Below are 72,089 nucleotides of genomic sequence, written 5' to 3'. Positions count from 1 at the left end.
TGACAAAAAACGCTTTGGCTTTGACTTTTGAATTGAGGCAATCAGTCATTTCAACTGAATAACTCAATAGGCTATGGTCCAGAAGGTTGCTTAAGATCTTCACAAAAGTGAACTTTTATACTTTACCAAGTGAAGCAAACCATGTTGCTCTTAATGTCTGAGAACCATGCTCTTGCTTTTTCTGTAGATGGCAGCTACATCGCCACACTAGTTCCCATGAACAGAATGAACGAACGACTTCAAAAAAGATTCGTTCATTTTGCTGAACAAGATTCAAAGATCCGAGTCAGTAAAAAGATCCAAACTTCCCATCACTAGTGTGAAAACTGGTATTGTAGGAGAGCTGGATCAAGGGTAATAGAATCTCCCATGGATCTGGCTCCCAATATAGTCATTTTGCCATCAAGTCTTCCTAGGTAGGCACTCCAGGATCTACAAGAATCTTGTACATGTGTTTGAGACATGAAGGAAACAGAGAAGATATTCAGGAGAGATTTTGATAATCTAGATATTAGAATTCTTTAGGCCTGACACAATTAAACATGTTGGACCTGACCACAGATCACATAGTTCAAACTTTTACTAAAGAACAACAATGCATGCTCTCATTTGTAACCAGAAGCTTTAAAGCCATTTTTATTCTGCAGTCTTGAAAAGAAGCTCATTACCACTACCAGCAGACCAAATATATTGTAAAACTCTAGTTCAAAGAATCACATAAAAAGCAATGTAAAGTAACATGGGCAGTACAAAGTAGTTCACAATGTAGACAGCACAGCACTCAGGTCAGAAAGGGTTCACAGGAAATCCAAGACATTTTTGTTTTATTATCTTATTTCTGTTTGTTCTGTTCATGAAATTTTCACAAAGAGAACATTTTGTGTTCAATCCCATGTCAGTATTTCTCACTGATACATACCTGCGTAGTTTTTGTTCAGCACTGCAGCTCTTTGTGTGACTGTGAGTCTCTGGCACAGTAATAAACAGCTGTGTCTTCAGCTTTCAGGCTTTTCACCTCTAAATGCAGAATGGTTTTGCTGGTGTCTTTGGTGATGGAGAACTGGCCCTGGTGATACTGAGCATAATATGAGCTAGTGCCATCGTCAATGAATTCAATCCACTCCAGTTCTTTCCCTGGTTTCTGGCAGATCAAGTGCATGTAGTAGCTGCTCATAGAGAATCCAGACACAGCACAGGACAGAGTGACTGACTGTCCAGGATTCTTCACCAAGGACTCAGATAAAGTAAGTGACTGTCCACAAACACCTGTAAAAAAGAGAGGATTAGTATTAAGTCATCTGAGATTTTTATATCTCAGAAATTTTTCACTTGGCAGCACAGTGCGCAGCGGGTAGTCCAACGACATGCAGGTTAGGTGAATGGGGGACACTCAATTGCCCCAAGGTATGAATGTGTGTGTGAGTGTGCTTGACCTTGAATCTGCCCTGCGATGGACTGGTGACCTGTTCAGGGTGTTTTCCGCACCTCTCCCCCAGTGAATGCTGGGATAGGCTCCAGCACCCCTGACAACCCTAATTAAGACAAGCAGCTTTGAAAATGAGTGAGAGAAATTCTTCAAAAATATATATTTCTCAACTGAAGTGAAAGCCAGGAACACTCCATTTTTCAGAACATCCATTTTTTGATGAGAAATGTAAAACTACAGCAGTGTGAAAACTTGTCAGCTGTATCTGAGAGAGACTGTATGTAAATGAGCACTGAGAGTGGCTCTCAGTATTGTGGACAAAATTTGTTTAGTCAGATTGGCAAGATGAACATAAAGACAGTGATTAGTTATGGGAAAAATGTTGTAACTGTGTTCACTGTGTATTGGTCACTTCATGATGTAAAACTAAATAAGATGTAATACTCCTTTTGGTTTCTCAGCCCAGAATTGGAAAAGATCAGCATGAGTTAGAACCTTCATGAACCTTTATGGTTCAGATTCATTGTATAAAGTGTTACATTTTTTTTTAAGAAAATACTCTAATGTAAACAATATGACTATTCACATTTTAATGTGTGTGTGTGTGTGTGTGTGTGTGTGTGTGTGTGTGTGTGCGCGTTTGCGTGTGCGCGCGTGCATGTGTGCGTGCATGTGTGTGTATAGGTGTGTCTGTACATGTATGTATGAGTACATTCGTTGCCTGTATCTGATCTCTCACAGCTGAAAAATGTGATGTTAAACTGAAATGATGAATACAGTAACTCTACTGTTTTTAATCTGATAATTATTTATTGACTGTGTGTCATGTCTGTTGAGACAGGAAACAGTTGCCAGCAGTAACAATAAGGATGCAGAGATCAAAGTTCTTCATGAAGCTGACAATAAACAATATGTCTATTTAGGCAAAAGAAATGAGTTTGTAAATACTGACATATTTTTTATTAGACCTGTACTAATGAGAAATGAAATGAAATTATCATGAGACTATATCTTTTCATTCTGCCTTCAGCATGACACTTTTCCAGTGTCATGTATTTTCTTTATAATTCTTTTCTCCTGATTTTTTTTTTTTTTTTTGCTGTTTCACTTATACCAATAACTTGATCAGGTTTTTGTACAGCACTGCATCCCTTTCTCTCACTGTGAGTCTCTGGCACAGTAATACACAGCTGTGTCTTCAGTCTTCAGACTGTTCATCTGTAGATAGAGCTGATTCTTACTGTTGTCTCTGGAGATGGTGAACCTTCCCTGAACACCACTGGAGTAATGTATGTTACTACTGTCAGCACTGATATATGACACCCACTCCAGTCCTTTTCCAGGAGCCTGTCTGACCCAGTGCATGCTATAGACACCAAAGTTAAACCCAGAGGCTGTGCAGGTCAGTTTATGAGATCCACCAGGTTTAATGATCACTGGTTGAGACTCAGTCAGTGTCTGACCCATTACATCTATAATCAAAGAGAATATAATAAATTAAATAAGAAAACTTAGATTTAAGAAAAAAATGGAAAATATTCAAATCCATACATCAAAATGAAATTAAATGATTCGAACTGTCTTACATTGTTCGAATATCAACATGATCATCAAAAATAAAATATTTCTTGAATCCATAGCTGAGCTGACTGGAGCTGCTTCTATGGAGCTGCTTCTTTTTGTACACACAGCCAGAGATGAAAACAGACATGGTTATAAAGGACTGAAGTGGAGTATAACTTTGCATAGTCCACCCTCTAGAGACTTAAATAGATACAGTGAGAAACATTGTGATTTGGAATCGGTGAAAATTTCTCATTATTCAAGGTTTGATCAGAAAAATTCAGATATGTCCGTTACATTCATTTTAATGAGAAGAAGCAGAAAAAGAAGAAAAAGAATCACCATCCTCATTATTATTATCAGGTCTATTATATGATTATAATGTTAGAATGGTTTAATTTGATGAAAATATCCAGTTTCAGATGACAAAGGGTACAGTGCTTTTCCCTCTAGAGGTTTAAAAGTGACAATGACAGCAATTGTGTCCAGTATTTCTTGTGTCTTCGCCTGTACTCAAAACAAAATAAAAGAAATTAGTAATTTCTTATGTGAGAAGAGGTAGTAAAGCATGTGTTATTTAGAGGACACAAATATATGAAAATACAGTAAAACATAGTTGGACCAAAAAAATGAAGAATCCGAATCCTGTCGTCTCTGTTTCTTTATATCTGACCACTGTGTTAATACTTTTTTTTTCTTTTATGCTCTATTTCTCATCTTCCCTGGTGAAATTTAGTCACATGTTTACTTGTAATTTTGTGATTTTATAAAATGACTTTGAATCATAATATTACGGGCTAGAAATCAGTATGCTCTCTTTTTCATTTTATACACAGGAAATATGAAACATCATCATATTAGATGATTTCATTTAAAGTGACATCCATGTTCCATTTCAGATCTTCAAGAGTGATGTTGGTACACTATAAATTCAAAATATATTGATTAGCAATGGCACTAAAGAATAATTCTTAAAAAGCTCTATTACATTTGACATCTCATTAGATCTAAAGATTTTATCTGATTTCTGGGTTGAATCCAGTGAATACACATATTGTATTGCTTCACATTTTTGCAAATCTCAAAGTGTGAAACATTTCATGGTTGATTTTACAGTTCATGGTTAGAATAGACAGATGTCTCGACAGAGATTCCAAGATATCATGCGCTATCTGCGCTTTGATGACAAGAATACAAGGGCTGCCCACCTTGTGACAGATACATTTTCTATATTAGATTTTCGATAAAGTATTGTTTCTTACACACCTACTGAGAACATAACTGTAGATGAACAACTGTCCCCTATCAAGTCGTTACTGTATCGTTTCACATAGTACATGGGCATTAAACTGGGCTAATTTGCTATTAAATTCTGGGTGGTCGCTGACGTTGAAACAAAATACATGTTGAACGCAATTCCCTACTTAGGGAAAGATGACAGTAGGCCGGCAGTAGGCCAAAAATTTCTTCACCTAGTTGGCACTGGCAAACAATCTTTTGGTCTACGTTGAAGGGAACTTCTGAGTTGGTCAGTTGACCAAGTGATTCATGACGCGGTCGTTAGGAGGGGTTTGGGATCACACCTAGGCTATTGTTCTAGGCTGTCAGTCGAATATCTCTCCACTTGAGATTGGAACACAAAACAGGTACAACATTCCCTGCTTGAGCAGGCTGTGTCAAAGGGGTTCCAGCATCCCGACACAGCATCCTTATTTACTGTAAATAAACTACAAAGCTGTCGATTACCAAAAAGAAGTTTTTTTTTAGTGCTGTAATTTAGTTTCAATAAATGGTAAAAATTCGGCCATCTTATGCTATGCTATTCACTCTAAACGCTTACACACCAGACACAGCTTTGTTTACGAAAATCCATTGCAGCATACATATTTTGTAAAAACAACATCCATGCATATTTATTCATTTCCAAGCTGTTCCCAGATTTTCTGTTACATGTGTGGAATTAGATTTAGCTGAGACTCATGATAGACGGTGGTAGGCTACTCATGGTATGAACTAGTTTTGGCCAAATCACTCTAATGCTGGAGACTAACAATAGATTATGGCACTCTATTGGGAGGGGGTTGGGAGGTGTTACTCGTAGGTTCCTTGGCAGGCTAGGTGTTAGGCTTCTCATAGCCCACTGAATGCCTTGACAAGTCGCTCCCTACAATAGTTAATTTACACAGTTGTCTCTAATATTTGCACTACCTGGAGCGTGCCCTTACAATAAATTAATCACTAGGGATAACAACGTGATCATTGTCAGTCGACAATTGAATGTTGATAAAGTTGGGCTCGCATTTAAAGACCAACCGCAGTCTAACTCGCAATGTGTGTGACATTCCTCATAATAAACTAATTCTCTAAGGTAGAACATTAAATATTAAAAAAAAAAACAAATACTTTGAAAAAGTTGTCTGAACTAGTCTTGTTCAGATGGTTTTCTCAGTCGAATTTGATCAAGACGTCTTCTGGAATTTATGCCTTTGGAAACACGGTTGCCACAAATAGGTAATCAAAATATTATGTTGAATGATGGAAGGGCTGGCCAACAAACGTTCTAATGAAATAATAACCGACTATTAGCACTGAAATGAATGATACACTGGCCGAACGCAAGTTGATCTTGTAAGCAAACTCTTTGCTTTGTGCAAGAAGCGCCATTTAGCAATCATTATGTGCCAGTAACAGTGTCCTTGTCTAATGACTCGGCGGTCTTTTGACTGCCTAGCTGCGCTATAAGTAGGTAAAACCAGCACGGCGCTCCTAGCAGGTAGTCGCAGCGTTCAACTGACCGGCACTCGGCGCTTCTAGGTATAAGTAGGTCAATCCGGCACGCCGTTTCTAAAGAAGGACTTCAGAGATTCTTTTGTATAGCAGTAGCAGAAGGTGGGGGGCAACAGAAAGTGTGTTAAGTTTCCGGATGATAGAAAGTCTTTGCTGGCAGCGTTTGTGGATGTCCATGGTGTGTTGTTCGAAGCACAGTTTATTGTCTAGGGTGAGTCCGAGATATTTGAACCAATCCACTATCTCAGTGGTTTCGCTGTTAATGCAGACGGGGTTGTGGGTGGGGTTATGGTCCGTGTTGTGTGAGCTAGAGGTGATAATTATCTTTTGTCTTCACTACGTTCATCTGCAGGTGGTTATCCAAGCACCATTTTGTAAAGTGGGAGATGGAGTTTTGATAGTCTAAAACAGAGTTATTGTCATTAGTATGGCAGTATCATCAGAGTATTTAAAGCCTTATAGCACTTCACGGCTATATCATTGATTACAGGTTCAATACCCCCAATTATTCCGTAATGTTGTCGAGGGTACAATGACAACAACGACAACAAGAACAACAGCAACAAATAAAGACCAAAAAGAAAGAGCAAAGGGAAGATAAAAAAAACACCACCACCACCACCACCACCAACAACAACATAATAATAATAATAATAATAATAATAATAATAATAACAACAACAATTAAATAAATAAATAAAATAAATACATACTTCTTGTATATATGTATTTACGTATAAAGGTTGAAGAGCAAAGCATGACAGACTGACAAGACATGATGGGGCAACACAAACAAGACCAAACAAGCCGGGCTGGTGGGACAAACTGCACACTGTGCTTTCATGTAGGGCTGTTGAAGCTTACAGGAGGAGAAGATAAATCAATCAATCAATAAATAAATATTGAAAAGAATGTAACGTAATGTAACATTGTTTTTCTGAGATGCGGTTAGTAGATTGAGTCAGTGAGCTATAGATATCTTGGTTCGTTCTTTCCAGCTCAATAATATGGTCTTTTTGGCAATGGTTAGCGATATTAATATGAATGATTTGAGATGTTTCGGTGTATGCAGCGTAGAGACCAAAAGTTTTGGACGTATGAGCAGAGCCAGATGGCATGAAAGTAATCATCTGTTGAGGTTGAACAATGTGAACATGTATTACTTTGGCTAAAGCCCATGCAGTAAAGTTTGTGGGTGGTAACGTGGGTTCTATGAAGGACTTTATACTGTATAAGTTGGGTTTTAGAATTACATGTCATGAAGAATGTGTTATTGCATATGCTTCACCAATTAATATCTGCTGGTAGCTTATTTATGTCTGTGGTCCATTTGTCTATAGGGATTGATATTGTGCTGTCTTCAGATGCTTGGATTTTGTATATTTGGGATAACATTTTTTGAAGTGATTATAACTTTGAATAGAGGGGAGGGCTGTGATTGTTAAAATTCCAAGTGTTGATGGGGTTTTTATGACTTCTTTTAACTGGATATACTGGAAGTAGCAGTGGTCCGGTATGTTATATTTTTTTGGATGTGGTCGAAGGTCATGAGCAAGCCATCATTGAGTAACCCAGGCTGGTTACTCCCAGGCTGGTTACTCCTCTCTCATTCCAGGTTGAGAAGAAAAAGGGTGTGTTATTGATTAAGAACATGGGATAATGCCATAATGGAGTATGGATAAATTTGTTTAGATTTGGAGAGATGTGGATTCCAAGGTATGCAATAGATTTTGCTGTTCGTTTGAAAAGGGGGACCCCAGTCTTAGCATCCCAGTTAAGTTTGGTTAGGCAAAATCTCTGATTTTGCCCAGTTGACACCCTACGGTAATTACTGATCAGAGTTTGGACTGCTGGAAGTGAAGATGAGGGGTTTGCAATGTATAACAGAATGTCATTGGCATTCAAACTGATTTTATGGTGGTATGAGTTTGATTGGATGCCTGAGATATGGTCACATTGTCTAATGGAAGCAGGCAGTGGTTCAATGAAAAGTGCAAACAGTAATGGGGACAATGGGCATCCTTGTGTAGTACCTCTTTGTAATTGAAATGGTTTTGATATAAGTCTCTTGGTTATAGCAGATGCAGTGGGTCAACTGTGTAGTGTTTTAATCTAACTGGTGAAATATCCGAGTGATTGAGGAAGGTGAAGAGAAAGGATCTGTCTACTCTGTGAAATGCCTTTTCAGCATCAAGTGTTGCTATTGAGAATGATGGTTTGTTTGGAGGTGTTATTTTTATAGAAATTGATCAGGTTAAATGATCTCTGTGTGTTTTCTGAGGAATGCCTCTCCTTAATAAGGCTGGTTTGATCCATGTGTATTCATGATGAGATTACAGATTCCAATCTGATTGATAAAGCCTCGCTTATAATTTTATGTCTGTGTTGATTAAAGATATGGGCCGATAGTTGGAGCATTGAGTGGGGTCCTTATTTAGTTTTGGGATGAGTGTAATATAGGCATTGTTCATATGATGGGGAATAGTGGTATTTTGGTGGATTTCAGATATCACTTTAAAAAACAGAGGTGAAATGAGAGGCCAGAACTGTTTACAAAATTCTGTTGGGTAGCCATCTGTTCCAGGTGATTTATTGTTAGGCATGAGATGGAGCGCTCTGCTGATTTCTTCTAGATTCTCTGCTTGGGTTTGAGTTAATTTAGGTAGGGAGACATTCCTCAGAAATGTTTCGGCATCTTTAGGTGAGGTGCTCTGGTCTGAGGTGTAAAGATTTGAGTAGAAAGATCTAGAAGAGTCATTAATTATGGAGGGGTTTTGAGTTGTATTTCCGAATTAGTCTATGATTGAGATAATGATAGATTTCTATGTTTGTTGCTTTAGCTGATTTGCTAAGAGTTCACCTGTTTTATTTTCAAATTCAAAATGTTGCTGTCAGAGTTTGAGGAGAATACCTTCGGTTATCTTGTTCAGTATGTTGTTTAGTTCATGCTTAGTTTGCAGGAGTTCCTTCATTACTGAATCGGTAGGCATATGCGAGGCCAGAAGGTCCAATCTCTTAACCTCTTTTTGTAGGTTATGTTCTTTTGCAATTTCTTTTTACTTTTTGTATCCACAGTATGATTCCCTCTCATGACTGCCTTTGCAGTTTCCCATAGTGTGCATGCTGTTACAGTGTTTGTTTAGGTGATTTAATATTTTTGTTCTTTTTGCAAGGGAGCTGATTCCTCTTATGTTCCATGATATTATTTTAACTGGCAGTACCATTGGATTGGTATTGTGATGGCTGATATTGAATTATATGGTGTGCAGTAACAACTCTACTCCAGGCCTGCTGTACACAGTTGAGTCTTCAGATGATCTCCCAACCCCATTACCAATCCCCAATTACGCCGGTGCTCTTTATCCTGAGTGTTTGTATGTTTCTGTGTTTATGTTATGCTTATATGCTTTTATCCGTCAGGCTCCTGGAAAATGACTCGAATGGATGATTTACTATCAGTCTGATAGCAGCAAGAGTACAGCCCAGGCAGTGCAGGGACACTTCACAGCATCCAAGGACAGCTCTAATTTCTACCTTCATGTGAACCAACTGAAGACTGAGGACACAGCAATTTATTACTGTGCTAGATAATCACTGTGATTAAACTCATACAGCCAGCTGTACAAAAACTAAAAGGGGGAAGGATGTGGGAGGAGAGTTACAATTATGATACTGCAAGTCTCCTCCTTAACACTCATACATTCAGCTCAACAATAAAATATGGTCAGACAGTCATTTGCTTATCTCTCTCTTTTCTCCATCAATTAAAATTTGCCATTACACATGATTCTGTAAGTATCCCCCTGGCATGGCAGCCAACATCATTTTGATGAATGGACTAGAACGTTCTAACCATGAACTGTAAAATCAACCATGAAATGTTTCACACTCTGAGATTTGCAAAAATCTGAATCGATACAACATGAATTAATGTTGTATGGATTCAATGCATTCAACCCAAAAACCACATGAAATCCTTATATGTAATGAGATGTCAAATGTGATACAGTTTATTCAGAAATATTCTTTATTGCCAGTGCTAATCAATACATTATGAATTTATAGTGTACTAACATCACACCCTTGAGAATCTGGTATGGCATATGGATGGCATATAGTGTCATCAAATATGATCATGTGTAAGACATTTCTAAACATTTAATTTCTTCTTTGATGTATGGAATTGAATATTATCAAGTTTTACATGATGTTCTTAACTTCAAGTTTTTCCTTAATTTATTATTTTCTCTGTCTTTGCTCAGCCAAAACTCAGATCGAATGGCACAGACATTCACCGTCTCACTACAGCTAGTACCTCTACCTCATGCTCAATAGGCAAAGATGGGTCTTGATATAGTAGGACCATTTGAGACAGCCAAATGGGACTGGAGATATGCTATCACCCATACTGATTATTACTCTAAGTGGCCTGAAGTGGCATTTACACCCTCTATTACAAGTGATGCTGTAATGGATTTCCTTAGTAGCACCTTTAGTTGTTAAGGCAATCCTGAATGCCTAGTGACCGACAATGGGCCACAACCGATCCATCGCACTTTCCACATTCTTGAAAGAACGCAACATCTCTCATATCAAAGCCTTTGTGTATCACCCTACTTCTGATGGGGCTGTTGAAAGATTCAACAGGGTTCTCAAAAGCTAGAGACTGTGAGAGAGTTCCTTCACATTTATCGAGCGACGCCACATGCCATGACGGGTGTTTCACATTTTGAGCTCATGTATGGCCACAAGATGATAACCAAACAAATCATTTTCCCGTCAATGGCCAGGGTAAACCATGATGCTGAAGTATGCCAATGCGTGTCCATTTGCCACTTGCAGATGAAGGAATATTGTGACACAAAGAGGGGATCACAAAGAGGGAACAATGTAAGAGTGAGAAAACAGACTCACGTTCCCAAAGGACATTCCAAATTCACGGAGCCAGCTGAAATCCAAAAGCAAGTGAGTCCTTTCACATATGGATTGTCTGATGGGAAGCTCTGGCATCTCATCAATGTACCTGAATCATCGGTGATGCCTCTAGATCAGTCCAGCACCAAAATTTCCGTGTGGAGTTTGCATGTTCTCCACGTGTCTGCATGGGTCCTCCAGGAGCTCTGGTTTCCTCCCAAAGACATGCAGGTTAGGTGAATTGGAGAAAGTAAATTGCACCTAGGTATGAATGTGTGTGTGAATGTGTTTGTCTGTGTGTCTGCCCTGCGATGGACTGGCGACCTGTGTTTGTGCTCTGACAGGAATTCACTGTGTTGAGCTGAACCAGCCCGGTTCTATGGTTGTGAAACCTGGTCAGTCCATGACTTTGTTCTGTAGGGTCTCTGGATATTCACTGACTTTTAGAAACCACTGTAATGACTGGATACAACAGCCTGCAGGGAAAACACTGGAATGGGTTGGATGAGTATGTGGTATCGGTAACTTATATTACAGTGAACAACTGAAGAAGTTTCAGATGTCCAGAGATATCTCCTTCAGTACAGTACACAAAAACGTGCATCCCAAAAGTTGCATGGTTGCAACTCCCACAGACACAATGCAAGACATATTGGCCATCCACACAACAATGGAGAAAACGAGTTTTTGTGAAAACGGAAGGATTTTGTTTCGTTCTGGCCTTTTGTCCATATAACAACAGCTTTTTTGGGGCTTGAAAACACAAACTTTTGAAACTTGGGTTCCAGAGTGGAATCTTTTGAAAACGCAACTCTTACGTCGCAGTGTAGACAGGCGAACATGGAACCTTTTGAAAACGACATTGCCCCACGTCGTGCATGACTATTTACATTTACGTGGTGTTCTTCTGTGGAGTTTGTAGATTTGTGTGGCTAAGTTACACTGCACCCACTGGCCTGGCACACATAATACAGTGTTTTCACTTGTTTTTGGGAATCCGTGTGGACAAGGATGAGATCTCAAAATATTGTTGTATATTTCGTTGTCATGTGGACGGGGCCATAATCTCTCTCTCTCTCTCTCTCTCTCTCTCTCTCACACACACACACACACACACACTCAGAGGGACTCATTAAGAGATCCATGTTTCAGATGTTTGCCTTGAACTTCAGTCAAACAGTGAAACAGTAAAAGCTAAATCACTGACACAACTGGAAACTGGGTGACATTGAACAATCTGTAGCTAAGAACATAAATTATTTGTTCTGCATTAACAATACATCCACTGAGGTTAACAATAGAGGGCGCTTGTGTTGTGCCCTTTAAAAACATGTGTTGCAGATTTAGAAGGAAATGTTTAAAAAAAATGTTTTGTTTCTTTTCTTAATGTTTTACATTGAACGTTTTAGTAATGTTGTTAAATAAGGTGTGGTCACTTTAAAAAAAGTTGTGTGACGACATTAGTAGTAGCCAGGGTCTTTCGAGAAGAAGAAAAAACGTAGCAAGAATGGAAAAAGCAATGAGGAAACATGTAAAAAGAAAACTTTTTGTTGACGAACTGGGCCTTTATTAAAAAGTTACCTGCAAAGAAAGAGCTGCCGCGCGAGTGTCTTTCTAGGGGTGCAACATAAATTTTGGTGTTTCCGCCCGGTTAACAACAATACGGCGACCCGTAACTGGAGAACGAAGGAAAAACTTCGGCAGCAATGAGCGGAAAGTGGATGAAAACTAGCATGCTAGGAGGTACCGTGCTCGCGGGAAGAAACACAGAAACGGGGTAAACAGTTTTCATTTCTTGACAGTGAATAAACCAAGAGAGAGATGGAAATGTCATCAGAATGGGAATCTGTTGTAAACAAAATTGAGAAGAAATTACCTGGCTTATCTCTGAGCGAACTGAACGAGCTAAGTGACGAACTGAACTTGGAAATTACTGACGATATACGTGAGTCATCTCGCTTACTGAGGAGAGCAATTCTAGCGCATTTAGAAGGGGATGATGTAACGAGCTTGGAAGATGAGGGACTTTCAGTGCTGTTGGCTACAAATGACCGAATTGAGGGAATTTTAAAAGTTTCAAAAAGCAAAGTTCGTGCATCTGTATCTGATCATAGACAGGACGGGCAGCCTGAAGCAGCTGGTGTTCGACCGGTGTTGGTGACTGATGGCACTTCACTCCCTAGCTTTTCTCCTAATCATGCAGAGAGTGCGTTTGAGTCAGTAGCCATGCACGTCAATGCATTACGTCGTGAAAATATGCCTCCCATGTACCTAATAGATTTGAAGATTCAGGGTCAGATTGGAGATATTAACCAGAAAGATAAGCTAAATTTCAACAGTTTAGAGAGACAGATCCAGAGAGCACTAAAAAAAGGCTATGAAGAAAGTGAAATTGTTGATGCAGTTATTCAAGCTATATCTCCAGGTATCAAATTGAAAAGTTACCTTGAAGGCAGACATGATTTGACATTAAGCTCATTGAGACAAATACTGAGAACTCATTACTGTGAGAAAGATGCAACTGAGTTGTACCACTCATTGACTCGAGTAGCACAAGAACCTAAAGAATCCCCAACTGTAGTGCGTGCAATGGATCTCCGACAGAGAGTTCTTTTGGCCTCTGAAAGTGCTAAAGACGGACTGAAGTACAACATTGAGCTAATTCAGAAACAGTTTTTGCAGACAGTGATGACAGGTCTCCAAGATGATACAATTCGTACAGATCTAAAACCCTACTTACAGGATCCAAGTGTTGGTGATGAGACCTTACTGGAGAAAATGAGTGTCGTCTACAACCTGGAAACAGAAAGAAAAAACAAGCTGTTTGCCACCAGAAGAAAAGAGGTGAAGGTAGCCACTGTCCATGAAGAGGAGAAAGTTGACAAAGAGCAAGTCAGTGATCTTAAAAAGGGAAAAGCTAATACATCTAAGCCAAACACCCTTGTTGAGAAACTTGATGCTGGAAACAAGGGTTTCTGTGAAGCTCTACAAAGTCTCACAACCCAGGTAGCGAATCTCACGCAAATTAGCAGAGCTGACAAGGTATGCGAAGACACAAGACACCCACCTGTAAAAGTAAAAGACACTGATGGTGTAAAACGTAGACCACGACATTGTCGGCAGTGTGAAGAGTCCAATTCTGGTGCTAGATGTCTGCACTGTTACAAGTGTGGTAGTACTGAACATTGGGCTGCAGGCTGTCGCAAACGAAGAGAGGATCCTGAAATAAACAAAATTGAAGTAACTCATACCGAAACAAATTCAGCTTTTCTTACAGAGAGTAGGTTGCCACTTTCAAGAAAACAAGAGAAGGCAGCAAAACTGGGGGGACCCAGATGCCTAGTCCAGTGTTGTCTTGGCGGGGTCAAAACATCCGTACTATGGGACACAGGTTCACAGGTGTCAATTGTTAGTCTTAGCTGGAAAGAGAAATACTTACCTGATGTGAAGATTAGACCTGTTAGAGAATTTCTTGATGAGGGAGGGCTGAATCTTACGGCAGCCAATGGGACAAGTGTACCCTATGAGGGTTGGATAGAGGTTGAATTTGATCTGCTAGACAACACTAACAGACAGCTATTAGTGCCAATGCTAGTGAGCACCAGTTCTTTTGAGAGGCCAATCATAGGATTTAATGTGATTGAAGAGTTAGCACAAAGTGATTTAGCAACAGGGAAAGTAGGATCCTCCAGTCAGTTTGTCCACTGTCTAAGCTCAGCATTAGATGTGGGATTTAAGAAGGCTAGAGCTGTCTTTACAGTGCTGAAGAGACGCGACACTGATAGTCACATTGCCAGGGTGGAACGTCACGATGTTATCATTCCAAAGCACGCTAGGGCGGAAGTGAGCTGTGGTGGGTTGAACAGGAAGCTACTTAGAGGAGCTCATGTGATGCTGGAACCAAATCAGAATACACCATGGCCTGTTGGTCTAGAGGTTCCAGAGCAAGTAGAACAACTTCCCCATGAGGATACTGCTGTTATCACAGTGACAATAGAAAATACAACAGAAAATGACATCACACTCCAGAACAGAACAGTACTTGGGCGATTACATGTAGTCGATGTTGTCCATATGGTTGAGACAAAATCTGTACCTGAAAGACAAAAACAGGAGGGATCAGAGACAAATTCAAATGCAATGGATGAACAAAGAGAAATTAAACCAATTAGTTGGGATCCACCAGTTGATCTTAGTCACCTATCCGCTGATCAGCAAGAGAAAGTTCGTAAAATGTTGCGAGAAGAATGTGATGTGTTTGCAAGGGATGAGTGGGACACTGGGTGCATTCCAGATTTGCAAATGGAAATCCGTTTGAAGGACAATGTACCGGTAAAGAAGTCATACAATGCCATTCCCCGACCATTATATCAGGAAGTGAAGAACCACATCCAGGATTTGTTGAGTCGAGGCTGGATACAGAAATCATGTTCTTCTTACTCGTCGCCTATTGTGTGCGTTAGGAAGAAGGATGGTGGGCTGCGTCTATGCGTGGATTACCGACAGTTAAATCAGAAGACATTACCCGACCGTCACCCCATTCCAAGAATACAGGAAATATTGGAGAATCTTGGTGGTAACTCTTGGTTCACAGTACTTGACCAGGGGAAGGCATATCACCAGGGCTTTGTCAGTGAGGACAGCAGAGCATGTACCGCGTTCATCACACCCTGGGGATTGTATGAATGGGTGAGGATCCCTTTTGGCCTCACCAACGCCCCTGCAGCATACCAGCGCTACATGGAGGGATGTCTCGGTGACCTGCGGGATGAGATGTGTGTTCCTTACCTTGACAACGTCCTAGTGTTTAGTAAAGACTTTGACCTACATGTTGAAAACGTCAGGAAAGTCAGGAGAACACTAGTTGGTTTCTTAAGTTACTATAGAGCTTACATCGCTGACTTTTCAAGAATTGCAAAGCCGTTGTATGAGCTGTTGTCACACCCGAAGATTGAGAGAAAGAATGACTCAAAGAAGGTGAGTCGTGGAAGGCGCTCATCCCAGCTGCCACCGTCTCATCCTGTGGAGTGGACAGACTGTCATCAAGGAGTGTTAGAGAGGTTAGTCACAACACTTATTAACCCACCTGTCATAGCATATCCAGACTTTGAGAAGCCATTCGTGTTGCATGTCGATGCATCTGAAGAAGGTCTTGGGGCTGTCCTGTATCAGAGACAAGGGAGTGTACTGAGAGTCATAGGATACGAATCACGCACACTGACTCCTGCTGAAAAGAATTACAGATTACATTCAGGAAAACTGGAATTTCTGGCTTTGAAATGGGCCATTACAGAGCGTTTTCGCGGTTATCTGTTTCATGCACCCCACTTTACAGTTTATAGTGACAACAACCCTTTAACCTATGTGATGAAGTCAGCAAAACTCAATGCCGTCGGACATCGCTGGGTCGCAGAATTAGCAGATTATCATTTCACTCTTAAGTATAGACCTGGAGCTGCCAACAGAGATGCTGACTTCCTGTCAAGGAGCCCAGTAAAGATTGAAGATGTCATAGGGGAGTGCACACAAGAGTGTACCTCTGATGTCTTATCTGCTTTAGGAAAGGGGTTGGAAGCCCAGAGCAAAGAAGACACAAATTGGATATCTGCAGTCACTTGTAATGTTAATGTGCTACTAGAAGTTGATACATTTTCTTTATCAGTCAAACCTGTAACAGCAGAAGAAATTTGGGCAGCACAGAAACAAGATCCAATCATCAATAGAGTGTTAACACTGAAAAAAAAAAGTGACCGTCTGAAGTACAAAGACAAACTAAAAGAGGCAGCACCAGTTAAACGTCTGATCAGGGAATGGCCTCGTTTGTATATATGGGAAGATGGAGTCTTGCGACGAAAAACACCAACAAGAACTCAGTTAGTTGTACCTGAAGGATTCAAAATGGTGATCTATAAGTACATTCACGAGGAGATGGGACACTTAGGTGCAGATAAAATGGTGTCACTTGCCAGAGAACGCTTCTTTTGGCCGAAAATGAGAGAGGAAATCGAACATTATGTGACAAAAGTATGTCGTTGCCTGAAACAACGAAAACCAAACAGAACAACAAGGACACCAATACAAAGTATTGAGACCTCTGCTCCATTTGAAATGATCTCCATTGACTATCTCCATTTGGAAAGAAGTAAGGGTGGAGTTGAGTACATCTTGGTGATTGTTGATCATTTCACAAAGTTTGCACAAGCCTATGCCACCCCAAACAAATCAGGCAAGACCGCAGCACGCAAAATATTCGATGACTTCATACTTCGATTTGGATACCCATCTAGAATTCATCATGATCAGGGCAGGGAATTTGAAAATGAGCTGTTCCGGAAGTTGCAGAGTTACAGTGGAATTCAGCACTCCAGAACCACTCCCTACCACCCTCAGTCCAATCCAGCAGAACGCTTTAATAGAACTTTGTTAAGTATGCTCAGAACATTAGAGGAGACACAGAAACCAAACTGGAAGGACTACCTCAACAAAGTGGTCCACGCGTATAAGTCGACTGTGCATGAGTCTACTGGTTATTCTCCATTCTTTCTTCTTTTTGGACGAGAACCGACTCTACCAATTGATCTTATGTTCCCAAAAGAAGAGGGTGAAACTATAAAATCACATCAAGATTATGCTGAGAAGTGGAGAACTTCAATGCGAGAAGCCTACAACATTGTAGTGAAGAACATGAAGAAAGCAGGATCAAGAGGACAAAGGTACTATAGTCAGAAAGCATGGAGTACAGTTCTCGAGCCTGGAGACCATGTCTTAGTCAGGAATCTCTCAGAGAGAGGAGGACCTGGTAAGATCCGTGCACATTGGGAAGACAAGATCCATGTTGTCAAAGAAAGGAGAGGAATGAATAGTCCTGTCTATGTAGTTGAACCTCTGGACGGAAACGGACGTGAAAGAGTGTTACGTAGGAATCTCCTCTTGCCTTGTCCGTACCTGATGGAAGCAGATAACAAAACACACATGAAAGAAGAAAAGAAGGAATCAAGGGAAAACTTAAGAACAACAGTGAGAAAGAGACAACCTAAAACTCATGTGTACCTGGGAACCCCTGACAGTTTAAGTGAAGAAGAGTATGCCCTGTGGACACAGAGACTAAGGAACAAGAATAGTCCCCACTCTCAGGAACCTACATTCATACCTGCAGTGAGAGAAGATCCTGAAGAAGCAGAAGTAGTATCTGAAGAGGATGCAGCTGAAGGATGCAGAGTCAGGAACGGAAGAGGAGGCCAAGCAGGGGAATGAATCAAAAGGAGGTCACTCAGTGGAAACAGAATCAGAAGATGAACATGATGGACGGGAGAAAAACCGAAGGTCTACAAGGCTTTACCGATCCAGAATCGTTTATACATATGATGAGCTGGGGCAACCGACATACAGACCTGTGAAATAATATGCAGTTTTGAATGTAGAAAAAGCATCACCTGGAAGAAAGGAGAAAGAATTAGTTATGTTAGTTAAATTAAACATGTGTTCAAGAGAAAAAACTGTTGTTACCTGTTGGAAGTAAAATTGGTCAAGTGAAAGGACTGTGGAACACGTAAAAGATTACAGTAAGAGTACATTTAGGACAATACTAAGTTTATTGGCAGAAGTGGACGGTCGACACAGTCTTCTGCAATGGATGTTCTTACAGCTTGAAGCATTTATCACGTTGATGTACATTAAGAGAGGTGGAATGGTAGTTAGCCATAGGTATCTTAATGGACTTGGGGGGCCCACCAATGTACCGTAAGTTAAGATTATACACCTCTGCAGGAAAAGTATAGTGATATTCCTATATGTCCTGTTTATGCTGTTGTAATGTGGAAAAATGTGTAAGTACTCTAAAACTGTAGAAAAATGCTTGTGTCACAGTGTATGAAAGTTTTGTAGTTTAATCTTCAGATATGTATAAGTTGTACTGAAGCTTAAAAAATGTTTTGTCAACATTTTTTTTTTTTTTTTTTTGTGGGGGAGGGTGTTGTGCCCTTTAAAAACATGCGTTGCAGATTTAGAAGGAAATGTTTAAAAAAAATGTTTTGTTTCTTTTCTTAATGTTTTACATTGAACGTTTTAGTAATGTTGTTAAATAAGGTGTGGTCACTTTAAAAAAATCTTTAAGTTGTGTGACGACATTAGTAGTAGCCAGGATCTTTCGAGAAGAAGAAAAAATGTAACAAGAATGGAAAAAGCAATGAGGAAACATGTAAAAATAAAACTTTTTGTAGACGAACTGGGCCTTTATTAGAAAGTTACCTGCAAAGAAAGAGCTGCCGCGCGAGTGTCTTTCTAGGGGTGCAACACTTGTCTCCTTTTAATACTGCGAAGAGCACTCAGTCAGGACTGATATGAAAACTGAATGAAAACTGTGTATGCCCCAGCAAGCAATGCAAATTCTCTACCTATATAAACATGACAACCATGCAGAAAAAAAACAGTCCAGTGAAAATCCCTCTGATCTCTGGAGAAGACAAAAGAGCTGCTTCTATCAGTTCATTTTCATCACAAAACATGTTACCTGTGTTTACTGTTGCTGTCAGCAGCCATGCAAAGTAGGTTTATGTATTACTTAAAACAAATAAACAACTCATTTTCCCGATATTTGTGCTATTCGTGATTTTTCTAACATGTTTTTGACTGGTTTTCCTTCAGGTGTCCAGTGTGAGGTTGTTCTCACCCAGTCTGAACAGTCAGTGGTTGTGTTTCCAGGTGAAGACTGCAAACTCACCTGTGCCTGCAGTGGATTTACTCTGTCAAGCCACAGGATGCACTGGGTCCGTCAGGCACCTGGAAAAGGACTGGAATGGATCATTTACTATTATTCTGATAGCAGCAAGAACACAGCCCAGGCAGTGCAGGGCCGCTTCACAGCATCCAAGGACAGCTCTGATTTCTACCTTCATATGAACCAACTGAAGACTGAGGACACAGCGTTTTATTACTGTGCTAGATAATCACTGTGATTAAACTCATACAACCAACTGTACAAAAATGAAAAGGGGGAAGGATGTGGGAGAACTGTAATTATGATACTGTAAGTCTCCCCCTTGGTACTCATACATTCAGCTCAACAACAAAATATGGTCAGACAGTCACTTATTTATTTTCTCCACCAATTAAAATTTGTAATCACACATGGTTCTGTAAGTCTCAGCCTTGCATGGCAGCCATCTTCATCTTGGTGAATGCACTTGAATATTCTAACCATGAACTGTAAAATCAACCATGAAATATTTCACACTTTGACATTTGCAAAAATGTGAATCAATACAACATGTGCATTCACTGAATTCAACCCAAAAACCACTTAAAATCTTTAGGTCTAATGAGATGTCAAATATAATAGAGTTTATTCAGAAATATTCTTTATTGCCATTGCTAATCAATATATAATGACTTTATAGTGTACCAACATTACTCTTGAAGATTTGAAATGGAACATGGATGTCACTTTAAATGAAATCATCTAATATGATGATGTTTCATATTTCCTGCGTATAATATGAAAAACAGAGCATACTGAGTTCTAGCCCAAAATATTATGATTCAAAGTCATTTTATAAAATCACAAAATCACAAGTAAACATGTGATTAAATTTCACCAGGGAAGATGAGAAATACAGGATATATTTGTGTTCTCTAAACAACACATGCTTTTCTACCTCTGCTCACATAAGAAATTACTAATATCTTTTATTTTGTTTTGAGTACAGGCGAAGACACAAGAAATACTGGACACAATTGCTGTCATTGTCACTTTTAAACCTCTAGAGGGAAAAGCACTGTACCCTTTGTCATCTGAAACTGGATATTTTCATCAAATTAAACCATTCTAACATTATAATCACATAATAGACCTGTTAATGATAATGAGGATGGTGATTCTTTTTCTTCTTTTTCTGCCTCTCATTAAAATGAATGTAATGGACATATCTGAATTTTTCTGATCTAACCTTGAATAATGAGAAATTTTCACCGATTCCAAATCACAATGTTTCTCACTGTATCTATTTATGTCTCTAGATAGTGGACTATGCAAAGCAATACTCCAGTTCAGTCCTTTATAACCATGTCTCTTTTCATCTCTGGCTGTGTGTACAAAAAGAAGCAGCTCCATAGAAGCAGCTCCAATCAGATCAGCTATGGATTCAAGAAATATTTTATTTTTGATGATCATGTTGATATTCGAACAATGTAAGACATTTCGAATCATTTAATTTCATTTTGATGTATGGATTTGAATATTTTCCAGTTTTGCATGTTCTTCAACTAAAGTTTTCTGATTTAATTTATTATAATCTCTTTGATTACAGATATAATGGGTCAGATACTGACTGAGTCTGAACCAGTGATCATTAAATCTGGTGGATCTCATAAACTGACCTGTACAGCCTCTGGGCTTGACATCAGTAGCTACTGGATGGCTTGGATCAGACAGGCTTCTGGAAAAGGTCTGGAATGGGTGTCCAGCATTAAACATGACAGTACTGAGATATATTACTCCAGTGGTGTTCAGGGAAAGTTTACCATCTCCAGAGACAACAGTAAAAATCAGCTCTATGTACAGATGAACAGTCTGAAGACTGAAGACACAGCTGTGTATTACTGGATCAGAGACTCATCATGAGAGAAACGGATGCAATGCTGTACAAAAACATGATGGATTTACTTGAAGGAGTGTATCTGCAGTAAATCAGCATGATGACTCTAACTTAAGGGGGAAGAGACCTTCGTGAAATGTAATGAAATTCGAACTTTCCAACGCATAACGTAAATAGTCGGAAATAATAGTTTCTTCTTTTTTTTTTAATACCAGCCCTGTTGTAGATAGCTACTCTGCCTAATTTAATGAGAAGAATTTAATGAGATAATATTGTCTGACACATACATTTTAGGACCATGAAAACTTGAAAGGCTGACAACAAATTTAAAACCCAGATGTAATAGGGAGGAGCCATATGGCTCGAATGAACTAACAACATCTTGCAGGATCTGTGATCTGGGAACACCCTCATTAGCACTGGTAGTCTTCCCCGAATGAGGTATGTTTTAAGGTTTACCGAAGCACCTCATGTTGGCCCAACCAATGCAAAATGTTGCTTACCATTTGTGTACTTTCAGCTGACTTGGTTTTACCCAATGTGCTGTTACTTAGGAGTAGCACCTGCTAGCCAGATAATAGTTTGATTCTATTTATCAAAGTTTTTGTGTTTATCAGAAAAGATTTGTAAGTTTTATCTATCTTTGTACTGTCTTACAGTCATAGCCACTGCTGTTTTGCCTTTAGTTTACTTATTTTGTTACGTTTTGTTCACCATTTACTGTTTAGGCAGGCGGCCCGATCAGAGTTTGCTTGCCTGCGTATGTTAGACTTGTATCGTTCTGCTTGGGTTTATTGCTTTGCCTGCTTTACTGTTCACTGCTTTGTCTGAGTTTTGTGTTAAACCTGCTTGTTTTGTAAACCAACTGCTCATGCTGCTTCCAGTATTAGTGCCTTCATCTCTAGTAGCGAAGTGATGTGATGTGTTTGGCGGTCGTGCTACGGGGAGGGTCTGTTAACCAGGTTTTCCATTAATAACCCTTGCCACTGCATGCTTAATTGAGTGTTTTTATTGCACCTAACCCCCTCTTGCACCTTTTATTGCAGTGTATGTGTGCTGAGCATGTGTGTGAGTGTGTGCATCTTCACGATTACATGTGGTGGTGGTAAGTATTCTCCCAATCTAGGTAAGCCCCCCATCAGCCCCCTCTGCAGTCGGTCCACCTCACCTTCTTATTCTTGTGCCCTTTGTGGCGTTCTAATAATCATAGTGCCAGTTTGTACATATGGAAACACCTTGTTTAAACCCTTCTCTTATGTCCTTTTTAAATGGTAAGTTCAATTCTTTGGTATTGAAATAGTGCCTCTTGTCCCATTACAGTGAAATGTAAAAAAACTTTACACTTATTGCACTTGAACACCATGTCTCTGCTCTTGTTTTACAATAAAGACCTGTGCAATACTTGCTGTTTACTAAGGGATTAGGTATATAACTATTTTTTCAGGTGAAATTCCCAAAGTGGCATTGTCATTATACATTGTTTTGGGGGGACCTTTACCCTCCCCTCCTGGTCACAAATACATCACAACTTACAGCACAGCTTCCAACATGTGTTCTATCAGTTTGTGCATTATGTAATTTTTCAAAGCTAGCTTAATTTTAATCATGATTAAGATTTAAGATGCAAGACTAGAGTGTCACTGACCCCAAACTTAGTTCATTTATAGGAGATTTAATCATCAGTGCAATTCCTACGTACAATAATATGACTATGCCAGATGAAGATTTCCCTGGGGCCGTCTTTTAGCATCTCGGTGGGGTTTTGAAGGCATCAACATAAGTGGTTCCTGTCTTCCACCCCCATATTCACTGAGACTGATATTTATATTCCACTTAAAAATAAATACCATTGTAGTAAAGAAAAGACATTTTAAACTCTTCAGAAAAAAAAACACATAACAAAAACAAAAAACACTCTGTTGTAAAACCCCTGACAGAACAGAACCCCAGTGTCCTCCATCCTCCATGCAGACTCCATGATCACAGACCCTGCATTTGTCTATAGGAGATTCAAACCCAGAAAATTCCAGCACAGAACAACAAGAGAAAACAAAGTGACAACTTGTAGCAGGCTGAGCAGGATGACTTGATAAGGTTTATTTTTTAAAGTGTTTGTCCGTGTAAGATTTGAGATATGGATTATCTTAAATACATAACTAAAATGTTAATCCTCACAATTTTATTGATATTATAAAAAGGCAAGTGATGATCAATAGTATGATCTGATTCACAGAAAAAAAAAAAAAAAACATAGAATGATTCATGCAATGGAGTGATAAGCTATGAAGACAATGCCAGAAGATTTAAAGTCATTTGTTGCTACTTGTTGCATTGGTGACAGGTGTTATTAATTACCTGATTTTTCCTGATAACTTACCTGATAGTATAAAAGCTCTATGTACAGTAGACATAAGGGTTCACCAGAATAGACAAGAGTTCGCAAGGGTTTATGGAAGTTAATGTTTGGAGTTGGTAACAGTTCATAATCTGAGATCATTTTACTATTTCTAGTTTATATTTTTCTTCACCAGTTGGCCATGTGCTGTTGTGTTTGTCAACAATCAGTGTATAGAGGTGGTTGATGTTCCTTTCCTGTGGTCTCCTATCAAACCCATAGAGCAGTTATGAATTATGACTCACTCAGAGACTTATGTCATGTTCAGAGCTGGTAACAGTTTATTGTCTCTGATCATCCAACTGCTTTAAGGGCTAATGTTTCCTCTGTCTGATATTGTTCTTGAGTGTTAGTGATTTACTGATTACAGTTCATCTTCTGGTAGGGCATATCTATAGACATAGACATAATATCTTATAAGTACCAGGATAAGTTTGACATAAATATTCATGGTGTCATATGACACATTCAAAAACAGTCAAACAACCAACTATCATCTCAGAATTATTCCGTTACAATGAAAACAAACCAATGAGCACATTTCAACCACTTATCGCCTGAGCAAATCTAAGAAACACAGCATGCACTCAATTCCATTACATACAAAAATCAGTGAAACCTGCTCAGGTCTTTTGCTTATACTGCCATTAGGCAAAAATACGGATGATCTAAAACAACTTACTTGTCACTCACCTGTAAATGAAGTGCATCCACGTCTGCAGACTAATGTGGGACTGAGCAAATAATGAACCACTGCGGATGCTCCTGCTGAAACATTTCTCATGGCAAGCAGTATACCCTAAGGAGTACAAATCGTAAGACTATGAAATTATACATGTGTGATGCCACAGTTAGTCTGTATGTCACAGGGCAAATGTTTGCATGTCCTTAACCTGAACTGACAAACGGTGTAAAACTAAGAAATGCAATGTCATCAGCACAATATCTCAGTCATTTTGTTTACACATTCCTTTATGTAACTGATAAACTTGGGCCCATTGTTTGCAAATGTTCAATTCCAGAATATAATGTTATTCCTAATTTATCTTAGCTAATGTTACCATTGTATTTTTACAGTAACATTTGACTACATTAGTCACAAAAGTTAGCAAAACAGCTAAATATCCTGGGCTCTCAAAAAGCCCAATATAACAATAAGGCAGTGAGTTGGATAATGTGCTGTAGCGCGCATTAAATAGGCCTACTACATCTATGAACAATACAGACAAAACTCAAAAGCACATCCTTACCATTTTGACTCTTTATCTCCGTAGGACTTCTTGTATTTCATGACGTGGTGACAAGATGGGCATCTCATGAACCCTCTCAAGAGGCCTAACAGCATAAGGTACCCAACAAGCCTCTCGTTTCCCCTGAAAGATGGTCTGAAGAATATTTATCATAAAAAGTTATCCATTTTCCCCAAGCTATGTACTGAAAACGACCCAAGGAAAAAATACGCCTGGGGTAGGAGGTTCATTCAGGGGTTGACCAATCAGATTTGATCTAAGTTAACGTATGTAGTTGAGCTGGTCAGTTTTGCCGAGTAACCTAGATTTGGTTTCACCTGATGCCATGGAAAAAATAGAGCTTGCTGCATCTTTATCTATAACTTTTTATATGGTATGTTGTATGTAGGTCTTGTCTTTGTAACTTTTGTTAGCAAAGATTAGCTGTATGCAAGCTGAGAACTCAGTCAGGCTTGTTAGCAGAATCAACTACCTTAGCTAATGTAAGCCATTAGTGATTTGGCAGATTTAATGTGCCAAAGATAGCTAGTTTAGCTACACTAAGACCTGTTTAAACACCACACATTTTTTCTATAGCCTAAACGGAAAATCAAAACACACAACGTACATCCGATGGAGAAGCTAGAACGTGCAACTCCACCCACTGTGTCACTTGCTAAGGACGAAGGGAGCTCTCCTATGGCAAGCTGCAGCAGCCAAGGTTCTGATGCAAGTAAGTTGTCTGCAATGCAGGAACATTTTAAAGTGTTTTACATGTTGTTTGAATCAAGTTTATTTTGGCTACACTGATTTTCCAAGCTGCATATAAGAAAAAAAAAAAAGCCTTTCAACTAAAAAGAAACTTTGATCACGTCTTACATTAAAAGAGTTTGGCCTGGCTATTTTGAATTTGTTATTTCTTAATTGTGGTGAATGATGTATCCATTGTAGGTTTGGTTTCAGTGACCCTGCAGATGGAATTTCTTCAGGAGAAAATAATATGGCAGGAGAAAATGATTGCAGAGTTGGAAAAAGGAACGTGATTTCCTGCGGCAGCAGTGTGTAGGAGAACAAAAGGAGAGGGGTAAATAAATTTTAGAGATGATTGTTTGTTTCAACTTAATGTTAAGCGTTTAACACTAGAATCACTGAGCACCGGTCATTTGACCGCTGTGATGTCTTACTAGAAGCGTCGTGCTGGTTTATCCACTTACACCTAGAAGCGCCGAGCGGCGGTCATTTTCCCTAGATTTGTGCGTGTTATCACCTAGCATCTTTAGATTTTCAAAATCACACTGGTACAAGCTAGTTTAAAGCTATTTTGCTCCTTTTTGTTTGAAACTGCTGCCAGCCTCGTGTTTGGCCATGTTGTTTCCTGCCTGCGATTCTCTTTTCTCTCAGCAGATGTCGCAAGGGTTCGCTTGTACTAGTTTTCTGTCTTTATATACACATATGTGTGTATATATATGTGTGTGTGTGTGTGTGTGTGTGTGTATATATATATATATATATATATATATATATATATATATATATATATATATATATAATCAAATGATCAAATGCACCAATGATCAAATACACCAATTAACAGGGTCTTTGAATAACGCAGACTCTGCAGCCAGCCTCAGCCACTGACATTTTGTACTGATTACATAGGTTCTAAGAAACCTTAAACACCTGTCTCCTACCAATACCATTAGTTAACCTCATCTTTGCTTGTGTCATTGAATAACTACAGCAACAGTCAGGCACATTGCTTAAAACAATAAACTTATGAATGCTCAACATGTAGACCTAAATTAGGTATTCTTGACTATTTCTTTCAGTTTTAAAATACAGAAAAGAAGTAGAAACCCATGATGATGTGGATGACTCCTCAACCAGTTTCAGTGAGTCAGATCCCCCTCTTATCCTCACATCAAGCAAAAAGAAAAAACACCAAAGAGCAATCAAGTCTCGTCTTCCACATCATGCAAGAGATAACTGTTTATACATGTTTATATATATATAACTTTTTCCCATTAAAAAATAGTACAATTACAGCCGCTTACTTGTATCTGCCACATTTTATGCTTCCGAACAAGACCAAATATGGTTTCTTTATCTTTAAAAACAGAACAGTTACACTGATGGTCATAAAATTAACTGCCTGTGACATGGTTCCTTGTTATTTTTAAGTTTTACCATGCTTGTATGACTATAGGAAGAGTTATGACTCAATATGTGTATTTAATTGATAATACCGTATGGTTAGTTTAATTTTTCTTTTGTCTTACATAGTTTGTGCCCGAGTGGAGCAATGCAGATGGAGCCTGTGGCATGGTCTGCATTCCATTCTCACAGCGAAACTAACCTCCTGAGGTGATCCAGTCTCCCTTGAGTTTATCGTTATCAAATTTTGACCAAATGGCCTGGAGGTTGCTGCGCTAAAACGTTGAGTCTGGCATCCGTTAGGTGTTACAGTGAGGGGTTTCTGTTTTGGTGTGCATTGTTCCTGAATGCAGGGAGGCCTGGGCCATAAAATAGAGAACTGGGATCAAAGGGGATGGGGATAGAGAGGCAGAGTGAGAATGATATAAAGAGATAAGGAAGGGTGAAAAATAGGGAGAGAGTTTACACAACTGCAACTTTAATTACTAAGGAACACTTAAGGTTAACAAATGTCCTTTTCTTTCTGAAACCTGCACAGTGTCTGCCCGACAGTGCAAATGTGCCCTCTGAAAGGTCTTTTAGTGATTATGAAATTGCATTACCTTTATGGGTAAATGTAGAGGAGAGCACATTTATCATGACTGTGTATGTATGTTTATTTTGTAAAAGTTCGAGGTGCACAAGAGGTGATACAGCGGTATCAGCAAGTCCTTAAAACATTTGGGAAGGTTCACACAATGATTGAGGCATTCCATATGTGATGGGGGAAGGTGTGCATAGCAGTAGGTGTTACGTGTGTCAGGTGGTTCTACTGCGATCATGTGACATGACACGACACCGGTAGTTCACAGCATTTAGGACTTCCCTTTGTTCGTTTCAAATCTCATTCACGCGGCAAACGCCAAGGAAAAAGCATCGGTGTTTATAGCTGTGCCGGCGGTGATAAAATAGCCAGTTAAGACGGGGGTGGTCTAGTGGATTATAATATCAGGGAGAAGTATCGTCTTCAAAAGTCTCCTTGAGGCGATGTTGGAACAGAGGGGAAACTGAAGTTTATGGAGGTAATTTATACAATGTGTATGTAAGAAATTCTTTATTTATTTATGTATTTACAGCTACTGTGCATATTTAATGGATGTAATGTTATTTATTGCTGTCGTTAGGCTACCAACACTCGCGTCGGCCCTGCCTAACCAGACAACCAGGGCAGACTACGGAAATTAAGGTAGTCTGGTTATTTATATGTATACTTGTCTTTTTAAATTTCCAGCCAGTGGGCTTGAAGTTGATTGTGTTTTATTTCTTTTTGCTTTTATTTTTTTCTTCAGACGGTTGATGTAACCACTGTTTTTCCCACCGCGGTTCTGCCACACATTCGAACTAGGCTAAGCCTATTCATTACATTATGGAATGTATGGTAGGCTAGCAGACTTCCAGGCGCTAACTAGCTTTTAGCCTGTTGCTGTACTAGAATTACGAACCTGTAAAACCACCTCCATCTTTTGTTTGGTATTTTGGCGAGGTATTTATGGTATTTCTTTTCTTTTCCTTATTTTTTGGTCTATGCTGTGGCTGAGGGGTGACTTGTAGGGGGAAGCACGTTAGGCCTTTGCACTTAAGTGTGCTGTGAGTTGAGTGACTAGTTTGACTCCTGTTTGATGTGTAGTGAATAGCCTGTGTGATTTGGCTCCTGTTTGATGTGTAGTGAATAGCCTGTGTGATTTGGCTCCTGTTTGGTGTGTAGTGAATAACCCTTGCCATTTGGCTCTTGTTTGGTGTGTAGTGATCTGCCATTGCGACTTGGCTCCTGTGTGGTGTGTAGTGAATCGCTAGAGAGGTTTGGCTCTCCTTTAAGGTAGGGTGAATTGCCCATGTGGTTGCCTTATTGCAGGTTATGTCCCAAGTGTAATCCCTAGCCTTTCCTCTGGGGGGTTCTTAGCCACAGCTGACCTGTTGGAGCTCGCCTTATGATTTATTCTATAAATCTGTATTAATTTCTTTCCTTTTTTTTGTTTTTTTTGTCATTTCTGTTGTGTTTTGTATTATAAATAAATATGATTCTGAGCCCACATTTCAGTTTGAATAGTAATTTATTAAAGTGAGTTAATTCTGGTACACAAGTCTCCTCTCTCCCTTTATTCATTTAATTGAATAGCTAAACCTGTGGTGAAAGTGTTCCTAGTGACATTGGGTGGGTTACACATAGGCATAACATCGACAGAAGGACCATTGCTGCCACAGCTCCTATTGCCAAAGTGCACATTGCTGACCCCAAGGCCTACAGCACCCTAGAATTTGAACCAGCAGTAGAAACACTGCTGGGTTTTTCAGAGAGATGTGCCAATCATGTAACACCAGACATCAAAAAGTCAATCGAGGATTTGAAAGCTAGAGGGCATTTGCTCCCAATTATGCTTAAATACTAGGACACGCAGTCTTTGAAAATTCTTCATTGTTCAATAACAAATTGCTTTGGTTTCTTACAAAGTGTGTGCAGATTGATTTAAATTTGCAGTGAATGATGCTTTGAATTTTTTTTCCTGTAATTTGCAGTGGTGTTTGCATACTGTACATCTTTTATGAAAAACAGAGGTTTTTTACAAAATAGAACTTTTTTATGTTTGACAAGTATGTAAGTGTTTTTTCATGTTCTAAGACAATGTGTTCATGTATTAAAATAAACATTTTGATGTTTAATGCATACCGTACTTAGATTTCATCTTCTTTACTCTGTCTTCACGCTATCAACCTTTACTTTAGAACAGGTAACCTGCTTTGAAGTAATAATGACATACTGGCTGTTTATTAAGGGCAAATGTGTCTTTATTTCCTGAGTTGTTCTGGAATACTGTTTTCATCATGTCATTCTTATTGAGGGGAAAGTAAGCCCTGACTTTAGAATAGGGAACCTGTGCTGGTGGCCATTGAACCAATTTCCACTTTAGAACAGGGAACCCATCTCCTTGATGTAAAGGGCTGTAGCCCACAGCAGCCTGCGCAATGAAATATAGCAATGACGTTTGTCAATATGAATACTTATTTTACTCTTACTCTGGCACTATTAGTAACATACTCAGACAATATATTGGGAGGCTATAAATGGTCTGTTTTGATACTTACTATGTATCAGTAAGTTAAGATTGAGACTTATTAGTCTGTTATTAGGGACACATCAAGAATAAACGGCTTATTCATCAATGATAAGAAATTGATGAATACATCCCTAATAAATGATTAATGATGCTTAACGCTTAACTTATTGGACACTAATACAGGCAATTATTAGTCATGTGTTAGTCAATAGCTAACATGTGAACCTTAAAAAAAGTGTTACCGCATTTTGTTGTTGGTGTTGTTGTTGTTGTTTTTTTTATGATTTCTACAATAAGTGAATAATTGTGTTTGGTTTTGTGCATTTAGAATTTGCAGCATTGTCATGCACATGAATGACTGAATACATTTTACTCTACAGGTACTTTTTATACCACTAAAACTGTAGTCCTCAAATCTCTGCCTTTGTCATCTTTATATTGTTAACTACTTTGGACTGCTCGTATTACCTGACTTTTTCTGAAGACTATTTGATTCATCAAGACACAGTTTGACAGTATGTTTGATATGCTAGCTGTGGAAATAAGCTACTAAAATTGCTTTAAAAAAGGTTTTAGGGTTTTGGTTTTAAATTATAGCACATACTGTCATTCTTTAGGAAGAACTAAACTATTTGGACCTTGGTCAGGCCTAAACATTTATAATCAGGTGTAGTTCAGAGATTTTAATTTTGTGAAGATTGTTGGTATGACACATGCAGGGATTTCTAGGAGACCAGTCAGCATCTTTTAATAAGCAATCTGGGCAATGTGAGGAAGAGTGGATCTTGGTTGACACTTGAATGAACACTTGGATGAACACCCCATTCACTACATTTAAGAAAATATCAGAATAAATGACATGAAATCTCCAGGACAGCAATACTTAAACCTAAGATGCTCTCTCTGTAGGCACTTTCCACAGGCTCACCTCTTGAAATCTCCCACAGTAACCTGAGCACTCACCAATAAACAGGGAGCAGACATGTTTAGTTCCCAGCACTTTTGGGGTCTCAGTCCTGTGGGTAGGAGGTTGTCTCTACAGAGGACTGAACAAACAGTGACTCTGGAGGGCTCAGGACGGACCATCTTGGGGTGCAGCTGAGGCCAAACTAATTTTCTGCCCTTAAAAACCAACCACTGGGTTGACACACTGCTCAGACCCTCTAACAGATGCAGTCCTCAAAAGTGTTAAGTTATATTATGTGTATCCAAATTTCACCTGTAGGCCTAATCAGTAGGCGATTTTTTAACGGGGGGGTGGCCCAATGATCAGGTTAACAATGGGGATGCGTTTTGGTAATTTTGCTAACAAGGGGGGTGGCATCCCGTCTCATCCCCCTACTAATTGCCTACTGGGCCTAATCATCAAAAAATCACCGCTGATTAAAAACAACAAAAGCACAAAATGAAAAACAACAAAATGAAAGAAAAAAATATACAATCTAATTAAATGATCATAACCTACCCCTACGCCCAACAACATCCAGTGCTCACAGGACAAGCTGTACAGGTGATGACTACACTTCAGAAGGTAAGCAAGCTAATTCTTTTTGTGTGGTGAGGGTTGACTTGCAGTGATTTTCTAACCTAAACAAAGCAAGTGCTATAAAATAATTGCAATGAAGACATTGACTAGCAATGGTGGCTATACAACCATAGTCAAATTCAACATTGCTGTTAATGTGACTGATGCTTGCTAACCACTTAAGTTAGCTAATAGTACAAACATTAGCTAGGCAGCTAAGTTAGCTAACTGGTCGTTAATACAGGCTTCTTCATGTCAGCAACGTGATACTAACTAAACCTTTTCTGCGGATTCAGTTAACCCATTAAATATTTGGTATTAATACAAGAGAGCCAAAGGCATCATTACTTTGAAAAGACTTTGAAAAGTTTTCACAGTTCAACAACTTTTTAAATTGACTCCCATGTGTATTTGATAGTGATGATTTAGAGATTCATATCTCCCTCAAGAAATACATACAATTTCTGAGTGCATGCTGTAATGTTCACAAGTAATATCATATTTTCGCTGTATTGAATGAATATATCATCATCTAAAGGACTCTTTAATGAAAGGCACCACATGCATCAGCATGGATGATTTGAGAAGTAAGTGCAGTCTATTTAATAAACCACTACATAGTTTGTATTCATAGCTTCTGTTCATTCATTTAGAAAACTTGCAGTTTACAGCTGGTTTATGTTTTTCTTTTCTTCCTTCTTTTTTTTTTTTAATTATTTGGGCCAGGTGAACGATGTGTACTTATTTGTTGAAGGATCTAAAGCCTGAGCTTGGTTTATGGCCTAAATGCCTCCCCAGAATCTCTAATATTACAGGCTAAATGGTGTCGCCCCATAAATGATGAAATTTAAGGCCTGGTGTCAAACATTCCTTCAAGAAAGGCTCTGTACAGATATATTAGCATTGATGATTTAAGAAATAAGTGCAAATGTTTTAATAAAGCCGCACATAGTTGAGATTCAGAATGCCCCCCAGAATCTATAATATTAAAGACCAAACGACCTTGCCCCCTAAATGATTAAATTCAAGGCCTGCTGGGACATAACTGTACCCAAAACCAGCTGGCTGTAGTCACACAGTTAAAGCATGGGGAAGTCCCTCAGTTCTGTTTTCAAGTCATTTACATAAACATTTCACTTCAACTTTATAGATTATATTTGCGTAAAGTATTTGACTTGTCACACTTGAAGGAAAAGATCAAGCATTACAAATTTTCTCTGTAACCTTCATTCCCTCCGGCGGTGTATCTTTTTTTTCTTTTTCTTTTTCTTTTTGTCCAAAATCTTGTAATTAACATTTAAATGTGGAAATGGGTTGGTTCCTAAGTACCTTGCTGGAGAATGGAACTTATTTAAAAATAAAAACTTATTTTCACTATATTATTTTTTTTTCTCTCACTTCTCTAATGTGAAGTTGTTTTAGAAATATTTGAAATCACACTATGCTCTTTCTTCTTTCCTATTTCTTTTTGTGTTTTCATGGGTCGTGTGTTTTAAAAAATCCCTCAACATTAATATCGCTCTCAGTCATTGTTTTATTTTTTTCTTTTCTTTGCATTTTTTAATTTGATTATTCCAATCACTTTGTACAATTTTGTAAGAAAACATATTAGTTATTCTCCTTACAAGATAATATACTATCAATAAATTATATAGAAGTTCATAATTGCACACCCATTACCTTTAATCTACCCATACTAGGCTATTATTGTAGTTTGTAGCTTTTACTTTTACAGCATTGTTAAGAAATATGAGACTCAGTTCAGAAGAACTCAAGCATGATTGACAGGAAACACCTGCGCTGTCAGTGAATGTCACTATAGACTATAAATAACTACATCAACATTTTACAGATGCTTTGTCTAGCGGAAATGTATAAAAATATTTTCAAAAGACCATATAGCTCATTGTGGAACAAATGTTGAAGTTTGAATCGCATAATAATTTACAATACCTAGATTAAAATTAAACAAACAGAACAACATTAATGACAAACATTACTGTTTTTTTTTTCCTTTCAGGTAGTAGCTTAATAAAACACTAGAACACTCTGTTTACAGGTCTCTGAGAATAGTGACTTCTTTTCTTACAACAGGACTCTGAGCCTTTTGAGCCACCAGAAATCTCAGAGTTACTCTTGTCAAAAGTCATCATGAACTGAACTGGGGGATAAGACATCAGAGGAGTTTTTCCGGGACAAGTCAATTAATGTCAATTAATGGTGGAGATTACTGACAGACAACTGAGTGTGAAGGTCCTCTGAGCATCTATGACAAGGGGAGCCATACGTTAACAGGAAGGTTAAGAATTATAATCCACTACACCACCTCAGAATATTTAAAGCTTTGGAAACTGAGTTCCAACACCTTCCTTGACTTTGTTGGAGGGGAAACAGTATCAAAATCAGCAAAAGAGAGAATAAGTTAATGGATCACCATGGCTGGCAACTCATCACTCAGTGTGCCCCCTGGTGGTGCGAGTTGGTTTTGTCTGTTTAAATATTTATTAATATTTAGAGATTTTATTTAATATTATAGATTTATATTTAATAGACTTGGAAGTTCATTTGATGTTAGGTGGTGGGGAAAACCACAATGCCGCTAGTGAAATTAGTGTGAAATTTAACATTTAAAATCAAGTGCTGGTTGGTTGTCTGTTACTGTCATTGTCTAAGCAGATACAAACTGACTTCAGAGTATGAACAAAAATGCAAAAAGATCCTGAAAAATCTTAGCACTGCTATGAGATTACACATTTGAGAGTGACACCATGAAATATCATCACTATGAGAAAATGAACAAACATCAGAGGAGCATGACAGAGTAGACTCTCTTACTTAACAAATGAGCAAGTCACTGTCTCAATTATTACAAGGCTGGTGCCAAATTAAACACTCTTATCAGGATCTTTCCCATATTACATCAGAATCATGATCAAAATTTGAAATCATGAATATCTTTGTAATGTTACATAATCCTTGAGTGCACAGTTTTTCATTAGGGTTGTAAGAGTGAACCTGTCTAACTGATAAAAGCCACATGCCCCTCAGTGGTGAAGTGGATGAGAGACACTACTCTAAACAAATTCACTGTCTCACATCTTCATATTTAAACCATGTCTGAGTATATGTGAGCAGAGAAAGACCAGCTCCAAACACCTCTGTCTACTCTTAGACCATGTTCTCCTCCTCTCTGCTACTGCTGCTGTTGGCAGCTGTAAACAGTGAGTACCAGTGAATTCACCTGTATTTTAAAAGTATTGAGGGAATGTGAGTTAAATTGTTTACATTTGACTGTGTTTGTGCTCTGACAGGAATTCACTGTGTAGAGATGACCCAGCCTGGTTCTATGGATTTAAGGCCTGGTCAGTCCATGACTTTGTCCTGTAAGGTCTCTGGATATTCACTGACTGATAGCAACCATTGTAATGACTGGATACGACAGCCTACAGGGAAAACACTGGAATGGGTAGGATGAGTATGTAGTAGCGGTAACATATATTACAGTGACAAACTGAAGAACAAGTTTCAGGTCTCCAGAGATACCTCCTTCAGTACAGTGTCTCTGCGAGGACAAAGCCCTCAGACTGAGGATACACCTGTGTATATTATTGAAATATTACATATGAAATGCTCCTTTTTAATCTTTTGAGCTATAATTTATAACTATGCTGTTCCACTGGACCTGATACAAGTCTCTAGAGGGTGGAAGGGTGAACTATGTAAAGTTGTACTCCACTTCAGTCCTTTATGATCACAAAGCTCTGTCACATTTCTGTTGAGTTTGATTTAGTTTTGATGTATGAACCTGAATATTCCCCAATTTCATATGATATTTTTAAATGTAATTTTCTACTCATTTGACTGTTGTATTCTATTAGTTTTCGATGTAGCAGCAAAGACACTGTCTGAGTCTGAACCAGTGATCATTAAAGCTGGTGGATCTCATAAACTGACCTGTACAACTTCAGGCTTCATGTTCAGCGGCTATGGTATGGCTTGGATCAGACAGGCTCTTGGGAAAGGTCTGGGATGGATTGCATTCCTAGAAACTGCCACTTATAGCTTTGCTAACAGCTATTCTCAGTCTGTTAAGGGAAGATTCACCAGATGACTCCAGCAGTAAACTGCATTCACAGATGAACAGTGTGAAGACATGGCTGTGTATTACCATGTCAGAGAGACACAGTGATAGAAAAGAGTTAAAAAGCCATACAAAACCACTTCCTGTAAAACCACTGTAAACGAAAAAAAAGGACAAAACAAAACATGATGATGATGATGTTGATGATGATGATGATCCCACACCATCCCGCCACCTGTGTGGCATCCCACCAGGCCCCTATTTCTCCCCTTGCAGGTGGTGATTCCACGAGAGGACGGCCCCACGTGGCTCATTTGGGCTGAGCCCGGCCGGACACTGTGGAAGGTCCGGCCACCAGGCGCTCGCCTACGAGCTCCCCTCCCAGGCCTGGCTCCAGGAGGAGGCCCAGGTCTCCCTATTCCGGGCGAGGTGCCTGTTTCTATGTGGGTGCTGATCATAAGGGCTTTCAGAATCGCTTTTTGTCTGGCCCCTCACCTTGGCCATGGTCCTATGCCGGAAAAAGGTGGCTTGCCCCCTCCGAGTTGGGACTGAGTTTCTGCCTCAAGTGGAAGAGTTCAAGTATCTCGGGGTCTTGTTCACGAGTGAGGGTAAAATGGAGCGGGAGATCGACAGGCAGATCGGGGCGGTGGCGGCAGTCATGCGGTCGTTGTACCGGACCGTCGTGGTGAAGACGGAGCTGTCAGAAGGCAAGGCTCTCAATTTACCAGTCGATCTTTGTTCCAACCCTCACCTATGGTCACGAGCTCTGGGTAGTGACCAAAATAACGAGATTGTGGATACAAGCGGTGGAAATGAGCTTCCTCCGCAGGGTGGCTCGGTGCACCCTTAGGGATAGGGTGAGGAGCTCGGACACCCGGGAGGAGCTTGGAGTAGAGCTGCTGCTCCTCCGCATTGAAAGGAGCCAGCTGAGGTGGTTCAGGCACCTAGTCAGGATGCCTCCTGGGCACCTCCCTGTGGAGATGTTCTGGGCACGATCAGCTAGGTGGAGACCCCGGGGCAGACCCAGGACACGTTGGGAGAATTATATATCTTGGCTGACCTGGGAACGCCTTGGGATCCCCCAGGAGGAGCTGGTGGATGTAGCTGGGGAAAGCGATGTCTCGGCTTCCCTCCTCAGCCTGCTGCCACTGCGACCCGGTCCCAGATAAGTGGCAGAAAATGATGACGATGATGATGATACTTACGAAGAACAGAATCGTATTGCTTTGAGAAAGTGACTGACTAAATGCAACACCATTTCCTCCTAAATCTTAGTGGTTGAAGGAGGCAGTATGAATCAGTAGAAACTTTCACCCTACCCACAATACCACTTCTTATCCACAGGTGGGAACTCATTCTCTGTAAAAACAGATGAGCTGCTGATTTTTTCATTGGTAGCTCCTGTAGTTTCACATGTCCTATTTATGCCAATTCAGGTGCTTTACTACTTCAGAACCATGCATCAGTACAGATCTGTTGAATTCTTAATCATATTCTCTATTTAATCAGCTACGGTCTGAAAGTGAGGATGTTCCTCCAGGCATCTGGAAAGTGCTGAATCAGCTCACACCAGCTCAGCATAAACAATGTTCCCTGTTTCTCTGTTACTGCTGGTGGTCATGGCCCTATCTGAACAGTCAGTGGTTCTGTCTCCAAGTGACAAACTCACCTGTGCCTGCAGTGGATTTAGTGTGAGTGGTGTTTATATGCACTGGATCCATCAGGCTCCTGGAGAAGGACTGGAATGGATCATTTACTATTATTCTGATTCTGACAAGAGCAAGAGGCAGTGCAGGGTCGATTCACAGCATCCCAGGACAGCTCTAATTTCTACCTTCATATGAACTCACTGAAGACTGATTACACAGCAGTTTATTACTGTGCTAGAGATTCACTGTGACTAAACTCATAAAACCAGCTACACTGTAGGATGGGGCTTCATGGAAACATAAACAGCAGAAAAACAAAACAGGGTCATTTACAGAGTAGTCAGCGTTCACTTATGTTCACCGATTTCTAATATTTGAGTACAACAATCATCTAACATTTATTTGAACACGCTCTTTATTGCTATTGCTGATTAATGTCTGATAGGTACATTTTTATGAATAGTTGGGCAGAATTTCAAACCATTCAAAAATTCTCATAGACATTAATCTGCCCGACCGTGTGGAAATAAGTTTGAAGAAAAAGAAAAAAATCATCCTACTCCTTTACGTAGAGAGGTAACTGCAATTAAAAGTCACAAATTCAAGGTTTCACATAATTCCAATCATGATACTATATTTGTTTCTGGGGGGGGGGGGGAAACAAAAAAAAAAGCATATGAAATATGTAATCACTTACAGGATTACAGGAGAAAAAAGATGAAAGCGTGGATGACAGATCTCATGTGATGTGACTCCCCTATGCAAATCCTCCCTATTTCTGATTCATGTGACCAATTTCTATTTAAATCATTTAAACAGCCTCTGAGCTCTACAGGAGATACTCTCAAGTTGAGCTTTAAAACCAATCATGTTCTCTGTGTCTCTAGTGCTGCTACTGGCAGCCGCATCCTGTGAGTCTCTTTGGTCTAATTACAGAAATTAAAACTGCAGTATCTTGTAGTCCATTTTACTGACAGTTTAGAGTATTTGACTGAATGTCTCATGTCTTTGTAATAATTATTGAATCTCTTCCAGGTATCCACTCTTATGAGCTGATTCAGCCTGACTTTCAGACTGTTCGTCCAGGTCAGCAAATGACCATCAACTGCAAGCCCTCGTATTCAGTTACTAGCTATGATACAGCTTGGATTAGACAACCAGCAGGAAAAGCTCTGGAGTTCATTGGAATTATCTACAGTGATGGGAGCTTATACTACAAAGAGTCTCTGAAAAGCAAGTTCAGCATCTCAAGAGACACCAGCAGTAACACAATAACATTACAAGGGAATAATCTGCAGACTGAAGACACAGCTGTGTATTACTGTGCCTGTTACACACATTATTTCCATCTGGTAGAGGAGCTGTACAAATATTCACACACAGCCTCAAAACAACACTTATATACAATGTCACACTTTACATTGCTGCCAAATGATCTGACTACATATGGGAATATGTGATTTAGAAAGTGATTTATGATAATAATGTAAATCACTTTCATGAGACAGACCCCAATTTGCACATTTTCATTCACATAAAGTCAGAAAAAAATAACACATGAATCAAAATTAGCATGTATTTATACTAAACACTTACTACCTGGGAACAAAACCAATTGTGTCAGTTAAATGGTGGAACACAAGTTAATGAAATTTAGAAGTGATTTTTTTAACTTCTATTTTGACTATTAAACAAAATAATATCCCAGCAAAGGAGAAGAAAAAGAACCAGGGTGTGCAACAAATAGTTTAACAGAATTTACAGACCTACTGCTATGATAGTTCTACAAAACAAACAAACAAAAAAAAAAAATACATGCTTGGTAAAATATATTTCAAAATAACCCCCCAAAACAGTCTAGTCTAGTCTAGTATCTTATTCCATAGCCTACAAAGTCATAGGGGGTGCTAATAGTATTAACCTGAGTCATAAGAAAGTGCATCTCTGGCTATGTTTTGTGTCTGTCAAATGCAATATTTAGCACTGTTTGAAAGCAACATTCATGATGCAGATTGTAAAATAAGTCCCATAAGTTTTACTTGATTAATTCTTATGACATGAACTCTATATTGAAATTAGGCAAGACCTCTGCTCTACTGTTTTATATTCATTTGATATATACCATTTTAAAACTCTCATCATAAGTGTCACAGCCTGCACCTCCATTTTGTTTTGTTCCGTCTTTGTGCTCCTGTTCTGTCTGTCTCCGCCCCTCACCTGTTCCCGTTTGTCTCATTATTAACCTTGTTAGTTTTAACCAATCCTGTTTTGCCCTGTTTAGTTTCCCTCTGTATTTAAGTCCTAGTGTTTGCCTTGTCCATTGTTTATCGTTGTTTGTGTTTTGAGCACTCTGTTATGCTGCACCTTTTTGTTATCGGTTTTTGTTGCAGTTTGTACTTGTATTTTGATCTTCATTTTAAGTAAAGTCCTCCATTTTGTCACCTTCATCATCGTGTCTTTGCACTTGGGTCCTGCACCACACCACCAGCGTGACAATAAGACAGAAAAACTATATGCAAATATTTACAGCAGTCTTGCATTTTAATAACACTCTGCTCTGCCTCCCACCTCCAGATCCACACAAATAAATACATATATAAATGACTGCACACACAAACACACACAGAGGGAAGGTGTGTGTAAAACTGTGTGTCTACATTTCAGTTCTACTCTGTCTCCAGCGGCAGCAGTCATGAGCTGGGTTCCTCTGCTCCTCTTGGTCTTTCTGCTGTGTGAGAAGATAAATTCAGTCAAGTTCATCATTTGTTTTATTATTTCTATCACACTCTATGACACTACATCATTTCTAACTAGTAACAGTTTTCTCTCCTTCTCTCCTTATATCAGGTCTACATTGATTTCTCTGACCTCTTCTCCCGATCAAACTGTCTCTTCTGGTGAAAAGGTGAAATTATCCTGTCAAATCTCAGGTTATGCCCTCACTGACTATGGCACTTGTTGGATCAGAAAGACTGAGGGAAAAGACATGGAGTTAATTGGGATCATATAGCGCAGTGGATCCATAGACACTGGAGATTCATTCAAAAGTCGCTTCACCATCTCCGGAGACAGCAGTCAAAGCCTGCAAAAAGAGGACACAGCTGTGTATCACTGTGCAAAGACTGCCACAGTGTTAAAGACACACAGTTCCCCAAACAAAACCTCCAGAATGGAGCCACAATAGACAATTTCTAACATTTGTATCAGAATTTAGAATACGACATATAGAAAAAGGACTTGAGTGGAAAACTTAATCACTATTCTGATTCTGACAAGAGCCAGTAGTACAGGGCTAGCCTCTGAACTCAGGCAAATTTGAAATCAAATGAATACAATCAAATTTATGCCTGTATATGCACCAACAAAAGACTGAGGGCACTCAGTCTAGTGCCTACCCATCTGATACTTTATAATTACACTTTACAAACTTATACACATGTCCGTGCATGACTTTATTATAAACATCATTCTGCACTATCCACATGTCTTAGTCTGGGATCATACACAGCTGACAGTAAATTTGTTTAATAATGGGTTATAAGTATAATGACGTGTAATTATGTTTCACAAAATTATGTCTTTTCACACTTGATATACAAAAGAGCCCTATGGCTTCATTCTCCTAGCAAAACAAAGCCATAAGGCTCTACTATTAGGGGGTTTACTACTTACTCTGTGTTAACTTAACCAGAAGTTATCTGGTTAAGCCAGTTACATTGCTTTGTAGTGCAGGCCCAAGGTTGCTGTCATCAAACCTTTGCCTCTTCCTGTGCAAACACACGCATAAGGGAGATCTGATTGGTTAGCTGATGCGCATAATCTTAAATTGTATCTTTTCAAATGTGGCGATTTACCCCCAGATGATCACCAATGACAGTCCTACGCTAGCTAGTTCATGTTAGAACTAAGAGCACAGCAGATTTCTACCCCAACATTCTACATGCTGAAAGTCCTGCTGACTATACCAGTGTCCACGGCTTCTTCCAAGTGCTAATTTAGCATTCTGAGGCATCTAAAGACTTATTTATGCAACACAATGACAGATGCAGACTCACTGAACTTGCCCTTAAGAACATTCATCCTAAATTAGAACATTAAGCCCGAAATGAAAATAGACAGTGAGGAAATGCTCAAACAATTCGATGGGACTGGGAGAAGCAGAGTAAACGTCACATGGGTAAGCCAGATTTAATTATTCATTAATCAGTCAGTGGTGTTTCTCTCTCTCAGTTCTCTCTCGATGTGTGTGTGCATACATGTGCGTGCGTGGTCAGGTTTCTGTATGTACCCTAAGATGAAATCCTGCAGGTGTCCCTGGCTGTATTTACAGATGAACAGCGTGAAGAGCGAAGACATGACTGTGTATTACCAGTGATAGAAGTGAGTCACAAAGCCATGCAAAACAACTTCCTGTAGAACCACTGTAAACAAAAAAAGAACAAAACAAAACATGATGATGATGATGATGATGATGATGACGGCTTTAAATTATGAGAAAATAATCACAGACTCTAGACTCTGGTCACAATACTTATAACTGTACTTATTTAAGTCTCTGTAGAATGGACTATACAAATTAATAGTCCTCTTTAGTTCTTTATAATCTCATATCTCTTTTCATCTCTGTACAGTATTTAGAGGAGCAGCTCCTGTCAACTCAGCTATAGAGTCAAGAGTTATTTTGTTTTTGATTTTCATGTTGATGTTTGAATGATACAAGGCATCTCTAAAGAATTAATTTCATTTTGTTACATGAATTTGAATGTTTTCCAGTTCTTTAATTTAGGTTCTATTCACTTGGTTACTATGCTCTCTTTGTTCACATATGTATTGGGTCAGTCAGACACTGACTGAGTCTGAACCAATGACCATTAAATCTGGTGGATCTCATAAACTGACCTGTACAGCCTCTTGGTGGCTATAGCATGAGCTTGATCAGACATCCCCTGGAAAAGGACTGGAATGGTTGTCAACAATTACGGGTGACAGTAGCAGCAACTTTTACTCCAGTGCTGTTGAGGGAAGGTTCACTATCTCCAGAGACAACAGTAAGAATCAGCTCTATCTACAGATGAACAGTCTGAAGACTGAAGACACAGCTGTGTATTACTGTGCCAGAGACTCACAGTGAGAGAAAGGGATGCAGTGCTGTACAAAAACCAAAGGGAGTCAGGAAACACTGTCCACACGTATTTACACACACACACACACACACACACACACACACACACACACACACACACACAAGTTATCCTACTACATCTTTGCTCTGCTCTCCTTGTTCCCTTCATCTGCATTTCCTGACACAGCTGTGTATTACTGTACTGTAGAGTCATAGTGAGAGACAAAGACAGCCAACCTGTACAAAAGACAGCAGACCTGCTTGGGTTGCGCTCTCCAAAAGTGCAGAAATAAAATGTAGGTCTCAGTTTTGCACATGAGCTTGTGAGTAAATAATGTGAAAATGTGAAAATCACATGGTTTCATGAGAAAATTAACAATCCAGCACACTCCACTAAAGCTGAATGGTTGAAGTAGGAATGACAAATCAGGACAAAATTTCACTCTACCCACAGTAACCTCTCTTATCCACAAGGGAGCATATATTATCTACCAAATAAAACTAGACAAACTGCTGATGTTTTCATTGATTCTGTGGTTTGGTGTTACGTGCAGCGCACTGTGCATTTTATTTGTGTGCCTTGCTTCATTTGCGGGTCTCTCTCTCTCTCTCTGCTGACACAGGTACCCAATACCATCTGGCCTGATGTTGTGCCCCCCCTCCCGTTCGACCAACCAGGGAGGGAGTGCCTCTCGTGGCTTGGCCAACCAGACGCGGAGTGCCAACATTTAAAGACACTGGATGCGCCATGTGTTAGATTTCGATCTCGTTGTTGCCTTTTGCCTTTCGTGTGTTTCTACTGTATAACAAACTTCCCATTCTGTGTTCAACCCTGAATTTTCGTTTATTGACTTTGTTTGTGGATTGCGCTCTGGCTTTGGTGTTTTGGTTATCGTGGGGAGAAGGACGGTTAAGGAACTTACATTCCACTTCAAGACTGTGCTCAGTCGCTCCATTAGTACCTTAGTACCTTAAATATCTCCCCATGCCATTGGTTTACAGTAAGAGGTATCGGCTTGATCCACTGAAAGTGTGGCTTATTAGGAATAAAATGAACTGCAACACGTCGTCGTAGTATATATACATGTGTATATATATATATATATATATATATATATATATATATAGCCAACAAACCACAACAGTATTATCTCTCACAGTGACCATGTAAGTAACTCATTAAACTTTTTTCTTCTGTTATCTTATCAATTCTGGCAAGCTCACACTGTAAAATGCTGACAAGTCATCTTCAGATATTTATACAAGTCATCTGTATATCATTCCAGATCTGAACTCTGTGCTGTGTACTAATACGTCATCAGCAGTCACACAGACTCAAATCCTTCTCAAATTCAAGAGCTAAAGACCAGACCCAATGACTAAACTTCAACACAGACTGTGTTCCTGGTTCTGTGGTCATAGTATATGGATTATGCAACGTAGCTTCGATGTAGAACCACCACAGCCACCACTGTTTGCAATGTAAGAAAATCAGTCAGCTAGTAATGTGTCCTCCTGTGTCCACTACCTAGTGGGAGAGCTGAGACTCTAAATGGCTAACCCAAGAGGGCAAAACAGGTTCTTTTGAAAGGTGGGAATGGCACAACCCTAATTCATTTAAGAGGGGAGTCAGATGTCATTTACAAAATTTATTGGGTCCCTATGTATTCCTGGCCCCTTGTCTGGACCTCCTACTCAGGTCATCCCTGTTTTAGTACCGCTAACCATTAAACAGTTCACAACGTTTTGTTTTGTTTTTTTGGAGATAACCAGTCAGTTTTCATATCAATAAGTTATCAACTAATCCATGTCGCATACAATCTTGAACTATGAGAATGTTGTATATCATAAATCTTTTATGCTGTAAACATACTACATAATATACTTTAAAACATTTAATGGGCCATTGAATCTGGTTACTCTCGACTCCTCTGTGCTATAAATACCTTTATTCAATGAACTGGCCAGAGCAGGGTGGGCCCCCAGTTGTCGAGTCTTGGTTCCTCTCAAGGTTTATTCCTCCCACTCACTTGATTTTAGGGAGTTTTTTTTTTTCTCATCACTGTTATCTTGAGCATGCTCACTGGGGGTTTACACTATGATTACACTATGATCTATGTAAAGCTGCTTTGAGACAAATCTTAATTGTGAAAAGTGCTATACAAATAAACCTGAACTTTAACTTGAACTTGAACAAGGGCTCAATATCTGATGTCCCCATACAGAGAGGAATTGATTTGCAATGTAAGAAAATCAGTCAGTCAGTGGCGTGTCCTCCTGCATATTTGTTACCCCACATCTTAGAGATTTACAGTCTCATTCCAGGCTGAAAAATCCATAAGAAAATGCTCTGCAAGTGGTCAGCTGTTCGTGGTCAAAACGTATTATGTATTTAAAAAAAAAAAAGAAATCAATTTTTCTGCTGTTGTCATATGGTTCTCAAATGGGATGAATCGTTGATCTCATTTGTAAGCCCCTGTCAGTCCAAACACTCAAACTGCTGACCACAGACCTCACAAGGAAAATATGTTATTTGGAAAAAGTGTCCATAGAAGAGATATTATATTTCATTTGATGTTACAGGTTCTGGGGAACAATAAAATGCCACTGTGTAACTCTGAAAAACTAAATTAAACATTCAAAATCAGACATTAGTCAGTTGTCTGTGACTGTCTTAACAAATAATCAATGACTATGGAGTCTGCAGCAATATGCAAAAAAGATCATGAAAAATTTGTATGAAATATGGCAGCATCTTTCTGAATCTGAAAAATGAGCAAGTTCTTTTAGTTAATACAAGGCTGGTGTCAAATTAATCAACCTCATCAGGATCCTTAAAGTCACGTGACCCTCAGTGGTAAAGTGGATGAGAGACACTGTTCTAAACAAATTCACTGTCTCACATCTTCATATTTAAACCATGTCTGAGTGTATGTGAACAGAGAAAGACCAACTCCAACACATCTGTCTCCTCTTAGACCATGTTCTCCTCCTCTCTGCTACTGCTGCTGTTGGCAGCTGTAAACAGTGAGTACCAGTGAATGCACCTGTATTTTAGAAGTACAGAGGGAATGTGAATTAAATGATTTATATGTGACTGTGCTCTGACAGGAATTCAATGTGTTGAGCTGAACCAGCCTGGCTCTATGGATGTGAAGCCTGGTCAGTCCATGACTTTGTCCTGTAAGATCTCTGGATATTCACTGACTGATGGCAGCTACTGTACTCACTGGATACGACAGCCTGCAGGAAAAGCACTGGAATGGGTTGGAGCAATATGTGGTAGTGGTAGCACATATTACAGTGACAAACTGAAGAACAAGTTTCAGGTCTCCAGAGATACCTCCAGCAGTACAGTGTCTCTGCAAGGACAAAGCCTGCAGACTGAGGACACAGCTGTGTATTACTGTGCTGGAGAGTCACAGTGATACAAAGCAGAGGACACTCTGTACAAAAACTCCATCACTGTCAAACAGGCCTGTGGAGAACTGTAGAGAATTACACAGTAGATATTCTGTTAAAATGATGAATAAAAATGTGCATCCCAAAAGGTACATAGCTGCAACTGCCACAGATACAAGGCAAGACACACATGTACAGTAAATAGTGACCTACATTAACAGATTAAGAGGTCACTGAAGAGTGAAAATACAGCTCTGTATTTCTGTACCAGAGATAATAGACAGTGTGTAGTTAAGAACATGAATTAATTGTCCAATATGTATCTAGATATTTGGGCTACGATACGATTCAGGGATGATACATTTAATACGGAACAGTTCGGTGCAATTCGATTCAGAGCAATTTGATGCAATACGATGCAATCTGATACAGTTCTTAACGTTTGTTTAATGCAGACATTAATTTTCCATTCTAATTTAAAATAATCCAGTTCTATAAAAGTGGCCCTGCTTACCTTCAAATACATATATTTCATAAAAGGCCAGGGAATCCCATGTATTTTTTTACTGTTTGGCAGGGAGGGGAGAAAAGATAGATCTTTTCAGAATTCCATGTCATTGTGTTTATTACTTTTCCAGTAGACACAGACAAAAAAGACTTACTGTGTGAACAAACACTTTAAGTCCTAAGTGGCTAAGTTGTGGTTGGACAAAGTGTTTAATATCCATATCTTTGTATTGCCTCTGCTAGCTGCACATCTACAGATCCCTCTTCGCTCACATAAGTTTCACCATGCCGTCTCACCAGGTGAGTGGTAAGATTTGTCATGCTACTGTACTTAATCGGTGTTCTACAGACCTTACAGAAGGCCAGACTTTTGTCCAGTTTTCCTTCCTTCTTTTAAAATGTAGATGTCTTCCAAACTTTAGATTTTAGATTTGATGGTGCTCTGTAAACCGTGTCAGCGCTGTCAGGCGTGTTCTTGTTTTAACCCTGCATACAAAGCTAACGTTGCTCTTATAAAAGGTAAAAGGTCAACGCGAGACTCTGTGCAGATTTAGTAGCGAATGAGAGGCGGTCATTATCATTTTGAAAGTAACATGACTTGTAATGTTAGATCAGGGAGTGGTCCACAGCAGCTAAATACTAGAATTAGCAGCAAAGCTTCAGTCAACCGATTCGTAACTTTAGATTCGACCGTTTTTTGGTACATTTAGACCGATCCAGGGGTCTGCGTGTTGATGTATTCGCATCTTTAACGTTAAAACCGGTTTCCGAGTTGGATCGGTGAATCATTACACCTGTACTAAACATAGTACAATAACTTATAAACAAGTCATAAGTTTCCAAAAAAAATAATACAAGTAAAGTACAGATACTTGAAAAATGTACTTAAGTACAGTACTCAAGAAAATGTACTTCGTTACTGTCCACCCCTGATAGTAAGTATTTTCTAACGTTGAGTATACAAGGAGCCACGAACCTTCTGCAGAGGCTTCCACCGGCAGACTGCAGCTCTCTGTGCTGCTGGCGATGGCCTCCAAAAGCCTGACTGCTGAATCCTTTGTGTGCGCTTTTCCGGTCTGTGGCCGAGGATACCGTCCAGAGTGCCATGCCAATTACTCGTTTTCGATCCGACCCGCTTTTGTTGTTATGGTCTTTTATTTTCTTGTAGTACTGCTTAAGTTTCTTGATTTTCCCTCTGCACTCTTTCGCTGTGTGGTGGATACCCAACGAAGCTAGCTGAGAGGAAATGCTAGCGAATATTTTCATGTTTCACTTGGAGGCATCAAAATCGCGCTGAATTTCCTCCGTTGAATATAGGCTCAGTAAAGCCTGAACTTCTCTGTCGGCCCATTTTTCAGCGTTTTGTCCATTTTATAATCCTTGGTGCTGTGTTCTTCTTCTTGTTCTTTCTGTTATCTGTTTGCACAGCAAACAGGTTTTTAAAAATGGCGGTTGCATGCAGTACGCCTATGTCTGGACCAATCACCATATACCTACGTCTGGACCAATCACTGTACACCTACGTCACCCGAAGGTTCCTATTGTGCTGCAAAAGTACCTACCCTGGAGTAGGGGCTAAAATAGCCCCTAAAAACGGCATTCTTAGAACTATAGGCGCTTTCGCACCGGAGGAACTTTTCATAGTTCTTAGAACTGTTGGAGAAAGTACCCCCTTTTTGGCGTGTTCGCACCGCAGGAACTTAGAACGATTTTAGTTCTAAGAACGCCGTTTTGAGGGGCTTTTTTAGCCCCTACTCCAGGGTAGGTACTTTTGCAGCACAATAGGAACCTTGTGACGTAGGTGTACAGCCATTGGTCCAGACGCAGGTATACGATGATTGCAACCGCCATTCTTAAAGATCCGTGCAAAATATAAAGTCTTAGAACGTATTTCATTTAGCTTTTGATATTCATGTCTCAAAATGTCTGGAATTGTAGGAGGGGGCACATAGTTTTTATGTTTTATTTTACCGGTATTTTATATCTCCCAACAATGACCATTTTGCAACGTCCAATGTATATTTGTACATTGAAGAGGTAGCGTACACTCCGCTTCGGTAGGTGCTTGTGTGTCCGCTTGTGTGGCTGTGATCCGCATTTTAACCTAAAATAAGAATGTGTTTATCCAGCTTACGATTTTAGGGCTGCGGCGGGGAAAAAGGGGGAAAAAAAAACACGATGCCGCGAGCAAGCGTCAGGCACAAGCGCTATGCTAGCACCCGAAATGTACTATGCCCATCAAGTCATTCACTGCTACTGCGGTGGTGAATGCATAAATGCATTGGGAAATTATTTTCTCCATTGGACTGGGTCTATTGCCATACAGTTTTATACTCGTTAATGAGAAGGCAGTTATAGGTTATCTAATGTGCAATCAATATTTCTGTCATTCAAATTCAATAAAACTCATTGCGTATACTGTAGTCTAGTTTGTCGATTTCTTTTGCCGCAGTAATGGTTCTTTTTTTCCTTTTGGAGGTATTTAAAAGGTCTTAAGTCATTAAATTTGTACTTCAAAATGTGCAGCTATCCTGGTTAGTCATAAACAACAGCTCTTAGCTGCTATACCATCGGCCGGCTTACGTCACTTCAGCGTTCCTACTGGCGGTGCGAAAGCAAACAGAAAAAAGGCCCTAGAACGAATGTAGTTCTAGGGGAAGCTCCACAGGGGGTAGTTCCTATCGAATTAGACCCTAGAACTGTGCGGTGCGAAAGCGGCTTATAATTATTCTAAATTCCTGCGGTGCGAACACGCGTAAAAGGGGGTACTTTCTCCAACAGTTCTAAGAACTATGGAAAAGTTCCTCTGGTGCGAAAGCACCTAATATTATAACCTAGTTTGCAACTAGATCAACATGATAATACTGTCTGAATCAGGAATTTACTGTACATGTTATATGTTTTCAATGTGATTGTTATATGTAAGGCAACTTGCTGTGCATAACTTGCAATACTACTATCCCTATACTATAAACACAAAAATAAACAAATCTAAACTAATCTAAATAGGAAAGCTTGAATATGATCAAATGAGATTTCCTGGAAAAAGATGTTGTGACACTTTCCTGAACAAATATGAGGGAAAGCAGCTGTTACAATTTTCTCTTGCTTGTTGTTGAAGACATTAAGTCAATTACTACATTTACGTCAAGATCAGTATATGAGTAGTATATGGTATGCCATTTCGGACACAGCTGTAGTCTAGAACAGAACAGTATACTTATCTGTTGACTGAATTTGTTCCAAATACAAGCGAACTCATTAAAGAAAAAATACTGGTCACAATTGTTGTTTTATCTGACATTGTCACTTTTATGCATCTAGAGGGCAAACAATGTAAACCATTCCAACCTTTATAATTACATATAGAATCTGTTCATCCAGGTAAACCATTCTATCCTTCATAATCACACACTAGACCTGATAATAGGTATGAGGATGGTGATTTTTTTCTTCTTCTCCTAATTATTATTATTATTATTATTATTATTACTGTTAACAATAATAAAAATAATAATGAAAAGAGATGTATCAAACATAACTTTTTGAATCATAAGGAAATCACAAATTTCAAACTTCGATCACAGTGTTACTCATTGTATCTATTTATACTCTACTTCAGTCCTTTATACTCACATCTATTTTCACCTCTGTCAGTTTTGATGTATGAACCTGAATACTTCCCAGTTTCATATAATGCTTTCAGATTTATTATTTTTTTAATAGATTTTATTTATTTATTTTTCTCAATTGACTGTTGTATTCACTCTGTTTTCAGATGCACTAGGTCAGACATTGGCTGCGTCCAAAACCGCATACTAACGTATTAAATAGTACGTCAAAACAGTACGCCACCATTAGTAGTACATCGAAATACATAGTATGCATAGAGTAGTATGTGAATAGTACCCGGATCAAATACTACTTCTGTTGGAAAAACGAAGTATGCGAGCACTGGATACTTTACAATCCCATAAGGCCATATGGAAAAAAGGGGCGTTTCTGATGCGTTGTTTAAATGTACAGCTGTTTCTGTTTACAGGTAGTCGTCATTAAACCGCGATTATAAAGCTCACGTGCAAAATGTGGCGCATTTTGATTACCTCATTAGTGCATCCAAATTCTAGCATACTTTGTCTAAAATCTTTTAGTACGTACTGTGCACTACGTACTTCAATGCAAGTTTTTTTTTTCCTCAGCTCAGGCAATGTTTATTTATATATCCTACCCTCAACAATACTGGACTAATATGTAACTGTGACAGTGCTTACATATATTACTCCATTGTTGTTGAAGGACAGTTCACCATCTCCAGAGACAACAGTAAGAATCAGCTCTATCTACAGATGAACAGTCTGAAGACACAGCTGTGTATTACTGTGCCAGAGACTCACAGTGAGAGAAAGGGAGGCAGTGCTGAACAATAAACTGATGGAGCCATTGGCAGAAGTGTAAAAGTATAAAATCATCAGTAGAAAATTATATATATATAAAAAAAAAAACGTCACTGGAAAAGTGCTTAATGACTCATGCTGAAGACAGCATAGAGCAAAAAACAACTGATGATCAAAGAAATATTTACAGTAAATACAGTCCGGTTTATCAAGTTAAAACTCAAAATAATATCAACTGATTCTTTCTTTGAGGTTAAATGACAATTTCATTTCCATTATTTGCACGTCTACTTAAAAATGTACATTCACAAATGCTTATAACTCATTTCTTTGGCAAATATAAACATATATTTTCTTTGTCAGTATCACGGATTCAAGAAGGGGCTGGGTGCATGTGCAATGTCGGAAGTTGCTGGGCTGAGAAACTAAAAGGAATGTTAAATTTGGATTAATTTTGTCATGGAGTGACTAATATTCAGTGAATGCAGTGAATACATTTTTCCAATAGCCAATCACTGTCTTTATTTTCATCCTGACAATCTGATTAAGTAATTCCTGTCCAGAACACTAAGAGTCACATTTAGTCCTCATTTACATAGTGTCTCTCACATACTTATAGAGCCAAGAAGTTCACACTGCTGTAGTGTGACATTTCTCAGTAAAAATGGATGTTCTCTAATATGGAGTGTTCCTGGCTTTCAGTTCAACTATGAAATATTTTCATGAATAATATGAGACAAAACTCCCAGAGGACTTGGTATTTATCCTCTCACTTTTCCAGGTGTTTATGGACAGTCACTGACCTCTGAGTCTGTGGTGAAGAATCCTGGACAGTCTGTCACTCTGTCCTGTACTGTGTCTGGATTCTCTTTGAGCAGCTATTACATGCACTGGATCCATCAGAAACCAGGGAAAGGACTGGAGTGGGTTGGATTCATTAACAGCAGTACTGCTATGGCATTTGCCCAGTCTCTCCAGGGCCAGTTCTCCATCACCAAAGACACCAGCAAAAACATTCTGCATTTAGAGGTGAAAAGCCTAAACGCTGAAGACACAACTATTTATTATTGTGCCAGAGACTGTCACACAAAGAGCTACAGTGCTGAACAAAAATCAGTGAGAGTTTTGCATGTGTCAGTGCGAAATACTGACATGGGACAGGACTGGACTAGAAATATTTTCTATGTGAAAACCTAATGAACAAAACAAACAGAAATAAGACAGTATAACAAAAAAGTGGCTTGGGTTAGCTGTGATCCCTTTCTGACCTGAGTGCTATGCAAGTAGCTGATTTTAGTTATGACTAATTGTTGGGAGTCTGCCTGTATGTGGCACCATGTATGTAAAGATCTACGTAGACATGAGGGTCGACCAGAACAGGCAAGAGGGAGTGTGATGTATTTATGAAAGTAAATGATTGGAGTTGGAAACAGTTCATCTAAGATCATTTCATTACCTCTAGTTTATATGTTTCTTTACCAGTTGGCCATGTGCTGTTGTGTTTGTCAGCAATCAGTGTAAACAGGTGGCCACTGTCTATAGTGTTGATCATCCTTTCCTGTGGTCTCCTATCAAATCCATAGAGCAGTGATGAATTATGACTCAGACTTATGTTCAGGGCTGGTAACAGTTTAGTGTCTCTGATCATTTTACTGCTAATGTTTCCACTGATTTACCCATCACAGTCCATCTTCTGGTGGGACATTCTATTCCACAGACATAGAGATAACACCCTATAAAAAACAAGCTTTTAAACAGTTAAACAACCATCATCTTGCAGTTATTCAGTTATTGAGGAAAAGATCCAAAGAGCATTATGTAGTTACTTACCCACTTAGTCTACCCCAACCCCACCCCTCCTTTTTCATGAGTTCTGCAAGAAGTGAATAATTGTTTTTGGTTTTATGAATTGTGCATTTAGTATTTAGTGTGTCATGGTGTGACTGAATATATTTCACTCTTTGAGCACATTTTACATCATTCAACTGCAGTTTACATCATTACACTTTCGCCATCATCATATACTTTTGACTGCCCATAATACCTAATGTTTTCTGAAGAATATTTGTTTCCCAAAACACAATTTGGCAGTATGTTTGATATACTAGTTGTGGAAAAATATTATAAATAAAACTGGATATTAGGAATATTCCAGAATATTGGTTTTCCCCCACAACGAAACACCTTGCAAATTTCACACCGCAAAATTGCACACTGGGGGTGTGGTCGCAACAACAGAAAGCAAGTCACGTAGCTCAAGAGTGCTTAAATGATGGCATACAGTGCTCTACTTGCCCCAACCAAAGCTGCTGAGAGAGTTTTCATGCTACATGTAGCATTTAGTCTCTGCTATTTTGGTCAGAATTTTTTCTGTACTCTTGTCAGGGCGGAGTGGAGTGGACCCAAGCGCAAGACACAATGATGGTGGTGACAAAAAGGAGGACTTTACTTACAAAATGAAGATGAATAAATAGGTGCAAACAGGAACAAAAACCAGTAACAAAAGGGTGCAGCCAAACAGTGTGTAACCAAACACTAACAACAATAGACAAAGGACAGGTCAAAACACAAGGGCTTAAATAGAAGAGGAGAACTAAACAGGGCAAACATGATTGGTTGAAATTAACAAGGGGAAAACGAGGTTAATAAATGGGACAAACAGGATCAGGTGAGGGGCGGAGACAGACACAGAACAGGAGCACAAGACATATCAAAACAAGAGTCCAAAGATGAGGTGCAGGCTGTGACACCTCTCTAGAAAATGTCACATACCAAACACATCACACGCTGAACTGATTGGTTCTCGGCTCTCATTTGCATAAAGTTGAAAATTCACCATTTGTATTTCGCATGCTTCTGCGAATTCGCACCCATTCAACTTCAATGAGAGCGATGTGAAATTCGCAGCTGTGGAAACGCACCATTAGGTGAGTCTATGAATTTACTTCTTGAACAGCCCCGTTATACTTGGATGCCTTTTCTAAGAATTTTGGACTTTTTTTTGGACTATTCTCTTTCACAGCTGTGACCGGTGGGATTAAATGGCAAAATACTCTGATCACCAGAAGTACTGATGTGGTTTGGGACGGTGTGATGGGTGGAGGAAAGACACGGACACGGCGAATCAATGTGTAGAAGGTCCGCGATATATTGGGGATATTTACAGAGCGATATTTACAAAAATGCACAAGTATATTTACAAACACACACACAAAAACACACGAAGATGGGAGAGGACGACAGACGGTGCCAAAGGAAAGAAACTAGTAAAACAAAAAACACCCTAAATGTCTACACCAAAACACACACTGAACTACAAAACAAAAAGGTGGCAGAGCCAAAGGAAGCCTCACTGCACTAGCTATCTAATAACAAAACATACAAGAGTGGCACCCGCCTCTAACCTAACTCTATACAGAGTGTACACTACCGTGGGGATCCCCTACCTCACCTGTCCTTCTCCCCGCGATAACCACATCACCAAAGCCGATGCGCAATCCACAAACAAAGTCAATAAACGAAAATTCAAAGTCGTACACAGAATGGCAAATTTGTAATACTAGAGAAAACCACGAAAAGCACAGAAACAAAGCCAGATCCAAATCTGAAAATGCAGCCCATCCAGCTTCTTTAAATGTTGGCGCTCCACGTCCGGTTGGCCAAGCTGAAAGAGGCACTCCATTCCTGGTTGGCCAGGATGGCAGGTGGAGGCGGGACGTAACATCAGGCCAGATGGAACTGACAGATTTTCACGCCATAGCTGGGTACCTGGGGTGAGAGAGAGAGAGAGAGACGCAGACGAAACAAGACACACAAATAAAACGCACAGTGCGCAGCACGTAACAGACTCTCTAAACGGATCAAAAGCAGATGAAGGTAGAGTAATTACAGTAAAACTTCATGTATATCTGTTTACACCCATAATTCTTGGGTTCAGAGATTGAACTACATAAAATAGTTACTTCGGTCTTTCATAAGAACCTCTTTTAAGATTTAAGCAATTGGTCCTTGTGGCAGGGTAAAGCCAAACAGGGGTTTGGGTTGCCCAAAACACACCAAAAACAAACAAACAAAAGAAATGGCTCCTCCGCAAATAGTACACAAGTCCAAGATGTTTTATTTACAGTGGCCACAAAAAAAAAAAAAAAATCCCAACCATATATATATATATTTCAAATTTCAATTTTCAAATACAACACACCACACCGCTACTTTCTGTTCTTACTCCTGACTCCCTCAATGTACAATGATGAAAACCCCTTTTGAACTATAAATCTCTCCCCTCGGAATATACCAACTTCCTTCTGTTAACTTAAAATAATCTTACAGTTAATTATCCACTCCAGTACATAATCACAAATACAAATTCACACTACACAGTAATGTTTTAACTTTTACAGATTTCTGGCTAGTGACAGCCGATCATTACATTTTAAGGTAAAAAAACCCTTTTCTATGGAGTGGCCCCTTCTCTGTCTGCACCACGCATGCGCCACTCCGGTTAGACCAAATATACGAACTTGCGTTCCTACAGCTCTTTTTGGTCCTACCCTGCACCGGTAGTCCTATGCTACTGCAACAGAGATAACCAAACAGACAGACTAACAGAGAAAACAGAGGGAGACACGACAACCAACAAACATTACAACACAATAAGAATGTTTAAACAAAGCGATATGTAAAATTGAGACAGGACAAACATTGAACTGTGTAATTGTGTGTGAGTGTAAACTGATAAAGACAGTAACGGTAAAACCAACAACAGTAAAGACGCTAGCAAACATTTAGGTGTAATTGGGGGTGTTTGTAGGGTGTTTTAAACTGTGTGAATTGGAAATGTTTGTGTGTATGAAACCGGGTAACCTGCTGCGTGCTTCGAGTGTGCACCCTCAAAGCTAGCGCAATATTTTATTGGAATTTGTGCGTTATTGATATACATGAATGACGTACATGTAACAGTACACAAACATGAATGAACACTGTACAACTAGGGAAAGTTTGGGGGAAAAGATGCCGCTCATGGCCTGAGACAGAGCCCTCTGTCACAGTCCCTGATAGACTGCACAATTCTATTCAACATTATTCTCACTATTCCTGCTTACAAAGAAAGAAGGAAAGAAATTCTACAATGGCAACAAACATACTTCATAGTGGTCTACATAAAGTCAGTGACACTTTTCTCTTGTTTTCCTGACTGACAGGTATTGATTGTCAGACATTCAATCAGTCTGAAGCTGTAGTTAGAAGACCTACTGACCTGTACATTCTCTGGACTCACATTTACCTTTATTACTCCTGGATCAGGCAGGCTCCTGGGTAAGATCTGGAATGGACTGCATTGATGGGAACAGCTGATTGTTGCTGTGCCACCTTCTCCACAGATGACCCAACAGTAAGCTGTAATTAGAGTTGAACAGTGTGAAGACACTGCTGTGTATTACCTCACAACAGAGTCACAGTGAGAGAGAAGAATCACAAATCCATACAAAACAACTTCCCCATGTATCTCAAACAAAACAATGCACACAGTGCAGAAGTTTACAGAAAAAAAAAAAAAAATCTTTGTTTTATATATCAACTGAGATGCAATTTATATAGAATGATGCTGGCTATTAGTGCTCTTTATGAGAAAATGACTCGCTCAATGCAACTGCACTTTCTCCTAACTCATAGTGGTCATAAAGGAGGCAGTAAGAATCAGTAGAAACCTTCACACTCCTCACAATAATACATCTAATCCATAGGGGGCATTTATTTTCTGTTAATTAAATCTAGATGAGCTTCTTATGCTTTCATTTGTAGATCCTGTGGATTCACATGTCCTGTTTATGCTAATGATCTCTACTTATAGCATTACTTGTTGAAACCCATACATCAATGCAAATTTGTTGAATTCTTAATTACTTTCACTATTTAATCAGCTGTAGTCTGAAAGTGAGGATATTCCTCCAAGTATCTGAAAAGTTCTAAATCAGCTGTAACCAGCATCAGGATAAACAGTGTACCCTGTTTCTCTGTTACTGCTGCTGGTGGCGTCATCCTGTGAGTTTTTTTTTTTTTTTTTTTTTTTTTTTTTTTTTTTAGTGTATTGATTTAAGAAATACTTAAAAATGATAACAGTGCCACTATTATCTGAATAAATTTGTCTCTGTGTTCCAGGTGTCCAGTGTCAGGTTATCCTCACACAGTCTGACCAGTCAGTGGAAGCGTCCCCATTTCTCCATCAGTTTATAATATTTGGTTATAATAGTCAGTTCTTTAAAAATACTCTTCACTGACATTGCTGATCAGTTCCACATATAGCCACATAAACTGATACCTCTGTATTTGAAGAAGAACATGGAAAAGAGTTTCAATGAGGAAGTTCAGCTGAAATTGACCGTAATCAGCACAGTTTTAACATTTTACAAAATATGGCTGTAGCTGTGTTTTAAATACACATGGCCCATGGATTTGTGAATACACATAGTGACTGGAGCAGAGCTCACAGTAAATGAGGAAACATATGAATTATCTCACAGTGCTCTCACACATAAAATATGTAAATGTACAGTATGGTCAATGGACTGTGTGTTACAGTAAAGAGAGCATGTTTAATCAACTCATATTTGCCTTTTAGGTGAATGTTTGATGAGATTCAGAAGAGTCAAAGTGTATTTTGAGAAGTGGACACTGTCTTTGGTCTTATATTTGCTGTGAAACAGAACTCATCAGCAGATTTCCCAGCCGGCACGCGACCGACCTTCAACCTTGGAATATAGCTGAAATAATGTCAGTTGTTGTTTCAAAGTTAAAAAAACATTGAAACAATGTGTAATGCTAATGGTTGTGAAAATATTAACAAAATACTTGCAAATCAATGTTGCAATTTCAGCGTTGAAAGATCTGTACGTCGAATCAACATAATGTCTTCAACAATATACAAAAGACATTTCTGCCTGTTAAATTAGTAATAATATTAATAATAATAATAATAATAATAATAATAATAATAATAATAATAATAATAGTAATTGATTATAATCATATATAAAGTTATGTTCTTATATTTTTAGATACAATATAGATCTTACATAAAAATATATAACATTCTCAAGCCCATCTTTATTTTTCTGTTCCATCCTGATCCAGATAGATTCAAGTGGTGCAGTAATCTCGCAAGATTACATGATTTGGCTCTAAATGACACATCTATAAGCACTCTAATCATTCAATCTAACTATCTACACATGTCTGCCCAAATGTGTCACAGAGTCAGTCATGTGAAGTTGGCACAGAATTTTTTTTTGTTGTTCTTAATCCCAGTTCCTTGCAGAATGAAGACAGACAAGCTGTGTGTGCGTGTGTGTGCATATGTCTGTGTGTGTGTGTGTGTGTGTGAGAGAGAGAGAAAGAGAGAGAGAGAGAGAGAGAGAGAGAGAGAGAGAGTTTTTCTGGGCATTTCTGGAGTATTTACAGGCTGACTCATTAGATATTTTATATACAGGTTGATTGGACATAGAGAAAAAAATGAACAATCCTTAGAGATAAAATCCTTAGAGATAAAAACAGAATCCACAGGGGGAAAAACTCCACGTTTGTGGATATAAAATCGCTCTCCAACAACTGTAGCTGTTGACCTACAGGGGTGATATCCATCCTTAAATGACACTGCATGATGTCTGAAAGGTACATTTTCTGAATATGTGGACAGAATTTAAACCACTAGAAACTAGATATTAATCTGGTCTTGAAAGAAATACATGTGAGGGTAAAAAAAGAGAAAATACTGATATAATCTCATTCCTTCACATTGGAATAACAGGAATTTAAAGTTTAAAGGTTTAATTTAATTCAGATGATGCTGTCATTTCAATCTGTTCCTTTTTTCTTTCCTTTTTACAAGTGGATAAAATATGTAATATATTACATTGGTGACATTGGTGAAAACGTCACCAATGTCATCGTTTATTAATTTTTGGTGCTGTCTTCAGCAAACCTTTGTTTGCTGAAGACAGCACCAAAAATTAATAAACAAACTTTTTGGTGTCATTTTCTTTATTGCTTAAAATATTGCTCTTTTTGATTTTTAGCAGGTCAAGGCCTGTCTCTACAACAGAACATTGTGTCCATGACAATAGAAGAAGTTGTATACTAATAAACTCATTGCAATGACATGGTACCTACCAACAAAGCTAAACTGGACACTGGCAAATATCTGAAAATGTTGTAACAAAAAAAGAAGTTAACAATTCAGTTAAAACACATAGCCATAAGTATTAAAGCTAAAGGGAATGTGAACAGAAAAAAAAAAAAAAAAAAAAAAATCAAATTCAAACAAGAAAATTTGTTGTTCCAGCAGTGTGTCAAGCAGATCCAATACATCTTTTAGTTCATAGAGCCCGAAGTTTGTCCTCCCAAATTAATATACTTTAATTGGCAGGAGATCTTTTCCTTCTGTCATTATTAAAAGATGCAGATGGAGAGTTCTGTCTGCATATTTTAAAGTTTAGTTACTTTTGTCAAAAGTAAGGGTTAAGGCAACTGAAGAAGAAAAAGGATATTATTTGTCTCACACACACACACACGCACACACACACACACACACACTAGAGTAGTGAGCATACACACACTAGTAGCTAGGAGCATTGGGCAGCCGCAGGCGCCCGGGAACCAACTCCAGGTCTTTTTGGCAGTGCCTCAGTCAATGTCTCACATACACACGCACACATGCACGCATGCTTGCACACACACACGCACGCACGCACGCACACACACACACACGCACACACACATGCACGCACACACACGCACGCACGCACGCAAACACACACACACACACACGCACGCACGCACGCACACACACACACACACACGTTCACACATACTTACATACACACACAGGTGCGTCTGCCTGCATCTTTCATTCTGCCGGTCGTCCCTTTTCCCTTCCCATTTATCATTGTTATTCTGTTAAACCGCTGATTCTGTGATCACAAGCCTAGTGCTCTGATTCTCTGTTTCTCTTGATTCTGTTCCTGACTAGTGACTCATCAGTTCCCCTTTTCTCTTCGTAGAAGAAAAGGACATGATCCACTTTACCACCAGGTGAAGCTTCACCCCCTGACTGTTCCTTTTCTTATGCTCCTGGGGCAGAAAAGAAAGGTGGGGGTGTAGCTCTAATCTATAATACTAAATTTTCTCCAAGCACCCTTAGTTTGCTTAATTTTTGCCTTTGAGCTGCTCTCTGTTAAGCAATCAGGTACTACCTCATCTTTTCTCATAGTAGTGCTCTATCGTCCCCGGGAGCCTATAGTCAACTTCTAGATGAGTTCTCTGAATTTATCTCTGTTATTCTAACTAGACTGGATAAAATCCTGATATTGGGGGACTTTAATATCCACATCAATAACAGTTCTGATTCTCTTAATAAAGCTTTTACAGCTATCATAGACACTTTTGGCATTAACCAATATGTCACGAACCAACTCATTTCAGTGGCAACACTTTAGATCTTATTCTAGCCCGCAGACTAGATATCTCTCACGTAGTCATTTCTCCTTACTAAGCTGCCCTCTCAGACCATTTTCTTATTACTTTCCAAGTAACTCTCCAGTTCACACCAGTTGTTTCTACCACGATTCGTAGTTGCTGTCGCATTAATGATTCCACCACTACTGTGCTAGCTGACCTGCTTCCTACTGCTCTCAACTCTTTCAATGATCAGCAAAGATCTTTGAACAACTTGATGGACAGCATAAATTTTACCCTCCGTAATGTACTAGATATGGAAGCACCATTAACTAAATAGAATAGGCATAAACACTCAACACCTTGGTTTAATAATGAAATCCGTGCTCTGAAACAGGTGTGTAGGAAATTGGAACAAAACTGGCGGGCAACCAAACTGGAGATTTTCCATCTCGCCTGGCACAACAGCCTGATAGATTATAAACGTGCTCTCTCCACAGCCAAATCTGCGTATTACTCAAAAATAATTAATGTTAACAAAAATGACCCTAGGTTCCTTTTTGATACAGTATCTAAACTTACCCAGAATCACTCCCCTCAATCTAGCCCTTTTACTGCAAATGTTTTTGTTGAATTTTTCTCACAAAAAATAGACTTAATTCGTCGTAATATTCAAATTAATTTATCAAATCAGACTGCCTGCATGCTCTCTGTCATTGCGCCTGAGATTAATCATGATGTGCACACTTTTATTCAATTTAACCCTGTCTCTCTAGACGTGCCATCCAAACTGGTGCACGCTGCTAAACTAGCCTCTTCCCTCCTTGATCCCCTACATGCTAAATTTGTCATGTAAATCTGGTGTTTTACCCTTCGCTTTTAAAACAGCTGTGATCAGGCCTTTACTTAAAAAAAAACAAAAAAAAAACAAACCTTTACCCTGAAGCCTTAAATAATTATAAGCTGGTATCTAACCTCCCATTTCTTTCAAAATATTTGAAAAAATTGTAGCTGCCCAGCTGATAGCCCATATGTCCTCTAACAGTCTTGAAATATTTCAGTCAGGGTTCAGGTGTTTTCACTCTACTGAAACCGCACTTACTAGAGTAACTAATGATCTTTTATTAGCCATGGATGCTGGTGCTACTTCTATTCTTATTCTGCTTGATCTGAGTGTAGCATCTGACACAGTTGATCACACTATATTGTTAAAGCACGTAGAAACTCAAATTTGGATTCGTGGCGTGGCGCTCTCTTGGTTTAAATCTTATCTCTCAGAGAGAAAGCAATATGTCCCGTATAATATTGTGACCTCTGAATACCGTGAGCTTAACTATGGTGTTCCTCAGGGATCAGTCTTTGGTTCTTTTATATTGTCTATTTACATGCTCCCTTTGGATGACATTATTCGTAGTTATAACATTAACTTCCATTGTTATGCTAACGGTACTCAGATTTTCTTACCAATCAAGCACAATGACCACTCTGAATTGGCTAACCTTGAGGCGTGTCTTTGTGCTATTAAGGGTTGGATGTCTTCACATTTTCTGATGCTTAAACACAGGCAAGGCTGAAATGCTGGGCCTTGGTTCCCCTACACATAAGCATCTTTTTAGTGACCTTACCCTAGATTTTGACAACTGCATCATCTCTCAAAACTCTACAGCTAAAAACCTTGGTGTGATTTTTGACTCTAGTCTCTCAGTAGTCACTCATATCAAAAACAAAACCAAGATTGCCTTTTATCACTTCTGTAATATCGCTAAAATCAGGCCCTTTCTAAGTATGTTCATGCATTTGTCACTGAGCTTGCACCTTCCTACCTGTCTGATTTAATTTCAGTCCTATAACCCCCCTCACACCCTGTTTTCTCAAGATTCTTGACTGTTAGTCATTCTAAGAATTAATAAGAAGTCTGCTGGCAACTTAGCCTTTTCCTACTGCTCTCCCTTCCTCTGGAATGGTGTACCTACAGAAGTTAGGTAGGCAATGTTTCTCCATACCTTTAAAACCAGACTAAAAATGTATCTATTTTCTCAAACTTACAGATAAAATCATTTTGATTTAACTTTGGTATATTCATGTAAATATACCAATGTGATATCGGGCACTAAATAACCGTGTTATTATTATTATTATTATTAATAATAATAATAATATCATTATTATTATTATTATTATTATTAATAATAATAATAATAATAATAATATTGTTATTATTATTATTATTATTATTATTATTATTACTATTATTATTAAGGGTATAATTGTGACATATCCTCTCAGATGTACATGATTAGCTATCACCCTATTCAAAGCAAACCTTTACCTTTTATTAACAGAGTCTGTGTATTAATAAACCAACAGCAGTCCCTGATCTCAGGAGAATAGAGAGAAGCAGATCAGACCAATTTGTTCAGGACAAATCATGACCCCTCTACCACTGTTACTGCTGCTGGCAGCTGCATCTTATGAGTTCTCAGCTTTTCTTAAATTAATAGGAAACAGATAGTTGACAATATTTGCAGAGGGTTGTATTTCTCTTGTCTTATTCCTTCTGTTTTCCTAATTTACAGTTTTGAGTGTTACACATTCACTCTGTCTGAAGCTGTGGTTAAAAGACCTGGAGAATCTCATAAACTGACCTGTACAATCTCTGGTGTACAATCTCATGTTCAGTGACCTTTATTTAGCCTGGGTTTGACTTTGGTGACTACTGGATGGCTTGGATCAGACAGGCTCCTGGGAAAGGACTGGAATAGATTGCATACATAAGCACAGCTAGTTCTCCCATCAGCTATTCCCAGTCTATTGAGAGATGACTGTAGCTCTAAGCTGTATTTACAGATAAACACTGTGAAGAATGAACACACACCTGTGTATTACTGTGCCAGAGTACAGTGAGAGAGAAATAAACTGACCTGTAAAAAAAACAAAACAAAACCAAACAAAAACCCACTTCCCCATTCATATCAGCTTGTTTAGCCATCTTGAACCATTTTACCCTTTGTACTGACACACTGGATCTGTTCATCCTTGTTAACCATTCTACCCTTTAAAATCACACACTTGACTTGTTAATAATATTGAGAATGGTTATTATTTTTCTTCTTTATCTTCTTCTTATTAAAATTAATGTAACAAACATAACTGGATTATCATAATCTACCCTTTAATAATGAGAAATCTTCACAGATTCCAAACTCTGATCATAAAGTTTCTCTCTGTATCTATTTAAGTCTCTGAACGGTGGACCATGCAAAGTTATACTCCACTTCAGTCCTTTATAATCTCATGTCTGTTTTCATCTCTGTCTGTGTGTACAGTATTTTCAGAAGCAGCTCCTGTCAGCTCAGTTAAGGAGTCAAGAGATCTTTTGTTTTTGATCATCATGTTGATGCTTGAACAATGTAAGACAGTTCTAAACATTTAAGTTTATTTTGATGCATGAATGTGAATATTTTCCAGTTTCACATGATGTTCTTAATTTTTTTTTTTTTTTTTTTTTTTTTTTTTTTTTATTATTATGTATTATATTCTGTTTGTATACAGATGTAATGGGTCAGACACTGATTGAGTCGGAACCAGTGATCATTAAACCTGGTGGATCTCATAAACTGACCTGTACAGCCTCTGGGTTTGACTTTGGTGGCGCCTGGATGGCTTGGGTCAGACAGGCTCCTGGAAAAGGACTGGAATGGGTGTCAACAATTAAAGGTGACAGTAGTGGCAAATATTACTCCAGTGGTGTTCAGGGAAGGTTCACCATCTCCAGAGACAACAATAAGAAACAGCTCTATCTACAGATGAACAGTCTGAAGACTGAAGACACAGCTGTGTATTACTGTGCCAGAGACTCACAGTGAGAGAAAGGGAGGCACTGTTGTACAAAAAACAAACAGAGCCGTTGAGGCAGCAAATCATCTACAGTGAGAGAAATACTTCAGTTATCCTACAAAAGGAGCAGTGAAAGACAGAACACTTTTAAAGCTTCAATTTTACTAAAACTGTTCCGGAACAGAGAATCCAACAGTGATACTGAAGGACATGATTTTGCTGAATATAGAAAAACACACTAACTAACTAACTAACTAACTCACTACCATTTGTGCATTTATGCATTAGCCCCATCAACCAGGGCCGGCCCAAGCCTTTATAGGGCCCTAAGCAGAATTTGACTGGGGGCCCCCCACCGCCTCCGACCCGCCCCACCAATACTATTGACTATTATCAACGCTTGATCATTCACACACCTACTGTAAATCTAACACACGCATTATCAATTTTATTAGACGCAGCTGTGCTGCTTACATCATAACAGTCAGCCTGGCATGTTTTTACCCTCCTATGGTTTTTAACTTAAAAGGTGGCAAACTCTCAAGAGTGGTCTGGTGTTATCTGCACTTTAATATTCAAAGTGATACAGTACCAAGTGGCATACTGAACGTGGTGTACTGAAAAATAACAAAATAAACCAGTAGACTATGCATTTAATGTAAACAAGTCAACCACAGGTACACACAGGTTTACAGTTTTGTTCCTCATTTTAACACAGGCGACCAGGGGTGGACAGTAACGAAATACATTTACTTGAGTACTGTACTTAAGTACATTTTTCGAGTATCTGTACTTTACTTGAGTGTTATTTTTTCTGGAAATGTATGACTTTTACTCCACTACATTTGAAAGACAAATATCGTACTTTTCACTCCACTACATTTCTATGAAGGTTCTCGTTACTCGTTACTTTAACGCATAGCTTTGAAGTCAGCGGACGAATTTTCTTTTCTAAAATGTAATAGGCCATATTGTGTTCATTGTGTTGAAAAACCAATCACAGTAAACTGCTCCAATGCTGTCAGTCAAGTGCGTGCTGCATTGTTTTTAACAACTGAACTTGGCGGTTTTACTGATGGCTACTACAATGGAAGATAAAGATGATAAAGATAAAGTTTCCTCACCAGAGCAGCCATGGCCATATCTTAAGTCCATGTCTGAGATTTTTGAAATCAACTGGTTTCCAAGCTAATTGCTTCCTGTATGCGTTCGCGCGCTGTGTTCGCCTAACACTTACAATCATTTGCCACAGTAGATATGAGATGTGACTTGAAAATTGCGATTTATATGTTTGTGAATGTGTGACGAATCTGGTGACAGAAGCAGACCACAGCTTCTACTGTTAATACAGTGTGTGAACACCTATGGAAACCAGTTGGCTTGAAAATCATTTTGGGCATAACACCGGGTCCTGTATGAATCCACTGCTGACGCATACTAATAGTTAACTAGCGAAAATGCCAAGTTAACGTTACTGACAAAAATCCTTTCAGAAATATATGTTTTAATCTTGTCAGGTAAACACAGTAATATTTGTAAGGTCAGCAGATTCACATAGGACCCGGTCCCAATAAGATGAGGGGGGCAGGAATCAAGCGGTGATGATGGTCATCCAGCTGTTTCACATTTCAGACTATGCTATGTAGTAGAAGTAAAATTAACCTAGCCTACAACATTATGACATGTTTATCCTTTTAAGGCCAATCTGAGTTAACCTTGTGCCTGTTTAACTGAAGCTATACACTGTCTTACAGAGGAAGCATTTGGTTCAACTGTGTTTCTATAGGCTTTGTAGCATATTCCTCAAGCTTTTTATTCTACAGGTTCTACAAGCAAGTCAGTGTATTCAGTAGGTTGTTTCAGAGTCATTAGACTCTGTAAATGCATTGTTGCAACAATACAACAATGTGATGACATTAAAAAGAAAATGTACTTTTGGATACTTAAGTATTTTTAAAAGCAAGTACTCCAGTGCTTTAACTCAAGTAAAAATTGAACTGAACAACTTTTACTTGTATTGGAGTAATATTTGACCAGGAGTATCTATACTTTTATTCAAATTAATGGAGTTGTTTACTTTGTCCACCTCTGCAGGTGACAGGCTGCTCTTCTGATACTCCCCCTCTAAAATAACACATAGCCTAAAATCACGACTTTATTCTTGTAATATTGTGAATTTTTCCTCGTAAAATTACAACTTTATTTCAAGCACTCTTGTAGGCTCTCTTGTGGCCACGAGAGGGCCCTAAGCAGCCACTTAGTTCGCTTATGCGTCGGGCCAGCTCTGCCATTAATTAACCTACTCACCTGTGAATTAAGCTTCTGATCTACGGTTACTTTTTTTCTCCCTTCTTCAGTCCTGCAGAGAAGACAATTATTTGGCCCTACTGGACATTTTCCATCACCTCCACATATGCAGTTTTCTTACTGTACTCTGAGCTGTCTGTGCACTTTCTCCATTAGTTACTAGATATTTATTTTTACTTAACTGTTAATTACTGCTGTATGTGTCTCTCTAAGTAAAGTAATGATGCTCTCTATCAATTATTCTATGAACTCATGATAAAGATAGAGCTACTTACCGTTGTCTTAACCAATATCTACTTGTCTTTGTGGAAGCAAGGTGGAAACCATCATACATTATTTTTAACTAGTTTATGCTGTATGATTCTGAGAAGTATGTCAAACAGGAATCAAGAACAGTTCCATTTTTTTTACTTAACCTAACCAAGGTAAATATACCACAGACAAATAGCAAACCTGGAGAGTTTTGAAAACTGGTTTCATAAAACTAAAAAAAAAAAAAAAAAAAAATCTGGAATGGCATTGTCACGTGGCAAAGAAAGGCAAATAATCCTGCTCAAACACAAATTCATGTGAATGGATTTATATAAACACAATTGTGTTGTAAACCGTGTAACTTTCTGTAAGTGGTAACAAAACTTTGGCTTTATGGTTTGACATCTAATGCCATGACAAACAACAGTGAATATGTGCACATGTACACACACACACACACTTGTACACACTGAAAAACATTTAAGATAAGCATTTCAATGAATTTAAGTTCAAGTTTCTGTGATTACACACACACTGTGAACAGTCAACAGTGAATTTGTCCTCTGCATTTAACCCATCTAACACACCAGTAGTGAACACACACACACACCAGACGCAGGAGCAGTTGGCAGCATTCCTTGCGCACAGGGAGCCTTGGGGTTAAGTGCCTTGCTCTAGGGCACGCAGTTGTGGATGTTGGCCCTGGGAGTCAAACCAGCACCTCTCCAGTCACAATATTTAATATATTACATTGGAATATTGTAAAAAGTGTGCAGAAAAATGAATGTCTTTGAGCTGGGATATATACTGTAACTGCTCAGCTCTTAATAAAGGTTTTAGGAGTGAACCTGTCTAACTGATAAAAACCATGTGACCCTCAGTGGTGAAGTGGATAAGAGACATATTTATACCATGTCTGAGTGTATGTTAGCAGAGAAAGACTAACTCCAAACACAGCTGTGTCCTCTTAGACCATGTTTTCCTCCTCTCTGCTACTGCTGCTGCTGTTGGCAGCTGTAAACAGTGAGTACCAGTGAATTCACCTGGATTTTAAAAGTGCAGAGGGAATGTGAATTAAATTATTTATATTTGACTGTGTTTGTGCCCTGCAGGAGTCCACTGCATTGAGCTGAACCAGCCTGATTCTATGGTTGTGAAGCCTGGTCAGTCCATGACTTTATCCTGCAAGGTCTCTGGATATTCACTGACTGATAGTAGCTTCTGTACTGACTGGATATGATAGCCTGCAGGAAAAACACTGGAATGGGTTGGAGCAATATGTGGTGATGGTAACACATATTACAGTGAACAACTGAAGAACAAATTTCAAGTCTTCTGCGATATCTCAAGAAGCAGAGTGTCTCTGCGAGGACAAAACCTGCAGACTGAGGACACAGCTGTGAATTACTGTGCTTGACAGTCACAATGATGCAAATCAGAGACCACCCTGTGTGAGAGCTCTACTGCTGTCAAACAGGCCTGTGGAGAACTGTAGAGAAATTGACAGTAGATCTTTTTGTGGGCAGTACACACAAAAATGTGCATCATAAAACTTTACTCCCACAGAAACAAGACAAGACATAGCCTCTCTCTCTCTCTCTTTCTCTCTCTCTCTCTCTCTCTCTCTCTCTCACACACACACACACACACACACACACACAGACACACACACACAGGGATCCATTAAGAGATCCATGTATCAGATGTCTGCCTTGATCTTCGGTCAAAAAGTGAAACAGTAAAAGCTAAATCACTGACAGGACCGGAAAACTTATAAGTGACATTATTCTGTCCCCGGTACTGTGATCAATACTGCCACATAGAGACGTAATTATGCGGTCTCACAAGTGAATTTCATTATGGCAGCCATTTTGATTTCAGCTTTTAGAGTGGAAGGAATGTAAAAGAAGTGTCTATTTTCTTTGTTTACTGCCCTTGACACAGGACAATCTGTAAGAATCAGACAATTAAGTTCTATGATATCCCCTAGTTCTATCTGGACACATATCAATTTTGGTAATTTATATTACTGTATTCATGTTCAAGTAGCATCCTAGACTAGGCGACAGCTAACTTAGCTTGGTAGTGTTAAAGAATATTTATCAAGTCTGCTTGTTGTACCAGAATTTTACAACAGTTTTTTGTTTGTTATTTAGAAAGTAGCATTCTGATAAATTACTGAAGCATATTAGTTAACTTTACATACATATGTTATGATTTTGATTGATATGTAGTTTATTTACATAAAGCTCTGTTAATTGAAAAATATTTTTATTTCTTTGTGTTTTGCAGTTTTACAATATGGTTTCTCAGCAAACACTCTTAAGAGTTAGCAGTGTCCTGAGTATTTACTACAGCCTTGTTAAGCTCTCTGTCTAGGCTGTGTAGAGACACATAAGCTGAGGGCAGAGGAGACATTGAACAGTCTGCAGTTAAGAACATAAATTACTTGTTCTGCATTAACGATAAATTCTCTTATGTTAACAGTAGATGGCGCTTGTCTGCTTTAAATAATGCTGAGAGCATTCAGTCAGGACTGATATGAAAACTGAATGGGAACTGTGTATGCCACAGCCCCAGCAGGCAATGCAAATTCTCTACCTATATAAACATGACAACCATGCAGAAAAAAAGCAGTCCAGTGAAAATCCCTCTGATCTCTGTAGAGGACAGAAGAGCAGCTTCCATCAGTGCATTTCATTACAAAGCATGTTACCTGTGTGTTTATTACTGCTATTAGCAGCCATACAAAGTAAGTTTATGCATTATTTAAAACAAATAAAGGACTCACTTTCCAGATAGTTGTGCTACTTGTGATCTTTTTTTAAAATATGTTTTTGTCTGATTTTCTTTCAGGTGTCCAGTGTCAGGTTCTCACACAGTCCGAACAGTCAGTGGTTGTATCTCCAGGTGGAGCCCACAAACTCACCTGTGCCTGCAGTGGATTTACTCTGTCAAGCTATAGGATGCACTGGATCAGTCAGGCTCCTGGAAAAGGTTTGGAATGGATTGGATTATGCACCACTACTCAGACTCTGATAAGGGAGCAGCCCAGGTGGTGCAGGGCCCCTTCACAGCATCTAGGGACTGCTCTAATTTCTACCTTCATATGAACCAACTGAAGACACAGCAGTTTATTACTGTGCTAGAGATTCACTGTGATTAAACTCATTCAACCAGCTGAGCAAAAACTTAAAGGGGTGGGATGTGGGAGTAGAGTTGTAATTATGATACTGTAAGTCTCCCCTTTAGGACTCGTACATTAAGCACAACAGTAACATATGGTCAGACAGTAACTGAGTCTCTTTTTTTGTTTTGTTTCATTTTGTTTTGTTTTGAGCACAGGTGAACTCATTAAAGAAAAAAAAAACTGGTCTCAAATGCTGTCATATTTAAATCCCTAGAGGGTAAACCATTTTACCCTTTATAATCATATACTGGATCTGTCCATCCATGTGAACCATTCTACCCTTTATAATCACCCCTTTATAATGGTGATTATTTTTCTTCTTTTTCATCATATTAAAATGAATGTAACAAGCATAGTTGAATTTTCATAATCTAGTCTTGAATCATGAGAAATCTTCACAGATTCCAAACTCTGATCACAGAGTTACTCACTGAATCTATTTAAGTCTCTAAAGGATGGATTATGCAAATACTCCACTTCAGACCTTTATATTCTCATGTCTCTTTTGAGTCAAGAGATCTTTTGTTTTTGACCATCATGTTGATGTTTGAACAATGTAAGACATTTCTAAACATTTAAGTTTATTTTGATGTATGAATGTGAATACATCAGTTCACATGATGTTCTTACATGTAAGTTTTTATTTTAATTTATTATATTCTCTTTGTACACAGATGTAATGGGTCAGACACTGACTGAATCTGAACCAGTGACCATTAAACCTGGTGGATCTCAAACTGACCTGTGCAGTCTCTGGGTTTGACTTTGGTGGCGCCTGGATGGCTTGGATCAGATAGGCTCCTGGAAAAGGACTGGAATGGGGGGCAGCTATATATGGCAGTTCTAACAATTTATTTTAGTTGTGTTCAGGGAAGGCTCACCATCTCCGAGACAACAGTAAGAAAAAGTTCTATCTACAGATGAACAGTCTGAAGACACAGCTGTGTATTACTGTACCAGAGAGTCACAGCGAGAGAAAGTGACGCAATGTCTAGTCTACCTACAAGAAATTGTCTATATTAGGTGAATTACTTCAGAAAACCCATCACCAAAAGTCAATGAGAGAGACACAGAACAGTGAGCATTTGTTCCATTTCTTATAACAGTATTGACAAGACCAGACTTCACCAGTCTCTTGCTTTATTGGAAAGAGCAGTGGAGTCTTCTGAGATTAAAGAATATGTTAACATTAAACCGTTTAAAAAGCCATTTCTCAGATGAACCATTCAAAAGTCATTTCTCTCTGTGAGGATTTGACAGACCAGGACCCAATTGCAGACCCACTGGGTAAAATAAGATTTATTCAAAAACAAATCAGAAGCCAATCTCAAAAACAGTGTCCAGTCCAAGGTCAAATCCAGAAGTCCAGAGAGCAAACAATTCCAAGACGTTAGGCAAAAGATTGGTCAGAAACAGGGTACAAACAAGGTCAAAGCCAGAGATCCACAGGGCAACCAAATCCAAAATGTTAAGCAGAAACAGGTCCAGGTAAACACAGTAAAACTTACAAATCACAGAGGGCAAAACTCACACAGGCAGGCACAGACAGAAAACGGTCACAATCTGACAAGGAACAGGTACAAACACAGGACTTAAATGCACAGAACAATAAACAGCAGAGACAGACTATTGGAGGAGACAAACCAGGTAATAATAGGGATCAGGTGGGGGGCGGGGACAGGAGTACACAGGGACAAACAGAAGCACATGGCAAAACCAAAACAAACAAAAGCACAACGCAACAATACACAGGATGGCCAGGAGGGCGGCCAGATTCCCCAATCTTGACAGATGTACTGACACTCTCTCTCTCTCTCCTTTCTACAATGGCTATTAAGGTCATTCTAAATGGATGTAAAGCAGATGTATGAGGGTACAAATAATTACAGTATACCTCATGTATATCTCTTTTAACCCAGACATTCTTAGGGTCAGAGAATAAACTATGTAAAATAGTTATGCTTCAGTCTTTCAGTCAGACATGTTTTAAGATTTAAATCATTGGTCATGGATAGATTGCACAATATTATTCGATATCATTAACGCTCACACTATTCTTACTGAAAAAAAACAAAAAACAAAAAACAAAAACAAACAAACAAAAAAAACCAACACAGTGTCTGTGTATATTGGGCTTCTTAAACAGTGAGATGAGTTATACCTTTTACTCGTTTTCCTAACTGACAGGTACTAGTTGAGAACCATACATCAATGCAGATTT

At 38.9% G+C, this 72,089-nt stretch overlaps 4 gene segments (V, D, J or C); all 4 read left to right on the top strand.

Annotated features, from left to right (window-relative positions):
• The first annotated feature begins 19,226 nt into the window (after positions 1 to 19,226).
• Positions 19,227 to 19,635, top strand: LOC115819422 (immunoglobulin heavy variable 3-33-like). The segment is given in 2 exon segments: positions 19,227 to 19,233; positions 19,334 to 19,635. Coding segments are annotated over 2 exon segments (309 nt in total).
• Positions 19,636 to 38,275: 18,640 nt separating this feature from the next.
• On the top strand, positions 38,276 to 40,308 carry LOC115819421 (Ig heavy chain V region 5A-like). The segment is given in 3 exon segments: positions 38,276 to 38,318; positions 38,443 to 38,759; positions 40,255 to 40,308. Coding segments are annotated over 3 exon segments (414 nt in total).
• A 5,202-nt stretch (positions 40,309 to 45,510) lies between these two features.
• Positions 45,511 to 45,957, top strand: LOC115819121 (Ig heavy chain V region 914-like). The segment is given in 2 exon segments: positions 45,511 to 45,556; positions 45,641 to 45,957. Coding segments are annotated over 2 exon segments (363 nt in total).
• Positions 45,958 to 46,723: 766 nt separating this feature from the next.
• Positions 46,724 to 64,127, top strand: LOC115819420 (immunoglobulin heavy variable 3-7-like; the record flags this gene model as incomplete). The annotated part of the segment is given in 5 exon segments: positions 46,724 to 46,745; positions 51,614 to 51,838; positions 56,833 to 56,874; positions 56,992 to 57,043; positions 63,881 to 64,127. Coding segments are annotated over 5 exon segments (588 nt in total), but the record flags the coding sequence as incomplete, so codon positions are not given.
• Positions 64,128 to 72,089: the final 7,962 nt, after the last annotated feature.

Source organism: Chanos chanos, chromosome 8, assembly GCF_902362185.1.
Source record: "Chanos chanos chromosome 8, fChaCha1.1, whole genome shotgun sequence".
In the NCBI taxonomy this organism is placed as follows: Eukaryota; Metazoa; Chordata; class Actinopteri; order Gonorynchiformes; family Chanidae; genus Chanos; species Chanos chanos.
This window is presented reverse-complemented; position numbering and strand designations above follow the sequence as displayed.